Source organism: Sorex araneus, chromosome 11 (assembly GCF_027595985.1).
Source record: "Sorex araneus isolate mSorAra2 chromosome 11, mSorAra2.pri, whole genome shotgun sequence".
Lineage (NCBI taxonomy): Eukaryota > Metazoa > Chordata > Mammalia > Eulipotyphla > Soricidae > Sorex > Sorex araneus.
The window spans coordinates 28,783,331-28,854,368 of NC_073312.1; the positions used below are offsets into that span (position 1 = coordinate 28,783,331).

The 71,038-nt window shown below is 51.5% G+C and overlaps 1 protein-coding gene across 2 annotated transcripts; it reads right to left on the bottom strand.

Moving 5' to 3' along the window:
• Positions 1–10,826: 10,826 nt before the first annotated feature.
• On the bottom strand, positions 10,827–27,798 carry GOLGA7B (golgin A7 family member B). 2 transcript variants are annotated; one of them, XM_055118870.1, is made up of 6 exons: positions 27,701–27,798; positions 27,220–27,382; positions 20,117–20,242; positions 14,766–14,918; positions 14,578–14,681; positions 10,827–12,420 (listed from the first exon to the last, which is right to left on the bottom strand). In XM_055118870.1, exons 2-6 carry the CDS (start codon positions 27,229–27,231, stop codon positions 12,312–12,314), a joined length of 504 nt encoding a protein of 167 aa, XP_054974845.1. In that variant the 5' UTR covers positions 27,232–27,382; positions 27,701–27,798; the 3' UTR covers positions 10,827–12,311. The 2 variants fall into 2 exon arrangements, with proteins under 2 accessions (XP_054974845.1, XP_054974844.1); XM_055118869.1 differs by lacking the exon at positions 27,701–27,798 and having other exon boundaries at positions 27,220–27,550.
• Between the last annotated feature and the right edge of the window lie 43,240 nt (positions 27,799–71,038).

Sequence of the window (71,038 nt, forward strand, 5' to 3'; positions counted from 1 at the left end):
GCAAGCATTCACTCGTTCATGCAGCTGTTCAGCAAGCATTCACTAAGACCCGTGGCTGTGACAAGCATGGGTTTCTCCCTTGGGGAACATGACAAGGTCCCTCCAGGAAGGGGGTCAAGTCTCTGCCCCCAAAATGCTTGTGTTGGCATAAATATGAGGCTAGAAGACAAAGATGGCAGGCGGGTCCTGAATCAACTCATCACGGACCCTTCTTCCTCGCAGCCAGCGCACTCAGTGGTCTGCGTTGTGCAGTGGTTGGCACCTCTGATGGGTGCACCTCCACAATGGCCACCCCCCCACACCTGCCAGACTCGGGGGTCCCATTCCCCACAGTCTTCCATGTCTCTCCTCCTCCAGGTAGCCCCAGCCCTCCCTTCCCCTTCGGCACCCAGTCCACCACTTTTCCTCCTCGCTACTCCCCACCCAGGCTGCGCATCTTTGCAGGGGTCCCGCTGAGCTTGAGTGGGAAGAGCAGGCGCCGTCTGGGTCTGACAGGTCAGGGGAGGGTCTGGGCAGTTTCGCCTCAGCAAAGCTTCCCGAGTTCCAGAGAAGCCCAAGAGGAGGATTGTCTTTCTCTATCCCATCTGGAAACTTCCCGCCAAATAATTAACAGTGAGTCTGGACCGCATCCAAGGTCTTTACACAAATCGCCCTCCCACCACCACCGCCCCCAGAGGAAGGTCCTGTCACCGGCCCAGTTGTAGAGAGATGCTAAGTACTCTGAGTTGTACAGCCAAGTCGGACTCCGTGGGCCTAAGCACTGCACCCTCTCTCCTTGGGAGTACCACAAAGGCACAGCTTCTCATGAAACTCGGGGCCGAGGCTGTGGTGGGAAGGGGGAGACGGAGGCCTTGGAGGCCTGAGATCTGATGGTCTCCCAGCCACGTGCCCGAGGTGACCCGAGATGACCCTGCTTGGGCCTGCTTGCCCGGCCCCCACTGCCACAGGACCGACGGTGAGCTGCCCACAGAACCAGCGCTGGCGTCCCTCGGTCACCAGCCCTGCTCTGGGGAGGTGCCATTCCGAGGGCCAGGAGTCTGATCATGTGTCACTCTGGCTGCGATGGCCCCCTCTCAGGGTCTGGGCATCACCCCCAGACCGGCCACCCTGGACTTCACTCCCCGCCACACCTCCATCCCCGCTTCCAAACGAGGCTGCCGGTCATCTCTGCGGAGCCGTGAGGCTTGCGGGTGGGGGGGAGGGAGGGGGCGAGGACTCATTTACTCCCGGAGCCAACTGGACTTTTCCCAGCACATTCCAGGCTGACGATGCCCCTGGACTGAGCAGAGTCCCTCCCGCCACCCTTCCCCGGGGGGTCAGCTGTCATCTCTCTTCTCCTGTGACTGCCCCAGCCTCATCCTGCTGAGGCTGATGTGGCATCTCCTTAGCAACAGGCACTCCTGGAAGGAGGGAGGAGGTAGGGGAGGCAGGCGAGGGGGAGGGAAGGGCTGGATGGATGGTGCCTTGGAGGCAACCTGCCCGCTTCCCAGGGTCCCCCCGGGGGCCCAGCTGGACCAAGGGGAGGCATCGAGAAGGAGCCGCGGGAAGAGCCACGGCCTCCTGGCCGGAATGCAGCCGAGAGCTCATGCTGGTGTCGCCGCAAATCCTCACCTCTTTCTGAGATAAGTGTGATCAGCCTGTTTTCTCACCCAACAGGCTGACGCCGCGCGGAGACAGTAAGTTGCTCGGGGTCAGAGGCCGAGCTAGAATTCAGACAGAAGGGTCAGTCTCTGGGGCACTGACAGCTCATGGCTTCGGCTGTGCTGGTGTAGCCCTTCGAGGGCTTGACACAGCTCCATGGCCGGGGAGGGACCCCTGGGAGCACAGACCGCCCCTCAAATAGGCGCACAGGAAGGAAAGCGTATGTGTCACAGGGCACGCGCTTTGGGCGGTGAAGGCAGACCCCCAACCTGGGCAAGTTAGGAGTGCTGGCAGGTTGCCCGCTGGACAGTAGTCAATCAGGGTGGGTCTGGTTGAGAAACCGGCATTTGAGCCAAGACGTAAAGCAGGTAGCTGTTCTTGAGCCTCTCCTTCCTTGTCCGTGGAATGGGTGTTGTCCTATTAAACAAGATGATAAAAAACACTTAAAGTAGCACCTGGCACATGAGTATTCCCCTGATCGATTAGAAATGAATTAACACTAGCCAATTGCCAAGTTTAGGCTGGGGCCCACACCTGTCCATCAGCCTAGCACCTTCTGCCACAGCCCCCATGGCGGGGGTCTGTGGAGAGAGCATGGAGGGCACGGGGCGGCCGCCCATGGGGACCCCCGAGCAGCACAGGCCCCAAAGAGCAAATGGAGCCAGAAAGCAGCAGAGCAAACCTTCCCGGCGCCCGGGCCCGGCTGCCGTCTTCTGCTTAGGTCCCTCGTTGTGCCCTGTCCAGAGAGAAAAATCATAAAATAAGGTCAGCAGAGGCAGAGCATGGTGCTGACCAGGCTGCACAGGATCAGCCAGTCACCAGGAACGAGCGGGTTGGCCTGGGACTCAGCTCACACACCCCCGCCTGCCCCCCACACACACACCAGAAGTCTGACCCTTCCATTCCAAGGCACTGGGGAAAGGGTCTACTCCTTCGCCCTCCTTCTCAGAGGTGGAAACTGAGGCCTGATGGGGAGCAGTCACTTTCCCGGGCACCAGAGCAGGGCCGGGCCATGGACTCCTTCCTGGGTTCCTCCTTCCCCGGGTGCTCCCCGCCTGCGTCTCCTCCAGCTCGGGCACGTGGGGAGCTCTGTTGCCACGGCCCTGTCCGCACTGTGCACAGGGCAGCCTGTGCTCTCAGCACTGTTGAGACAGAATTAGCGTCGTGAGGGCCGCCAGGGTACAGAGGACTGTGCTGGCCCGTGGGGCACAGGGGCGATGAAGAGCTGAGTGAAGGCCGCAGGTACAGCGAGGGGTTCGAGGAGGGAAGTGTGGGCAGGGTCAGGAGCACCGGGCAAGGGGAGCAGGACAGAGAGAGGTCTGGTCCCTCACCCCTTCAACCCCACCTGCATTCCTGTCAGAAAAGCAAAGTCTGGGTGCCAGAATCAGTCCCAACAAGATTGTTCCTTCTCCTTCAGTCCCAGTCCCAGAGCAAGCATTTGTCCCCAGAATCATTCATGCACCTCCCCAAAAAGGTCCTAGGAGCACAAAAAAAATTCCTGGGGAGCAAAAGAGTCATCCTCCCCCCCCCCACCCAAGTTCCCCACATTCCAGTGGAAACTGTAGCCAGGAGGAGCAAGCTTCGGTGGAAGGAATCTAAATCAACCCCACTAACAGACTTTCCTCCACTTACTTGGGGAATCACATTCCCAACACACCCGCAAAATGAGAACTATTGCAGGAGGAAACTGCAGTGAACACACCTCCGCTCCATTATCGCTTAGCCTGGCCTCCCTGCCCAGGGTCACATAAACCGCCCTCGGACAAGCGCTGCCACGGAGCCTCCCCTGCAGGAAAGCATCCCTGTAATTGGCGGGAGGCTATAGCGAAAGTGTAAGAGAGAAGAATGCCCCATTCCGAGTCCCAAGTGCAGTTTTTACTGAACGCGTATGTCTCTGGCACCATCATTAAGCTGAAAAAAGCCCTAAATCGAAATCATCCTAAGTCAGAGACCATCTGTCTATCCTCCGCACTTGCGAATCCCCGGGGTTCCAGATTTACAAGCCTGTGAGGCAGACGCCGAGGAGGGAGAGAGAGGAAGCCCAGGAAGGCTCAGTGCCTCACCCCTACCAGGTGAGCTTCCGTTGTTGAGGTTCTTCTGTTGTTTTTAACTGACACTGGTTTAGAGGCAGCGTGGGTTTTAAGGGCACAGCTTCATATCTCTTCACAATGTGTGCTAACGTGCTCCCTTCGGCAGCACATATACCAACATGTATGCTAACGCAAGCTGGAGAGATAGTGCAGGGGTTAAGGTGTTTGCCTTGTACGTGCCCGACCCCAGTTTGATCCCGGCACCATATATAGTCCCCTGAGCACTGCCATGAGTGAGCCCTAAATACAGACGCAGGAGTAAGCCCTGAGCACGGCTGGGCGTACTCCCCACAAAAAATAAAAAGAAGTGTGGTAACACACCTGGTGCACCTCCCAAGTACCCATATGCTCCATGGGATCCCCTTCACCCTTTTAAATCTCCCCCACCGCCCCTGGTGGATAGCCTCAGTTCCATTGCTTTGTTTCTTTGTGTCCCACATATGAATAAGATCATCGGCATCTGCCTTTCTCCTTTTCACTTGTTTTGCTTTATGCGACCCATTTTAATTCCTCCCATGTTTCCATAGCAGGCAAGATTTCATCCTTCCTAAGTCTCGGGTGCCTCTGCTGGTCCTTTTTCATTATCCACTCACCTGTGTCGGACCCGGAGGCTGTTTCCTGGTCTCAGCTGCTACAAATAGCGCTGCGGTGGATGTATGTGTGCATAGATCTTTCCACATTAGTGTTGGTGTGCTCTTCAGATAGATGCCTCAGAGTAGAGTTGCTGGGTCACATGTGAATCCACGTGTACTATTTTGAGAGGGCTCCATCCTGCTGGACCAGTTTGCATTCCCACCAACAGCCCGGGGGTCTCCTTTATCACCGACATGCCCACCAGCACGTGTTGTTACTAAGTTTTTTGTTTTGTCTTGTTTTGTTTTATATGTATATATAAAAACAAGGTGCCCTCATTGGTGCGAGTTGATCGCTCTTTGTCACTTTGATATGCGGTTCCCTGACAAGAAGTGGTAATGAGCATTTTTTCATTTGCCTATTGGCCAGCTGCGTGTCTTCCTTCGTGAGGCTTCTGTCTGACTCTTCTCCCCATTTTTTATGGGGCTGTTTGCTTTCTTGTTGTTGTGTTTTACAAGTTCTATATTTATTTAGATATTAGCCCTTTGTCAGATGTACGGTGTGGGAATATTTTCTCCCGTTCAGTGGGATGTCTTTTCATTTTGATGAGCATCTCTCTGTGCAAAAGCCTTTTAATTGGATGTAATTTCGTTTGTTTACTTTTGCTTTTGTTTCCCTTGCTGTTGGAGTCCAATTCCCGGAGACATCACTGAAGCCAATATCATGGAATGCTTTGCATATGTTTTCTCCAATGCATTTAGTGGTTTGAGGTCTAATACCCAACTCTTTAATCCATCTAAATTAGTGGTGTTAGTTTTTATATTAGCTACTATTATTTAGTTAGGGCTTTTAGGTCCAAAGCCTCACTCACGTGCTGGCATGCCACATTCTTTCTAGAGAGCTTGTTTAGAAGTCCTGTGGTATGACTCTGCTGCCCTCCCTCCTGGCTTGCTTCCTTCCTTCTCTCTCTTTTTTTTTTTTTTTGGTTTTTGGGTCACACCCGGCGATGCATGGGATTACTCCTGGATCTTCACTCAGGAATTACCCCTGGCGGTGCTCAGGGGACCATATGGGATGCTAGGATTAGAACCTGGGTTGGCCGCATGCAAGGCAAACGCCCTACCCGCTGTGCTATCGCTCCAGCCCCTCCTTCCTTCTCTTTTTAACATATTCTCTTCATCCTGAGATTCTGAAACTGGACAGACCCAGCCTTGAGTCCCAGACCACCAGTCTGTCACCTCTCATCCTTCATCCACACCCTTCATCCACAAAACACAAGTACGACAATCTCGGAACTGGTGTGAGCAGCGTCCAGGTAGAACACGGAAAAGCACTCGGCACTGAGCTTGATATAACATGGGCATTATCATACAATCTGTTCCGGGCCCCCTCGCCTCCTCCATCCCTGTCTGGCAAGGCCTGGTTTTACAACAATCCATAAGTCATTAGCTGAGGCGATGTTAGACCTATAAGAATCCTCCCCTGCCAGACACATCCATCACTCAGAGTTACAAATGCTGAGTTCATCCAGGGACCAGGTTTCACAGCATCTTCCCTTCAAAAACAGCCCAGTTCCTGTATTAAGATCCTCACCTGGGAACACAGGGCCCATCAGTACCCGTCCGTTCCCTGCCTCTCCCAGGCCCGTGAGCATCTATCTCTTGCTGGACAGGCTCCACGCTCAGCTCTGAGCCATCAGTCATCTCCTGAGACCCAGCTTCTCTCTCTCGCTCCTCTTATCTATCCATCTGCCCATCCATCCACCCATTACATGTCACCCCTTAGGCTCCCGGGCCTGGACTTCACATGCAGAGTCCTCGGCTCACACAGACCTACTCGCTCAAATAATGGGACAGGGAGCCCTTGACGAGGGGTCAGCAAGGCCAGAACACCTGTGTCCTCCTCTCCTTCACCCAGCGGGGAGACTGAGCAGAACCAAGGATCACGCTTGGGGATGGTCCTTAATGCCACAGCTGGCCTAGGTCCTGGCCTCAGTCCTGTAACTGAGTTCATCAACGCTCACTTGCAGTTGAGTTTGGTCACTCGGAGGTCACTCGCTTATCCACATCCACCTGAGCCGTTTCTCAGTGACGTGCAATCCCCGGGGCCTGAGGGTTTTGCCTCTCTTTCTTCCTGACAGCTGTGGTTCCCGCTTGCCCTTTGCGCTATCAGGCACTTGGTGGTGAAAAGCAGACCTCGCCCCAGGGACAGAGGGAAGGAAGAAGGCCATTCCGGTGGGCAGGAGGTGTCCGTCCCCCATTTCTGGGACCTTGCTCAGCCCTGCTTTCAGACAAAAGCCGGAAACAATCATTTTGCCATTACAGAAATCATTCGCTTGAATTACTGCTAAATACCTAGCCTCCCCATGCCCCTGTCGTGCTAAGTTTGCGGTGTTTGCATTTGCCTCTGTGCCTCTCTCTGGGCCTGGAGTCTGTCTTTATGAGGCTCAGGTAGGACGGATGCTTCCGTGGCACTATGACGCCTTGTGGCAGAATGAGCACAGTGCCTGGAGTCGGGGACCCTGGCTCCAGTCTTTACTTTGACACTTCCTGCAGAGGGCACTTGTCAGGCTAACTAACCACCTGGAACATGCGTTTCCTCCTCTATCACGTAAGATTTCAAATAGAACTACCCACCAGAGTATCTGAGAACTAAATGGAATAATAATGTCCATGAATGTTCCTGGCATATATTAAGGGAGCAGTGAACCCTTGGATAAATATCTGTTTGTTCTACGCAAGAGTCTGAAACCTGACTATAAATCCATATCATGAGGCCACCGTATAATGAGGTCTTCGTGTAACTTCAGCAATAACAATCATACCTTACATTGGAGAAACAGATTATCATTTGCCAAGATGCATCCTCCTAATGTTCTCATTTTACAAATGACAAAGGCCGAGGCTCGGGGTAGCTCAGCGAATTGCAAGGGCGCTGCTGCTGCCCTCGGTGATCCTTCATCCCCGCCTCCTCCTCCACCCTCCTCCCTGCTTCAAAACCACAGGTCCCGGGCCAGCTCCCGGGTGAGGCGCGCCGAGTTCTGCCGTGGGGCAAATGCTGGAGTGACAGGTCCTTTGAACAGCCTCTTGGCAGAGACGCTGGAGCTCGTCACAGTCTGCCAGGAGAGGAAAGCCTCCTCCGAGGTGTCACCCCGGAAGGGCCCTGGGGAGCCCCCTAAAGGCCAGACTCGGAAGGAGGGTGAACCCCTGACATTACCAGGCCCCTCCTCATGCCAGGCACATCCACAACCAGTTCTCACTGACGCCTCCACACCGGTGGCTCTCAGCCTTTGAGGGGGTGTCCTGTAGCTCTCTGAGACCCCCCTGGAAGCTGCAGACTCTGCCCCCTGGTCAAGTGGCATTATTGTTGCATACAACGAGGGTCAAGGTTAAGAGCTCCGGGTAAAAACCTGGGCTGTGTTGAGATTCTCTTAGACAAAGAATCTTCTCTTTTAGATTCCCCATTCCTCACCATATTAAATATTGTTAGATATATTCACAACCCTCATTACTCACACACACACACACACACGTGAGTTGAATTGCAGCTGACTATTTGATATGATATATTTTGTAGCTATGGAATAAAACTTTTCATTTCCATTTCTTTGTTTTCTCTTCCTATGTTTGAGCCAATAAACTTTTGTCCATAAATTTTATTGAAATGCATCATACATACCGAAAAAAAATAGACAGATCTTAAGTGGTTAGCACCTTGATTTTTTTTTTATAAAATGAGCATCCATGAGAGCCACACTTGGGGGCCCCCAAAGGGTCCAATGACCCCTGCATTCCCTGTCCCCATGTGGAGTTGTCCCAAGGCCTGATGCCGTAGACTCACTTTACTGTATGGAACTTGACCATCAGTGGAACCCTGAGGCCCTTATTCACTTTGTGTCTGGCTATCTGTGGACCCTCAGGAGCATCCATCTGCGTCTCGGCCTTTTTCAAAGGCTGCAAGAGCTTCATGGCTGTGAAGTCAGAGGTTCTAGGCCTTGCCTTCACCCTAGAATCACCATGGAAATTTTCAAACCCCTGAGTCCCAGGGTGCACCCCAGAACAATAAAACCAGAATATTTGAGCACAGGACCAAGCCTGAGCAGATTATCTTGAACCCCCAGCATACGGGGGGGGGGGGGGCAGGTAACTGCAGCTCCGGTTGCTCCAAGAGCCAGGTGCCAATCCTGCTTGGATGGGAACATTGCCTCCATCCTCGGTGAACAGAAAAGCCCAGGAAGTTCTTTCAGAGCTGTGGAGGAAGAAGGTGGTGTCCCAGGCTGCTACGGAATCTGCTCACCCCACCCCCGAGAAAGGCAGCATGCTTCTGGGACTGGCCATAAGGAGAAAGGGTCGCCACCAGCTGGGATCCCCCGGTGGGGCGGGGGGTGGGGTCGGCGAGTGTGCCTCCTGGGTGCAGGAAAGTCCTTGCAGTGGGGAAGGGCTGCCGGATCCCGGATTGGGGGTTTTGAGCACTGGCTCAGGTCTGATTCCCAGGTGCAGCACACAGTTCTACCACTCGGCGGCGCCCCGAGCTTCTGTAAATCTTGTGGTGTCACGCAGCCCTTTGCTCTGGGCCTCTGAAAGCCAGACAGGAGGAGTCCGGTGGCTGTGCAGGGGGCGGAGGTGGGGGGAGCACAACTGCCCAGAGCTTCCCAGGGGCTCAGCCTGTCCAAGGCGGCACAGTATTATCTCAGCTCCTGAGGTCTGATGGGGTCTGGCTGGGGTGTATGAGTGTGTGTGTGTGTGTGTGTGTGTGACACTGTGTGTGTGAGTGTGTGACTCTGTGTATGTGTTTGTGGGCATGTGTGTGTGACTGTGTGTGTATGTGTGTGTCTGACTCTGTGTGTGTATGTGTGAGTGTGTGTATGTGTGAGTGTGTGACTCCGTGTGTGTGTGTGTGTGTGTGTGTGTGTGTGTGTGTGTGTGGTGGAGGTGGGGAGGTGGGTGTGCAGGGACATGGCTGGGACCAGCGGGTATCGAGAGAGGTCACCTCCCCCACATCTGACCCTGACAGACAGGGACAGCAAACCACGCCTCAGCTGGCTTTCCCCCACAGACGAGGCTGTCCCTTCGGGGACCACAGGCCCTGGGGTACAGCCCACCCACATTCCCGTGATGCCCTGGCCGTGGGTGGTGGCAGATCTCCCTCAGAGCCAGCCCAGGCACAACTCCAAGCCCTCCCCGGAGAATCTGCCACGTCCTAACCGGAGGATGGCGAGGCCTGGGGCTCCGTCTTCCCTGCAGCTCAGAGGCAGAGCGGGGCCCAGCTGGGAGAGTCCCAGCAAGCTACTCCAGGTGTGTGTGTGAGCCTCAGTCTCTGCATCTGTTAAATGGGGATAACAGCCCCGCCCATGGCAGGGGATTGTGTGGACTGAACAGCAAATTATGGAGCGGTCTTCACCCAGACCCTAGTGCCTGGCACATGGTAAGAGCTGGAAAACATTTGCTACTGTTATTTATTCTCCCTCCTATTGGCAGTAGTGTCGTGCCTGGGAGGAGTGAATGGCCTGAAGGCATCGCACAGCGTGTGCTGGGACAGGCTGGAGCAGGGGTGAGGCAAAGCCCCACTGCTGACTGTAGCCTGGACCCTGTTCAGGGCCCCACAGGGGACACCCCCCCATCCCACCCGGCGGCTGCCACCGCCCCTCGGTCCAGAGAGACCATTTGTTTTGTTGTTGTTGGGTCACATGCAGCTGTTCTCAGAGCTGCTTCTGTCCCCTGGATCAAGGGCCACTCCCTGACATCTTGGGGATTGCACAGTGCTGGCCATCGGCCCTGGGCCTCCCACACGCTGAGCATGCTCTGTCCACTGAGCTATGCCCACGCCCCCATGCTTTCTTTTCTTTTGAGCGGGGCCTCATGCACGCAAGGCAGTATGCAAGGAGGCCCGGGGTGATATCTTCTCAGCCCGAGGACCCAAGTGTGTGATCTTGGGGGAATAATCTAGGCCGTACCCATGTCCCAGAGAGCACCAGGCCAGGAGACATGGGTCTCTACCTGGCATTGTGTGGCGGGGAGCAACTCACTCCCCGTCTGTGGGTCTCCATCCACCCCCTAAGATGAGGGGGCTCGCTCAGGAGATTGTTAAATCCCCTCTCTGCTCCAGAGTATGGTTTTAGCAAAGTACCTGGCAGATGCTCGGCCAGCGTTAGTTTTCTAAGACCCCTAACACACACTTAGTGCCACGTGACCCCGGCGACTCGAACCCTAGCAGGGCCAACCAGGTTAGAGTCAGGAAAGGGGTACTGATCTCTAAGTAGTACTTGCTCACTTTCCACTTGGCTTTCGGTCCAATGCGCTTCCTCACCCACGGCCATGGCTCACACAAAGGTTCTAGGTTAGCGGGTCCAGGGTCTGCCTCTTCTCTCGACCACAAGCTCCCAGGCAGGGCCCCTCCTGCCACGCCCAGCCCTCTGCCTTGTCAGGACGTGTTTGGGCCATCTGCCCAGGGGTCCTCTGTGATCCTGGGACACAGGAACAGCCCCATCCCCATCAATGGGAAGGAAAGCGCCAGAGCCTCGGCTATGTACGTTCCTTTTATTGGAAAAAGAAGTCACAGACCAAAAAAGGGCACCTTGTCGCCCAGGCCCAGCCACATGGGGGCTGAGAGAGGGGCGGATGGCCACAGAGTGAGTCCAGGTATGCGGGGGGCTGTAGTGGAGCTCAGCAGGCTACAGCTGTCCTGAGGGGTCCTTGGGCTCAGGGGCTGGGCCTAGACACACACACACACACACACACACACACACACACGCGCACATTCAGATCTCTGGGTGCACCTCTTCTTCTCACGGCTCCTCTTTGGTTCCAGAAAGTTCTGTGCAGTCACCAAACTTCCATATCCAGACAGCTCAGGCAGGCAGCCTCCTTCTGGCCATCTTCAGAACACCCACAGGTCGGCCCACGTCTGTCCCCTGGGCCCTGGGCCTCAGCGGCCAGGCCTCATTGGCCCGGTGACCCTTGTTCCGTTCCAGAAAGAAGCGAGCCTTTTTCCTGTCTGCTTTCTTGGACTGACCCTGGGAGCCCAGCCCGCGCTCCTAGCCTGAGAGTCCCCATCCCAGAGCCCAGGCAGGCCTTGTCTGCAGTATGGGTGCCCCTGCAGTACTGTCAGAGGGTATGGGGAGAGGGACAGGGAAGGCCCCAGGTGGGGCACGCTGCCCGAGTAGGACCCCAGCTTCAAGATAGACAGTAGAGTCAGAAGGTGTGAGACCCAAGCTGGCAGCCCCCTGGAAGGGCGTCGGGGAATGGGGACCTTGATTTACAGGGGTACAGACTGGCCCACACAGGAATGCAGAGATGGGCAGACAGGAAGCCGCAGCCCAGGGATTCTGCAAGCACACAAGCTCACACACTAGGCCAACAGGCCCGCATCTCTCACCGTATGGGTTCTGATCCCAGAAACTGGCCTTGGTTCTAGAAGTCCCCAACCCCCAACATTACCTATCTTCAGGAAGCGTTTCCCTAGTTCCTGGTGGATGCAGTCTCCAGAGGGAGTGTGTACTCACTACAGGGGTTGGGGTTGTGGGTGGGGAGACAAAGGGAAGTGCAAGTCCAAAAGAGATTGGTGGGCGCTGCGGGACTCATTGGCGGCCTGTCTCCGACCTCTCAGGGGGATTACCAAGAGGCCCAGGCCCGGCGGGGCGGGGCGCGGGAGGGAGGCGCTGCCCCTGGACTGGCGTGGGGCCCTGGGGGTAGGTGGAGCGGGTGGTGGAGTCGGGCGGGAGGCGGCGTCATGCAGGACAGGAATTCCCAGAACCGGGCTGTTCGAATCGGGCTCTCCCCGTGCCGTGCCGGGCTCCCTGAACCCCGGCCCCGCGGTGGGCAGGCAGGGAGCGGCCCGGGCTGCGGGGGCGCCCCGGCCGGTCACTCCGCCCCCTCCCGGGGCCGCAGAGGGGCGGCGGGGGGCGGGGTACAGAGTGACTCAGAAGCGGGTGCTCTGGTAGCGCAGCCTCCGCAGGTCTGCCAGGCCGTCGGCGCGGCCGTACACCTCCCCGCAGGGGCTCTCGGCCAGTCACCGCGCCCCGGCCCCGCCGCCCCCGCCGCTGCTCAGGCCGCTGCCGCTGCTGCTGCCGCTGCTGGAGCTGCCGCTGCTGCACCGGTCCTCGTAGATGGAGATCTCGATCTGGGGCGGCGTTAAGGAGCGTGCTGGGCGGGAGGGCGGGTTCCCGGCCCCAGGGGCAGGCGGCCAGCCGGGAGACCGTGGGCAGGAGCGGCCGCGCGGCGCACGCGCGCTCTGGGCTCCGCTCCGCCCCGCGCGCAAGGCAGAGCTGGCGGTGGGGGCTGGAGGCTGAGGGCTGCGGGGCTGGGGGCTAGGGACCGCGGGGCTGGGGGACTAGGAGCTAGGGGCTGCAGGGAAGCGGAGATGCCAGGCTGCGAGGCTGCGGGGATGCTAGGCTACAGGAATGTGGGGATGCGGGGATGCGGGGATGCATGGATGCGGGGCTGGGACTGCAGGGCTGAGGGGATGCAGGGCTGGGGACTGCGGGGGTGCGGGGCTGGGGCTGCAGGGGTGCAGGGCTGTGGGGCTGGGGCTGCTGGGCTGCGGGATGCAGGACTCCGGGGATGCAGGGCTGGGGGCTGCAGGGATACGGGGCTGCTGGGATGCAGGGATGCGGGGATGCGGGGATCCCCGTTTACGCGCTAACGGGTCTAATTCCCAGCCCCAGATGCGGGGGTGCTCAGGCGGTAAGGATGGAGGCTAACGTGAGGAGCTGAGGGCAGGTCCTCACTTCCCACCCCACCCCCACCTCTCAAGCCAGGAAATCTTAGACCCGTCGCTTATGACTCTCCGTTATTGCTATAAAATAGGGGTAATAGGAGCCTGGAGATTGCTGTAAGGATGAAATGAAGTCATGTGTGTAGAAGCACTGAGCCCAAATGCCCTGCAAATAGTCAGGGCGCAATAAACAGAAATATCTCTCAGTGGGCATTGAAAATGAGAGTCTGGTCATGATGTTTTCTTTATCCTCTCCTCTCGGTGTCCCTAGTAACATGTTTCTTCCTTGGAGATAGAGGGTATTGTTTTGTTTGGAGGGGGGTGGGGGGCGCACCCTGCAGTGCTGGGGAATTATATGGCTGAGGAATCAAACATGGCACTGTGCCCATGCAAAGTGAGTCACCTGCCCACCCCAGAGGTCTTTTTCCTTCTTTCTTTCTTTCTTGCTTGCTTGCTTGCTTGCTTGCTCTCTTTCTCTCTTTCTTTCTGGTTTTTGGCCAAACCTGAGCTTGCTCTTGGGTCTGTGCTCAGGGATCACTCCTGACAGGTTCTTGGAATGATACAGATTGCTGGAGATCCAACCTGGGCCAGTCACGTGCAAGGCAAGCTCCCCACTGCACTATCGCTTCCACCCCTAGATTTATTTCTTAACCATCTGGTGACTTTGTGTAGTCTGTGGGGAGAAGATATACGTGCCCTGGGCACATTTTCCAAGAGGCATCGGGAGATCTGTGACCCACACTCATCCCTATTGCCTCCCATCTTATCCCACTGTTCTCATCCATGAATGGAGCCATATGACAGAGTGCACGTGGAAACAAGAGATTTGCATATGCCTGTGGGACAGAACAGCCTGGTGGTTAAGAGTGGCTCTAGCATGTCATGCATGCAGGGAACCTGGTTTCCACCCTAGGCACTGCATGGTCTCCCAGCCACCATGTATTCATGGTCCCTGAGTACCATCAGGTGTGGTCCAATTTTTCTTTAATTTTAATTAAAAAATAGAAAAAGTGGACTGGAGCAATAGCACAGCAAGTAGGGTATTTGCCTTGCACAAGGCCAACCCAGGTTTGATTCCCAGCATCCCATATGGTCCCCTGAGCACCCCCAGGAGTAATTCCTGAGTGCAGAAGCCAGGAGTAACCCCTATGCATCGTTGGATGTGACCCAAAAAGAAAAAATAAATTAAAAAAAGTGGTCGTGAGTTCAAATCCTGCCTGACATTCACAACTAAGCGACCCTGAGACCCATCTTCAGTGTTCCCTTCTAGTGACACCTTTCAGGGTTGTCATCAGAATCACAGGAAATCCTGGGTTGACAATACTGATCTCAGACTGGAAATGAGCACTGGTTAATCGCAGCTTATAAGGCAAACCCTAAAATGCCAACGTGACACCAGTAACTTGTAGTAATGGGGGGAAGCAGTGGTAGAGATTGGTGATCCTAGAAACACCCTCCTCAAAGGCCCAAGGGGGGATTCCCAGGTCCTGGCAGCCTCACTAACCAGGAAGTCCCCTGTGCCTGCCACACCGCGAGTGGGGACAGCTCAGATAGGAAGGATATAACCCTCATGCCACGCTCCACTGGGTCGGTGAGCAGGAGGCCACGTGGGGCGAAGATCTTCTCGTTCTGCTCCTGGATATAGCGGGAGATCTTCTTAAGCACCTACAAGGAGAGGGGGATTGAGGACATGGGTGAGGCTGGGCACTATGGAGAGGTCCTGGGAGGGGGCTGTGGGCAGGACGCCACCTTCTCGTAGTGGGTCTCCATGCAGAGGAAGATGAAGTAGGCGGTGGCACAGGCCAGGCAGCCCTCTAGGTAGGAGCTTCCCCCGATCTTCTCCGCCTCCGAGTAGAAGCTGTTGAGGGTCTTCACTGTCTCCTCGAAGAGCTGCCGCTCAATCTGGCAGGGAAAGGGGAGATGAGGCCAAGTCAGCCTCCCCAGAGTATGGGCAGACACCGAGGGGCCAGGGGCCGCAGAAATCTGGACATAACTTGGGGAAAGAGGAAGTACACAGGCAGAACCCATGCCTGCTGTGTAGCGGAGAGAGCACAGGTATGGTCCTCCAGAAACCTGGGGGCTGGGTCAAGGGGTCCAGAGCCTGTGCCCTGAGGACACTGTCATCATGGAGGCTCATCTAACATCCCTGTTCCAAAGGCTCATAAATAAATCTTGAAAGAGATCAACTAGCTGCAAAAATTTCTCAGACACCCGTTCCCAGCTGAGACCTCTGGGCGATCTCAGAGCAGGGCTGGGCAAACAAAGGCTGGCCCTAGCAGATGCTGCCATACCCCCAAAGCCACCGCCATGCCTCTGGCCAGACTGCCCAGTTAAATGTTGTGGACTTTCTGGAACATGCAGCCACATTAGTGGCCAGGCAACACCTCCAAAATGTACAGCACTGACATCCCAGTAGTAGCACACCAAGTTGGATAGGAATGTAATGCAGAAATCAACCAATCTTGACTAACAAAAACATTAACCCAGAAGATTTAACTTGCAACAACAGTTGCAAACTTACTAAACAATCAGACGAGGACTTAACATCCCTGTGGTGATATACAATAATTTTCACAAGTTTTCTTCTGTGGGAATATTTTTTAATCATTTCCTTAGCCATTTCATGGTAAGAAGCAATATAAAATAAATTATTGTGGGCCTGCTACGGGGGTAGGCTTTAGAGATGATTGGGGAAATGGAGACAACGATGGAAGGAAGATGATAGTGGCCGTGGGATTTCTGTTGAAATATTGAATGCCTGTAATACATCTTTGTAAACCAAGGTGTTTAAACAAAGTGGGGAGAGAAAAGTGCATGTGCCTTGAATGTTGGAAGTCCAGGGTTCAATCCCTCCACTATGCTGACCTGGTGAACCCCTGCCACCAGCTGTGAACCCTCTTCCTCAAAACAAGCTTTATGGACCAGAGTTAATCATCAACTAACTACATGACCCTAGGACGAACAACTGAGCTCCTGCTTCTAGAAATCAGCAATGGCTACTCAGTCTCCCTTGAAAACAGCGAACTCCCCAAAATTCTAGGCATGAAAATTTTTCTGCAGAGGATCAGGCCCGGACTCAAGTGACTTTGCCACCTCTCATCTGACAGCTGTCAGAGCACTCTGAGCCTAACTGTCAGCCCCTCCCCTTATCTGGATGGGGCCAATTGGGGGGCATTCAGGAGTTCTCCCTGGTGGGGCCTCTCCCCTTGTGATCTGCCCCCAACACCCGCCAGCCCCAGGTGCTCAGAGCTCTCCTGCTGCACCTGCGTAAACAGTGTCTCAAATAGGCACCTGGCCTTCCTCTGTGTATGAACAACAGAAACGTGCCCGCACCCTCCCCGCCCACAAGTCTCTGACCTCAGTGCGTCTCCCCAGGTCTAGCCCTGCCTAGTGAAGTCAGGTTGCCACCTGGATCAAGAGCTTCCGGGCCTGGGGACCAGAGCAATAGTATAGCAGGTAGGCATGCTGCTAACCCAGGTGCAATCCCCTGTACCCAGTAGGCTTCCCCCTCAGCACTGCTGGGAGTGATCTCTGAGCACAGAGGCAGGAGTAAAACCTGAGCATCACCAGGTATGGCCCCCCAAACAACAACAAAAATAAGCTTCCAGGCTTCTGTCCCTCTCCGAGTAAAGGCAGAGTCCTCACGTGCCTCACATCCCCCTGAGCCCCTGACCTCTGCCCTCTCCATCTCCCTCAGTTCCCACCTCAGCACACCAGCCCCCTACAACTTCTCCCAAGACATACAGTGTCTTTTTTGCCTGTGTCCCTGGCTACAACCCTTCCCCATACACCCCCAGGCCTGGCTCATTCTATCTTCCCTCTGGTCAACTGTCTTCTCCTGACCACTCACCTCTCCCAGCTCTCCCGAGACTCCTCTCAACATACACCTTTTGCCTAGTCCTTGTCACTGCCTGAGCCCACACATGTATCACTGGCTGTTTTCTCTGCCCTCTAATAGAAACTGAACCCAGGGAGTCTGCCTCTATTCCCTAGTCCTCGGTTCATAGTAGGTGCTCAAGAAACACTGGCCGAATGCTGAGGAAATGGACCCAGAGTCTCACCCCACAGACCTGAGCCCGTGTTCCTCATCATGACACCTGCCGCCAAGGGACAGTCCGACCTCAGCAGGGTCCAGGGTGTCTTTAGTTGTGGGTTTCATTTTCTTCAAGGGACAGAGCACCCCCTTTTCACTCACCCGGTGAAACCAGAATGTCCTACTGTATAGGTTAGGGATCTCCCATCCTCTGTAGAACAAAGACCCTCCCCAAGAAGAGTCAGAAGCTTTGGAATTCCCACCCATGGCCCCTGTATGGTGAATAAAGGAAGACCTGGCCCTCAGGTCCTTGTTCTAAGCCCTGAGTCTCTACCGCAGGAGACACCCCACCCCAAAGGACAGGCAGGCAGAGATGGAGAGGTCTATGCTGCTCCCCAAGGGCCTGTCAGAGCCTGATCCACAAAAGCCCACCCTGCCCTCTCTGTACGACCCCATGCAAGTGTGCTCAGGCTGCTGAATAGAGGACCAGAGTCGGCCCTCTGCCTCCCCCAGCGCCAGCAACCTGGGAGATCAGATCCCTCCCCAGAACCCAGAGCAAAATACAGCAGAAGGAGCCAAGGGCTTGTCAGGGACCTTGACCCAACCCCCGGCACACCCAGGAGCTGCATCTGCAAGCAGAGGCTGGGGCTGAGCCCTCATTCCTGGTCTCGGTGCCACCACAGAGTGTCCGATGGAACCCAGGAGAGGGGGAAGGAAAGCAGAATCCAGCCCTGCCTTGAGGCTGCTAAAATCACCTGGACAGGACTCTGGTCACAAAGGTCGCTGCCTTCATCTCTACTCACAGAGTCTGTAATTATGTCCTTAGCAGATAAGTACATGAAAAGACCCTCGAAGTCCAGATCCCTTTCATCCCTACTCCCTTTGGGAAGTCATTTCTCTGAGTCTCCAACTAAATGAGGGGGCTGGACTACAGGGCCGTTCAAATGGTGACATATCGATGCAGTACCCAGAGAAATTGGGTACATTTCCCAGAAAATGGGAAATATTCCCATTTCCCAGAAAATGGGAAAATGCAGAGAGATGAGTCCTTGAAAGGGGTACAAGGGAGTGTCAGAGCCTGTAGTTCTGGGGGCTGCTGAATATTGCTGCTCCTCAGACCACAGTTTCCATTCAAATGCTGAATGGTTCCCAGTGCAAGAGTGCCCTCAAATCACCTGCGTAGCTTTCAAAGTGTAGACATGCTCAAACCACACCTCTGAGACGTTCTTATCCCAACTGTTTGGAAGCAGGCGGTGCTGGGAGAGGAGCAAAGACCACCCCAGCCTCCTCTTCCTATCACGGATTTCTCCAGACTTCCCAGGTGGCTCCAGCTGCAGCAGAACAGACCAGCTTGTCGTGGGATGGCCGGCCACCAGATCTACCTCGCTGGACTACAGATAGACGCCTCCACCCCATAGCACAGCTGCTGGGGCAGTGGGCAGCAATGCTGACCTGGGTCCCACTCCTAGAGGCTCAGGATAATTGGACTGGACTGCAGCCTGAGTTTGTTTCTGTCAGCTCTCCCAGAAATTTATGTGCAGCAGAGGTGGTCAGCGGCTTCTGAGAAGCCGAGAGTCTTGAACTTCCTCCAATCACTGAGTCAGCATTTCTGAGGACACCTAAGATCAGGCTGTGGAAGAATTTACGTTTGTCGAACAAGCTCTTTGCTAGACCAGGAAATCTCAGGTTTCTTCAGATGGTGTATGTGTGTGTGTGTGTGTGTGTGTGTGTGTGTGTGTGTGTGTGTGTGTAGTATTGTAGTATTTGGGGTCTATACTGGCAGTGCTATACTGGCAGAGTCTCTTGCCTGCGCACCTGGCTGTCTTCCCTGAAGCCCCCCGGAGGGGATGGGCTTCAGCTTCCCTCCCTGCCCCGAGCAGAGCTCCCACTGCCGAAAATCTCCAGAGACTAGCCACAGCCATGCTCAAGGCACCTCTCCACACATTCAGACGAGCCTCACGTCTGAAGGTACTGGCAGAGGAACCCAGGTGTGTGGGACCTGGGGCTGAGACCCCCAAGCCTGCTCAGATCAGGACTGGGCCTCTTCCACCCAGATTTCCCATTTTCCAGTAGCTAGGCAATCACACCCAGGGACTGCCCCCGGAGCCGTGAAATCCCACCAATGGCCAACATCCAGAGACTTAAAACCAAGCTCCCGGAAGCCTAGACATCTTATAGTCTAGTTCTCCCTCTGGGAGAACCTGGCAAGCTACCGAGAGTTTCCTGCCCACATGGGAGAGCCTCGAAAACTCCCCATGGTGCATTCATATGCCAAAACCAGGAACAATGATGGGTCTCATTCCCCTGACCCTGAAAGAGCCTCCAATGCGGCATTGTTGGGAAGGATGAGTAAAGAGAGGCTTCTAAAATCTCAGGGCTAGGATGAATGGAGATGTTACTGGGACCGCTTGAGAAATTCGACAATCAACGGGATGATGATGATGATGATGATGATGATGATGATGATGACTGGCAGTGCTCAGGAGCTATTCCTGGCTTGATGTTCAGGGGTGATTCTAGGAGGTGCTCAGGGCTGAGGGTCAGATCTAGGCCTCCCACATGCAAAGCCTGGACTCCAAACCTTTGAGCCAGCTCCCCTGCCAGCTCCCAGTTTCAAGAAGGCAATAACCAACAAGACAACAATAAGGATGTTTTCAGGGTGGGTGGGAGTGGGGAAGCTCCTGAGCAGTATTCAGCGGATCTAGGATTGGTAGTGGCACTCAGCCAGCTGGCCCCACAGGTTAATGCTAGAGGCCAGCAATGTGGTACTTCTTGGACCCAGTGGTTCTGGGGGCCACTACTGGGCTATGCCTAGTAGTCAGGGAAGATGGTGGGCAGGGAGACAGGGGTTGGTGCTAATACAATACTAGGGAAGCAAGTCGAGTACTTGCCGTGCAAGGTGTGTGGCCCTGATCCTGGTCCTAAGGATGTTTCTAACTCTTACCAGTGACAGCATCAACATCACATTTGTGTCAAACATCACTTTTGTCACCAGAAGCGTGCGCCTGCCTTGGGCCCTCAGTTCCCTCCCAGCCTGTGCTCCAGGTCTGGACGAAGACCTCCTTACCCGACTGTCCAGCTCAGGGGGGAATTTGGTCTGGAACTGGCAGATGGTCCCATCGCTGTAGTCTCTCTGGATGAAGACCTTGGTGGCCAGGGAAGCACTGCGCCGCAGCTCCTGCAGATTGTGCACCTGCAGAGGTGACAGACGCAGACTCAGATGTCGAACCTTCCAGATCTGACCAAGACCCAGATGCGGGGGTAGCGGGGGGTGGCGGGATAGATAGATTCTTCAGGGAGGGTAAAACATCAGGGCAAGTCAGCCACCTCAGACATGATCCACCAAGATCGTGGGGAACCAGGACCCCAGAGATGCCTCAAGTAAGTGTCCCCCTCCCCTAGAAAGATCTAGAAAAAAACCCAAGAGAAGGCCAATAAAAAGTGTTATGAAACAATCAAGAGAGCTGGAAACCATTTTCACAGAAGACATACATCCTAGTGGCTGGCCCAAGATGCTCTGTCTTAGCCCTGTCCCTCCCGCTCTCTCCCTGACAGATACACACCCATTCACTCACGAGCATCAAGTGTTCACAGCGTGGGGAAGCCAGCACTGAATCAGGCTAAGCCTCAGGCTCTGCAGTGTGGGGCCAACAGCATGGGTGCCGAGCAGCATGTGGGCAAGATGAGACTTGCCAGGAATCCAGAGACCAGTTCCCCCGCCCCCCTCCATGACAGCCTGCGCCAGAGAGCACCAGGATGGTTTTCTCACCCAGCAACTCTCCCCATGGGGAAAATAGGAGCCCACGGCCCATAAGCCTCCGGCAGTAGGGCAGACAAAGTGGGCTGAAGCCTGGGTGGACGTTCCCCTCTGCCCTGGCAGGGAAGGACAGGAGACATCTGTCACGTGTCCAGCCTGCAGTCCTGACACAGACTATTGAGTGAGGGGTATAGGTTCCGTCCCGCCTGAGAATCAGACTTCTGTCTTCCAGCTTCAGTGACCCACGCTCAGGACAAGCATCGCACTGAGTAAAATATGTCAAACACCGGAGTCCTGTGGACCGCGAGCCCCCAAGGCAGAACGAGCCGCCAGTAATTAAGGTAAAACCACTCAGCCGCTCCTTTGTCACTTATTGAGTCCCTACTAGTGCCCAGCTCCAGGGAAGCTGAGCAAATGACAGTCTGTGAGCTCCAGGGAGGAAGCGAGTAAATAAATAATGAATTGGACTGTGACAAATGCTACCAAGAAGTAACAGCTTACTCAGAAAAAAGCTTCCTAAAGTCTGTGTGGAGATATAAAGAAAAGAAAGGCCCTCACAGGGGGAGAGGGCGAGAGGGCGGGCAAGGGTGGGAGACAAAAGGAAGATCAGCCCAGACAAAGCGAAATCTGGGGCAAATAGGGCAAGGAAGGTCTCCTCCAATGACAAATTTCAGCAAGTTTCAGCAAGGCTGGAGTTGGCCTACAGAGCAGATAAGGACAGCGGGAGGGTGACAGAACAGAAGCCACAAAGGTTAGATCACAGGAGGGGGTGGGAGCAAGGAAAGGGTTGGGGAGGGGAGGATTCTAACAGAGGGGAGGTTTTAAGATGCAAGATTCTTACACTAGCATAGAAGCTGGGAAGAGAATGAGAATATCTATATGGCAATCAGAACAGAGCACTGATAGGTCAGGATACTGAAAAGGTGTGAAGGAGATATTCCCAAGTCCAAGGGAATCTTGCTCTTGGGAGAGATGTGATCCCAAAGAATAGCGATTAGTCTAAATAACATACAGGTGATACTCTATACGCCACAGATTTTGAAAGAGCTGGGGATGTGGCTCAATGGTTAAGCACCTGCCTTGCATCTGTGAGGTCCTGGTTCAATCCTTGATATTGTATACAGTGAACAAAAGGGTATTTTGGAAATATAAATAAGTTATTTGCCAGTGGCTCTGCTCCATCTGATTAAGGACTTATACTTTGAGTGTTAAGAATAAAATATGTGCCCTTCAAAAATCCACTTATCATAGATCTTAAAGATGGAGCCCAAGCCCCAGATAGGTTCTCTGGAAGCTTTGGGAGGAACCCTGGGAAGGGGGCCTGGCCAAGGTAGACAGCCAAGGAGAGGGTGGCTGTCACAGTCCAGGGGAAAAATCAAAGTGGGTCTAAACCAGTAAGACGAGGATGCATTTGGTGAGCTGCTGGAACCAGTGCGTCTGCCTCCGAGCACATTGCTGGGTAAATCCCCAGCCTCTGTTGTGGTTGGGTGGAGCATGTGACTGAATGTCATGTGAGCAGAAGGACGGATGCTGTGCATAGACAGTCATCCTGTCATCCTTCCCTTCCATGGAAACCAAGAGAGCCTCCTGTTGAGTCTGATGAAACACACAGGTTGGAAGGAGTCTGGAACCCTGACTTAATGCCTGGAGGAGATCCACCAACTTCTGAAACAGCTTTTGGGGCCTCATATAAAAGAAAATACATTTTTATGCCTTCACGGCCACTCAGGCTCCATGGTACTACTTTGCACAATACAGATCTACTTCTTCTTGGCTTTGGTCTATGGATTCTCAAGTAGCCAGAATGGGAGGAGTTGAGATTCTTTTTGTTTTCTTGATATTTTTTTCATTGTTTGGGGGCTACATACAGCAGTGCTCAGAGCTGAATCCTGGCTCTTCACACAGGAATTACTCCTGGTGGGTTCAGGGGACCCTAGGGGACACCAGGAATTGAACCTGGGTCTGCCATGTACAAGGCAAGCACTCTACCTGCTGCACTATAGTTCTGGCCTTGAGGAGTCAAAAATCTCTCCAGCCCAGTGGTACGCCGAGCCTCAGAATGCTGTCCTGCCTCTGGCTGGCTAGGGGTCCACTTCTCTCCGAGAGGTGGATATGCTGGATCTGGTGGAATTGCTAGTGCATGGGATCAGATACCATTTACATGCAGAGCCTTAGTCCTCCAGATCTAGAACACATACATCACAGCTGCAGTTGATGAAGAGCAGGAGTTCAAGCAAGCAGGGTCACCCAGTTGTCCCCATCGCCAGGGACTCACTTGTGAAGTGCTAAAAAAGCTCTTCATAAGCTGACCACACTGGCCGGGGGGACATTTCCCCTAGACATTAGTCCTGGCCACAGGGTCCTGGGGGCCTCTTTGCTTCTCTGGATCCCCATTTTTTTTTCTTCAACTGGGAATGGAGATGGTGAACTTCAGAATAGCTAAGTCCTTCTGGCTCTGGTTTTCAGAAGCCTTTTCAGGGATTATGCACACAAATGTAGACAGGGGTGTGGCTAAGTAGAGAACTCCCAGCCTGTCTCAGGAAAGCAGCTGTCATCACCCTCTGAGAATAAGAGCCAACGGCATATCGGAGCACAAGCTAATGTATTAAGAGAAGCCAAAAATCCAGATTCTTCCGTAGCATATATCTTGATTTTTATTAATGCTTCCAATACATCGCTTCCATTTGTGAGCACTAGGCAGACCATGTGAGGCATGCCTGTGAAAGCATTCCCGGAGCTGCCCATTCGGGCCTGAATAAGAAAGAAGCCCTTGGCAGGGGCCCTCAAACCAGAGCTAGAGCCGAGCTCGGGCCACCTGCCAAGGACTTAGCTTGGAGAAAGCTGGTAGAGGTTTCTGTGAAGTTCTGTGAGGCACTGAAGTCCCACAAGAGGGCCCGAGAATATGCATTCACCCCTCTCTGAGGTCACGTGTCCCCCTGAGCAGCACCCCTGGGGCTTCTTCACTGACCCAGACTCCTGGATCACTTCTACTCTCCTTGCTAGGCCTCTCCCATCTCCCTCCCGGTCCTTGGGCTGCTGAGGGAGGACCGAGAGGCGTTTCATAAAGCTGAAAGAGGAAACCCATGGGGAGATCTGCACCCATACTTTCCCAGCTGCAATGGCCCAGGGTTTGGGGGGGGGGGGGCGCTGTTGGAGAGGAGCCGCCACAAGGCACCCTTCACACCTGTCCTTCCAACAGCACGGGCCAAGTGGAAGGAGCCAGGGGCGTGCCCTGGGGTATAGAGGTGCTGTCCCCAGCCGCATCAGCCCAAGACAAGCCAGAGCCTCATCTGGTCCCCACCACCATCCTCATTAAAAACCGGCTAATTCCCAAGGATGCACTTGAGGCTCGACTCAGGGCTCAAGAGATGCAGCTGATGAACCAACGCCTTTCTCTCTGCCTGGGCTGTGGGATATGAACGGGGTTCGTGGTTCACAGGCAACCGAGGCAGGCCTGAGGCCAAAGCTGGGGTGTAGGAGCCTCCCTTCTCAGCCTCCAGGGCCCAAGCCCAGCCCTCTGAGATCCAGATCCAATCTCCGAACAGTACTGGGGGGGGGCATCTCAAACCCTCCTGGGGGTCAGCCTTTGGAGGAGCCCCTCCAGCCGGCATTTCCCAGGTTGGCTTGGTGACCCAGACTGTTTTCCAGCTGCGCCCTGTTCCCCGTGACACATATTCACAGAGGCTGGTCGCTCAGGAAGTGGGCTCATTTCAGCTTCCCAAACGAGGTCAGTATCACACTGGAGGCTCCAGGCAGCCTCGGCGAGGCTCACACACACACACACACACACACACACACACACACACACACACACACACAAGAATGCCTTCCCTGATGCTCAGTACTAGACAGAAGTTAGGGAGTAGGAAGATTCAGGCCTCTGCCTTCAATCAGAAAACAGGGCTGTCCAACCTGCCTGCCTATCTATCTCTGTCTCTGTCTATCTCTTGTCTCTGTCTCTCTCCCTCCTTCCCTCCCTCCTTCATCCTCTCTCTCTCTCTCTCCCCTCCCCCTTCCTTCCCTCCCTCCCTTACCCCACTCCCAAACACCTGCCATTACCAAGGACTTCTTAAACAGAATTTTACAGGAAGTGCCATGGGAACTTCCTGGGAGGTTTTCCTTCTCCCAACAGGCTTATCCTGGTCATCTGTGCCCCTAGCCTAACAGGACAAACAGTCCAGGATGAGTAACTCACTTGGTAGCCCAGACAATGGTACATCCTGTGTCTTGGCAGCGATAAGATCGTGTTTCCACCAGAGTCCAACCAAGTCTGTGTTAAGAAGTGGCCAGTGGAGGGCCAGAGAAATAGTACAGCGGGTAGGGCGCTTGACTTGCGTGCAGTCGACCCACGTTCCATCTCCAGTATCCTTATGGTCCCCCTTAGTTCCTTGTCCCTATGGACATTCCTGTGCCTCTCCATGCTCAGGCTGGCCCTGCCAGGCCTATCAGGGGGTCTGAATCCCTGCCCTTTCTGTGCTCCTTGGTGTCCCACCTCTCCCATCAAAGCCACATGTCACCCCCTTGCCCACCAGCATTCCTCCCCAGAGGGGAATGCTGTTGTCTGTCAGATGCTCCTGAAAGCAGACAAAGCACGGCCCTGGAGGCAGGAGCCAGGTCTGAATCCTGGTCTTGCTGTGTTCCAGTCTCCATTCCTCAAATAAGTCTCAGCAGTGGGGTGCGTCACCTGTAAAATGGGATAATGATGCCTCCCTGGCTCCTTTATAGGAGCCAGACAAGCTTCTGAGCCTCGGTTGTCTCATCAGCTAATTGGGCATAATAATACCATCCTTTGGCCACTTCACAGGGTTGCTGCAGGCTCAAAGCAGATCCCGCCTCGGCCAGGGCTTTGTACACAAGAAAGTGCTCTAGTCACAGAGGCGTTATGAGAGTCTCCCAGGGGAGGGCCGGGCGCACCTGACAGCAGCCTCCTAGAAACAGCCTCATCCTAGAGCTGGGAGCCTCCAGCTCGGCCTCCAGAGGCTCTGGGAAACTGCCCGGTCACAGCCCTGCCCTCACTGCTGGGTCCCACTTCCTGCCCACTCTCAGCCATTGCTGCAGCCAGGCCGCCCTGGCTGGAAAGTGACCAGCTCCTCTGCCCTCTCTCCCTTTCTCCTTGTTCTATTCATCTCAGCTTGTTTGTACTGAGCGGGCTCCTCTGTCCACTCCAGAAACTCAGCTCCGTGGGTCTACCCAGGGCCTGGCCCCCTCATAAGGCTGGACGGCAACTGGAGGTGGGGGGTGGTCTCCTCAGAAAGTCTGGGTCAGTCAGAGAGCCAGTTCCCAGCAAGGTGGCCAGCAATCAGGGAATCTCCGCAGTGGCACTTGGTATGGATGTCACGGGCTTGCAGGGGAGCCCCCGGGCACTGCAGAGAAGGAATGCAAAAGCTCAGCCCTCCCCCTCTAGGGGAGAAATGGGGAAAATCCACAGAAGTGGCGCCAGGACTGGGGGACCCTGACATGCCAGACGTCATGCCAGACAGTCAAAGAAAGAAACCTTGAGCCCCACTGGCGCCTGCTGAGGGGGTGTCACTGGGCTGTGCCCTCTCTCCCCTGTCAGCTGCGCCCGGGATAAAAGGCCCCCGAAGAGCTCCGGTTCCTTCTGAAATGAGAGGAACAGGAAGCTCATTCCTGCTCCTAGGAGCCTCGCGCCAAGCTCCTGCCCTCTGTCAACAGGTGCCTGGAGGTCCAGCTTGTAGGTGACTGAAGGCAGGTGCACCGCTCCCATCACACCCAGGAAATGGGGGCACCCTGATCCGGCCAGCTCCAGTGAGAGGGACAAACCGCCACTGCGGAATGAATAGTGCGGGCAGCTCATTGAACCCCACCCACCGGGGCTCAGGTCCTGGGGTCTGAGCCTCTCTGTGTCTCTTTCCCTGCCGCAGTCACGGAGGGGGTGGGGGTGAGGCTGTGCACGCAGGTCTGTCCCTTCTGAGCGGGGTGGGGGTGGAGGGTGAGGAGTGGGGTGGCCCCCCGCATAGGGACAGCAGCCGGCGCCTCCCCGCGCAGAACACAAGAGCGGCTCCGAGCCTCTGGGGAGCGATTCCAGGACGCTCGGTGCTGGAGAGAGGGGGGAACCCCGGCTGTGTCCCCGCGGCCACCTCGGCAGCTACTGCCAACAAGTGGCGCTGGCAGCTGCAGGGCGCAGCTAGGGGAAGACTGACCGCGGGGGTTAAGAGGCGCTGTCCGGAGAGGCTCCATCCGTTCCCAACCGCGTCCCTGCGGACCCAGCCCGGGGCACTCCCGTCCCTTCCTCCCGGGTCCCTCCAGATTCAGCCCGGGACACCCCGTCCCCTCCTCCCGGGTCCCTCCGGATCCAGCCCGGGACACCCCGGTCCCCTCCTCCAGGTTCCTCCGACCCGGCCCGGGACACCCCGTCCCCTCCCCCCCCCCCCGGCCGGGGAGTGGCCCCCTACCTCGGTGGCCATGATCCGGGAGCGCGGCGCGGCGGGGCCCGGCGCTGTCCGCGGTGCTGGGGCGAGCCCGGGCGCGGGGGGCTGCGGGGCCGCGCGGTGCTGTCCGCGGTGCTGAGCCGGGGAGGCCGCGCCCGAGGCTCTCCCCCGCCGGCTCGGGCTGCTCCTGCGGGTAAGCGGCGGCGGGTCGGTGTCGGGCGGCGCCGGCGGGCGTGGGGGCGGCGGGCGGAGGAGGGGCCTGCGGCTCGGCGGGCCGGGAGGGGGCGCGGCGGCCCCCAGACCCGCAGCAGCCCCGCCCGGGCCCGCGCCTCGGCGCCCGCTGGGCCCAGGCCCCGCCTCCCGGCGCCCTCCCCCCGCCCCGCGCACCCGCCCCAGCCCGGAGGGACCGCCCGGCCCCGCGCTCGCGCCCGCCCCGGAGCCCGGGCTGGAGTTTCCCCCCGACACACGCTGCTGCCTTCCCGGCTCCCCTCTCGGCGACCCCCACCCCGAGCTGGCGGCCACGACTCCGCTCCGCCTCCGTCCCTCCCAGGCGCCGGCTGCGGACTGCGGAGAATCCTTCCCTCCCTTCCAGCACTACCCCGGGGTCCCCTCCTTCCTCGAGCTCTGCAAATACAGCCGCTCCCTCGGGGGGCCCTGCCCGGCCCCACCCCGTTCTCTTCTCCTCCTCTCCCCAGTGTACACACAGCGGAAGCCACACGCAGACGTGCACGGAGGATGACGGCCTTGGAGCAGCGGAACAGATGACCTGGCTGGCGCTGCTAATATACAGGGAAGCACCTATGCAGGTGCCTTCCCAACACGCTTGCAGCCCGCCCAGCGGGGGACCGCAGCAGCATGCGGGGGTCCCTCCGACCCCTCTGCTGCGGTGGGGTGTTGGGGGGGTGTCCACCGCAGCCAGGAGATGGGCTCTGTGACCTTGACCTCGGGCAAACTTCCCATCTGAGCTTCTCTATCAACTGAGTGTGGGACTTCACTAAGCTAGTTCTTTTTTCCAGCTTTTAATTTTGAAATTTTCAAACTTCTAGGAAAGTCGAAATTAAATACACTAAATACAAATACATAACACACCGTTCACATAACTTCAGCAACGGTCAGCCTTTGGCCACATTTGCTTGATGAAGAGATATAGAAATGTAGAGATTTCCACTCCAATCACTGCTGTGCTCACAGCGAGACTCCACAGGCCCTGGTGGAGCCTCACCTAGGGATGAATCTGTTGAAAAACTCAGGTATACGGGTTTTGCGACCGAAATCTCCAGGCTCTCATGAGTCCAGTATGGGCGACCTCCCCGCATGTCTCTATGCTTCAGGAGCCTGGCAGTGACGCCCATGAACTGCCTCTGGTGCCATATAAGCTCATTAACCTGCTATGATTCAGAGACTCAAAAAATCTCCAAAGAGACCAACAAGCTGCAGAGTTGCTTCCAGACCCCAAAGTCAACATCCAGTTACAAATTTAACTCCAGCTGTATTACCCCATTCTGAATTTTAGAATTCCTGAAGCACGCAGGAATACCATGCAACATCTCAAATTCTACACCACTGATATACCAGGAGTAACACACCACATTGGATGGGATGTAAAATAGAAGGCAAACAATCTCGATTAAGAAAATATTAACCACAAGGCTTAACCTATGACAACATTAGTAATCTCTTATACAAGGGTTTATGTCTCCAGGGTGAGATGCAACAATCTTTGCAAGTCTGAAAGAAATCTTCTAATGAAATATTTTTTGATCACTTTTAGTAAGTTATTCATAACAAGCAATATAAAATAAATTATTTGGGGCCTGCTATTGGGGCAGGCTTGGGCGGTGGTTAGGAAAATTGGAAATAGTGGTGGTGGGAAGGTGTAATGTAGTAGGATTGGTGTTGGAATGTCATAATCATCATGAACAACTTTATAAAAATAAAATTTTTAAAAATCAAAAAATGTGGAGATTTGGCTATATTATTTTTTAAAAAGTGAGTGGCAGGCATTGGGAGGCTTGATTCTTAAGCTATGCACCTCCTAAGCATAAGGAGTTTTCCTGCCGGTAATACCATAATGTTGTCATCAGACCTTCCAATTTCCCATGTCATCTAATATTCTTGGAGCATTTGGTGTCCCCCAAACACATTAATAGCAATAAACCCTAAGAACTACCAGGTGGGAGACACATCTGGCAGTGTTTAGGACTTACTCCTGGCTCAGTGCTCTGGGGTCACTCCTGGTGGGGCTCAGAGTGGCGATGGCCTCCAATCAGGGTCAACCAAAGTTGCTTGAAACGCAAGCACTTTATCCCCTCTAAGATAGCTCTAGGCACAAGAACTTTCTGGGTTTTGTTTTGAAGGGGGGGGTTGTTTGCTTTTTGGGGACACCTGGCAACACTCAGAAGTTATTCCTGGCTCCTGGCTCTGCACTCAGGAATTACTCCTGGTGGTGCTTGGGGGACCATAGGGGATGCTAGGGATCGAAACAGGGTTGGCCACGAGCAAGGCAAATGCCCTATCTGCCGTACTATCGCTCTGGCTCAAGAACTTTCCATTTTTAATTAGTCATATTTCCTGAGCACTTACCAGAGTCAGAGCATAAACTGCATTCTTTACAAGTCTCAGTTTATGTACTCCTGGAAATCACTCTTTAAGAGCTACTATTACTCCTTTACTATTTTCAATTTGCATGTGAGGAAACTGAGTGCATCGCCTATGGCCATGTAGTTTGTGAGGAATGAATAGAGGGAGGATTTGAAAGGGGGAGTCCAGCCCCAGAGCCTCTGTGATCCAGTAACCTCAGCAACTGCCTCCTCCCAACAACTGGTAAACCCCAAACTGGCAGAGCAGTTAACTGTATCCCCCACTGCCTCGCTCACAGATGAACACATTAAGCCCCAGAGGAAAGGTGACATGCCAAAGGAGTTCAAGGCAGATGTTTTGTTCCACCCTCAGCATTTGGCAAATGATTTGTTATCAGGAAGCAAACTGAACGCATCTGTGAATCCCATGGTGATCGCTGGTAATAAATGAATGTATGATGTGACGTTCTCTGTGTATACCTCTCTCAGTTCCTCCCACTTGATTTTGATCAGATTAATTAAACAACCATCTGGAAATACACTCTTCATCTGATGACTAGAGCCCTGGATGAGTACAACGATGCATCCATCCAGTCAGTGTATGCTTGGTAATAGCTACATGCATACCCTGTTCTTATGGGACTTATATATTAATGAATATAACAATATTAGGGGTGTGAATAAGCCTAAATCCTGTTGTGATCATTGTTAGCAAGAAAAGAAAAACATAGCAAAAAAGGGGGATTTTTGAAGGAAAATGGCGTGTGAAAGGGGGTTGTTTTAGACAGAATGATAGAGCTTTTCGGATGGGGTGAGATTTGGGACGGTGACTAAAAGTGAGAGAACTGGGGCTGGAGCAATAGCACAGTGGGTAAGGCATTTGCCTTGCATGCGGCCAACCCAGGTTTGATTCCCAGCATCCCATATGGTCCCCTGAGCACCATATGGAATAATTCCTGAGCGCAGAGCCAGGAGTAACCCCTGTGCATCACCAGGTGTGACCCAAAAGGCAAAAAAAAAAAGTGATAGAACTACATGTGCAGATACCCAAGGGAAGACTGACTCAGCTTAGGAGAAAGAGGACATAAGTAGACAGACATGATAAAGAATAATGGGGGGAATGTCAGTGACAATGACAAGTAGCACCGTACACAGTGGAATACTATGCAGTTGTGAGAAAACTTGAATCCATGCAGTTTCCTGCAATGTGAACAGAACTGGAGGGCATCATGTTAAGCAAAAGAATTCAGAGGGAGGGGCTGGAGTGATAGCACAACAGGTAGGGTGTTTGCCTTGCACGCGGCCAACCCAGGGTTTGATTCCCAGCATCCCATATGGTACCCCGAGCACTGCCAGGAGTAATTCCTGAATGCAGAGCCATAAGTAACCCCTGTGCATTGCCATGTGTGACTCTCCCAAAAAAAGGAAAAAGAAAAAGAAAAAGAAAGAAAGAATTTAGAAGGAGAAAAACAAATTCATTGATCTGTGGAATAGAAACAAAACATAGGTGTAGACAGTATTGACAAACCCTTGGCTTTGGATTACAAAAATCAGATTACCAAGCAGTGGGAGAGCAGTAGGGTTGGAGACTGGATTAGAGGTAATACAGGGACAGTCATGGAGGGTCTTGGGCAGTGTGGTGTTCAGGGGAAGTACAATAACTTTGTCAACCAATACCATAAACTTTAACAGCATTGTAACCCTGTTAGCTAGAATAAACTCTTTTTAATTAAAACACAAAGAATGGTGGCCTGTGAGGGAGGACATAAGTCAATATAGGTAGACTAGAATGAGCCAGGGAGAGAAAGTTGGAGACTGGGACCAGCAAGGTGGAAAGAGTCAGATCTCACAAGGCCTATAGACCTGAAAAGGGCTTGGACTTCTCTTCAGAAAAAAATAGGATTGCGAGCCTGCGAAGGTTCAGAGTAGAAGTATGACATTATCTAATTATAGTTCTTTGAAGAGTACTTCGGATGTGAGGGTTGATGGGGGTGGGGTGGAGGAGGTTGAAGCAACTAGACAAATTAGGAAGCTGTTAAGAGTTGTCCTAGCAAGATATGGTGGTGGTGTAGACTAGGATAATGACAGGAAAGGTGTCAGGAAGTGACCAAACTCTAGAAATAATTTGAGGTGATGATGACAGGATCTCTAGACCAACTGGATGTGTGGTCAGAAAGAATCAAAGGTTATTTCAAATTTTAAAGTGCAAACAGCCAGGGAAGAGAGTTATCATTTGCTGCAGGGAGGCTTGTGACTAAATAAATCTGCAGGCATGGAAAGGCAACTTCGAGTTGTTTGTGATTTAAGCTTGAGTTTGGTGGGTCTCTGGTACATCTAAGTAGTCCACAGGGGGAGAAGGCCAAGGGCTTGGAGGACACAGGCGTGATCTCTCTGCGAATGGAACTAGCCGAGACTATCAAGTGGGAGAGTGAGTGTAGCTAGAAAAGCCTCAATCTGAGCACTTTATGACTTAGAGTTTGCAAAGGACAAAGGAAACTGGGAAACCTGTCAAGTAGGACACCAACAAGAGTGATATCCTAAAGTCAGGCATGAAACCCGAGTCTTGCCAGCTATGCTGAGTGCTACTCACAGACTAAGGTGACTGAGAAAGGGTGCTGGGACCTGGAGGAGGTGGTCACTGGTGACCTTGATAAGAGGTATTTGCATGGACGGTAGGGATGAGACCCTGTGAGATCCTGATGAGTTTGAAGGTTAGAATGGAAAAGAAGGAGCAAGAGCGTAGACCATGGAGAATGAGAGGCATTGCACTGTAAAGGGAGACAAAGAGTAGCCTGGTGGTGTGAGAAAGAAGTGGGGGCAAGGGACGCGCTCTTATAATGGGAGACATTAGAGTTTGCTTATATGCTGTTAGGAATAATCTAGGATAGAAGGAACAAGTAATGGCCCAGAAAGGAGGCAGGTAATTACAGGTGCATGCCCTTAGTAGATCGGCAGGAAATGGGGCCCAGGGAAATGTGAAGGTGGCTTTGGAGAGGAGCACAGATAAATTTCCACTGTGAATAGAATGGAAGGTCCAGAGTAAGTGACCACACATATGGGTAGGTTTGGGCCTGGTGCAAGCAAAACCCTGAGCATCATTTCTTACACAACATCAAGTAGCCAAAGACCATTCACCGTCACAAAGTTTTCTCAGTAAGGACTTTCAACCGTTACATGTAGGAAGCTCGCCCTGTGCCAAGCATGGCGCTGGTGCTTTCCTGTGTCACCCCAATTCATTCTCCTTCCTGGTGAAACTGCGGAACCAGGGCTCTACAGAGAACTCTGGGATCAGCCACACAAGGATGAATCCTTCGATATCCAGCTCCTCTGACATCCCAGTATAAAATATCCAGCCTTTCTATGACAAGGTGGTAAGGGTGAATGTGGAAGGTGGGAAGGGGACACACTGGGACAATGGGAGAGGGACGTGGACACTCTGGTAGAGGGTGTGGTACTGGAATGTTTCATGTGTAAAATCCTATCATTAACAGTATTATAAATTACGGTACCTAAAGTAAAATAAAACTTTAAATTGAAAATAAAACACCCAGCCTTTCATCACTGCATTGTCCCCAGGGTTGTCCTAACTACTCTGACAGACCTCAGGTCTTGGAGGCATCAAAGGAGAAGTCATGGCCTGAACCCCACATTGGCAGTGGGGAGTGTTTCCTACTGTGCTGACTCAAAGTGGTGCTGGGACGCTACAAGGCGGGAGGTTCCCACACTTCAACCAACTTGGACTTCAACTCTTGAGGCAGTAGGAGACATGGAGATTTAATCTGACTAATCATTATTACCCAGTTGCCTTGGGACAAACCATTCCTAGGCAAGGGCCTACCTCTTTGATGTTTTTGTCATAAATTAATGAGTGTGCCCACAAAACAACATCAAAGGACATCCACTAACTAATTCACTGTTATCATCCTCCAATCTGCGGTTGCATTGGAAAGCCTCCAGAAAAAAAAAAAAGGGACCATGACTGGAAAAAGAAATCAACAGAAAGATTTGGAAAACACAGCCCTGGAAAGACATGAGAGAGAAATGAAAGCCTGCAGACTGCAGAGGAGCGAAGGGAAGAGCTAGAAAATCTTCGAACGAGGAAAAAGCAGGGCAGACAGGGAGTGTATCGGCGCTGGGGTCTGGAAGGAAGGCAATGGCATGAACGCAGAGGGGGAGGCTGTGGCAAGTGTTAGGTGGTGTCGTCTCTGAGCATATGTGGGTGCCAGGAAACAGTCTCCCTGGAGGCAGATGGCAGGTTTCGCTCTCTGTTCTATTTTCACTGCACAGTGATCAGCAAATATCTCTCTGAAACACCATCCTCACATCTGTATGACGGCAGTGCTGATTCTCCTCCCCAGCCAGGGCCCCTTCAAACACTGAAGGCTTTCTCCACTCAGCACCTGACTCTTCTCCAAGAGGAAAGTAGAAAAAGATCTATGAAGTTGTTTGCCAGAGCTCTTTCCACAGCAGCATGTCTTCCACTAAGAGAGCACAGGAAAGATCCCCCCAAAAGCTTCCTTGATTGCAGGGAGCAATGGTTGGGCACCTACTTGTATACCACATGGAAAGATACACATGGGGGTTCCTGCACCCCAGGACCAAGATAGAAATCAAGGGCTGAGCAGCTCCGTGAGAGTTGAACCTTGGACTTCAAACCTTCAAACCTAGACACTAAGGACTAAATGTTCCACCGCAGTTAGTGGGTGAAGGGACGTATGTGCCAAGGCAAAAATATGTGAAAAGCGCTGGGAGAGCTCTGGAGCCCTACATCTCAAACAAGCAGCTGCCAGGCAGCACAAGGGCTGTTTGCAAAGGCCCCAGAAACATGAATGGAGGGGACCTGCCCTAAAAATAGAGCCAGAGCCGGCAGACTGTGACACGTGTCTAGAAGGGGAATCACTAGGAGGTGACTAAGCTAGTGGGGGTTGCCTGCTTTCCTGCGCTTCATTCATACTCTCCTCTCTCCCTCTCCCTCTCCCTCTCTCTCCCTCTCTCTCTCTCTGTCTCCCTCTCTGTCTCCCTCCCTCTGTCTCCCTCTCTGTCTCCCTCCCTCTCTCTCCCTCTCTGTCTCCCTCTCTGTCTCCCTATCTCCCTCTCTCTCTCTGTCTCCCTCTCTGTCTCCCTGTCTCCCTCTCTCTCTCTCCCTCTCTGTCTCCCTGTCTCCCTCCCTCTCTCTCTCTCTCTCTCTCTCTCTCTCTCTCTCTCTCTCTCTCCCTATCTCCCTCCCTCCCTCTCTCTCTCTCTCTGTCTTCTCTGTCTCTGTCTCCCTCTCTCACTCTCTCCCCCTTCCTCCCCCTTCTTCCCCCTTCCTCCCTCTCCCCCACCCCCAAGGGGAAGTGAGGAGCAAAAGGTTCACAGCTGGCCGGGGAGAAAGTGCATATACAGGGAAGGCCTCAGGGAACCACTCTATTAGATTGAGCTACTGCTACAATAGTCCCCGTGCTCTGTGCTCCAGGCCAACCGTATCATCCAAAGGTCTCTGGGTCCAAAGGTGCGGCAGAGAAGCCCTCATGGAGACATTTGGCTAGGGTCAGAGAGGTGAGCTAAGACACATGCAGGCAGTCCACCCCAATTCAATTCCCTGCAGGGGCAATACTATACCCTTGAGCCCTTGCCTGGCATAGCTGGCCTGGTTGGCAGAGAATCACTGATAAGCAACCCCCCTCAACCCCTCCCCAACCCCAGGTCTCCAGAAGCAGCCCCCATCCACCACCAAAAAAAATTTTTTTTTAATTTAAATACTTGACTGCAAGATCTCATTTGATAGAAGCAAATTGACAATAATCTCTCTGATCACATAAATCATAGCCAACTGGGGAAGATTGCAAGGCTCCTGACTAAAGGATGGAGATTTTTTTTGAGGAAGCAAACAGGCATGAACATACAGAGTAATGAGTACTTACAACGTATCACTCATTTTAAGAGCCAAAAAGGTCTGTGGAGTTCAAATCTATTTTAGCAGCAGAGCCCTTTGTTCAAACACAATCTTGCAGGAGAGTCAGATCTGAAAAACAAAGAAAAGGGAGTGGATCTAGATAAAGGAGGAAAGAGAGGATTTATCCTACTACCTCCTCACTCCCTGCAGAAGCCCCCAAGTGCCCTCCCCCTCTCGGACTCCCCGGGGCTCCGCAGAATCTTTCCATCACCAATATCACACACATCTCTGCATTCACAACCCCCAACATACAAAAGGTTTATAATCAAGTCCCTGGTCTTCTCTGCCCTCCACCTTCCTACCTTCACTTATTTTCCCCCTGGAAGAATTTTCACTTAGCTGTTCCTGCTTTAAATTCTTATGAGAGTTACCTTCACATTGCTAAATGAGATGCCTGTGCATCTATGTCTTGATTTATTAACTTCAGGAAACTTGCCCTATTTTCTGCAGTGACTGAAGCAAACTTAGCTCACACTGCCACCCTCACCTCCTAATATAGTTACAACACTATTTGAATTAATTTTCATTTTTATCAAAGTAAAATATACAACCAGTTTAAAATGCCAACCAAGGCCAAGAGCTTCTAGCAAGAAATGGGAGCTCCGACCTATTTCTTCCTCTCCTCTCCTCTTCCTTATCCTCTTTCCCGCTAAGGTGGATTGGTTTGTGGGAACAGAGAGCTATCTTTAATTCTCTTGGTTCTCCTTCTATAGTGTTCATTACCATTATTGGCAAACTACATAGTTTCACTTATGTCTTGGTGCTGTTATAAATTTTAGAAGGAATCTTTATTATGTTTGCACATTTATCCCAAAGGCCTACAGTGATATTTAGGTCAAAATATTCCTTTATTTTAATCAACATTAACTGAAAAAAAAAAAAAAGGATAGGAAGAAAAGCAGTGTTTCTTTCAAACAAAGTGAAAACAGGAGCTACCAGAAAAATAGTTCAGAGACAGCAAAAATAGTTCAGAAAGGAAAGGTCATAATAATACAGGAATTCTTCAGGAAATTTTACAAAGCCCAAATAGATCACCTAACCTCCCATGGAAAGAAACCGGAAAAAGAACAACAAAGAAAGCTCAAAGTAGAACTAGAGAAATAATAACAATTAGAGCATATCTCAATTATATAGAATATTTCAATATAACATAAAATATTAGTAAAATCAAAAGGGTAAACAGATTGGCAACTCTTTAACTAAAAATTAAAGCATATACCAATGATATAGAAGCTTTTTAACACAATACAAAAGATCGATAAAATCAAAAGCTGCTTTTATTAATTAAAGAATAAATAATATTGGTAAATCCTTAGTAGACTCATGAAGAAAGGAGGAAACAGATAAATCATATCAGAAACGAGAGGACAAAAGTTATATCACCACAGAAATACAAAAGAAAGACCAGAGATGGGGCTCAGCGGTAGAACACTTGCCTTGTCTGTGTGACGTCACTGAGTTCTATTCCAGCACTGAAAAAAAATCACATGTAGTTATGAAAAATTTTGTGCCAGTAAATTTGAGAACCTAGAAGAAGTGTATAATATTTCAAAGTTCAACAACCTCTCAAGACTGAACCTAGGGCTCAGAGAACAAGAACAGCAGGTAGGATACTTGTTTTGCACACGACCGACCTGGGTTCAAACCCCAACATTTCATATCGTTTTCCAAGCCCCACCAGAAGTGACCTCTAAGCACAGAGCCATGAGTAAGTCCTGAGCATTGCTGGGTGTGACAAACCCAGCACCTCCCTCAAAAAAAAAAAAAAAGAATTAAAGAATTACAGACCAGGGGGCTGGAGCAATAGCACAGCAGGTAGGACTATTTGCCTTGCATGTGGCTGACCTGGGTTCGATTCCCAGTAACCTATCTGGTCCCCTGAGCATCGCCAGGAGTGATTCGTGAGTGTAGAGCCAGAGCCAGGATTAACCCCTGTGCATGGCCAGGTGTGACCCAAAAAAGCAAAAAAAAAAAAAAAAAAAGAATTACAGACCAATTTCCCTGAGGCATTAAATGGGACAAGAAAATCCTCTTCAACAGTTTGGTGCTAGGAAAACTGATTAGCCACACACAAAAGTTAATTAATTGATTGATTAATTAAACTCAATCCCTATCTCACACCATACACAAATATTAAATCAAATGAATAAAAGACCTTGCTATTAGATCCAGATCAATATATCAAAAAAAACAGAACTCTCCATGGTATTGATCTTAGAATTATCAGTGATGCCCCAACTGGCAAGGAAAAGAAGCAAAAATAAATAAGATTCCAGGTACAGCATATTAAAAAGTTTGTGCATGACAAAAAAATGACTAAAGTCAAAAGAAACCTTACTGAAAGAGAGAACGTACCATACTTCTGACAAAAAACTAATCTCAGGGGGCTGGAGCAATAGCACAGCGTGTAGGGTATTTGCCTTGCACGCGGCTGACCCAGGTTTGATTCCCAGCATCCCATATGGTCCCCTGAGCACCGCCAGGGGTAATTCCTGAGTGCAGAGCCAGGAGTGACCCCTGAGCATTGCCCTGTGTGACCCAAAAAGCAAAAAAAAAAAAACAAAAAAAAAACCAATCTCAGGATATGTATGCTACTCACAAAGTCCAACAACAAAATAATCCCATCAAGAAATGGGGAAAGACACTGAACAGATTTCCTGAACAGAGAAGACACTCAGATGGCCAACAGGCATATGAAAAAGTTCATCATCACTGATTATTATGCAAGTTAAAATGACATGCCTGTGACAATGGCCTATATCAAAAATATCAGGAGCAACTACTGTTGGCAGGAATGCAGAAAAAAAAACCTGTCATCCACTGTTGATTGGACTGTCATCTGGTTTTGTTTCTAAAGAAAACAGTATATGGAAACTTCTCAAAAATTTTTTAAAAATAGAACTTCCATATGACCCAGTATTTCTAATCCTTGGCATCTATCCCAAGAACACAAAACATTCATTTGTAAAGATATATGCACACTTATGTTCACTGCAGCACTATTTCCAAGAGTTGAAATCTGGAAACAACACATGTGCCCAATGACAGATGAGTGGATAAGGAAACTGCAGTATGATTACACAGTGGAATACTACTCAGCTGTGAGAAAAGATGAGATCTTGCATTTCACTATAACTTGGATGAAATATATGGGGATCATGCTAAGTGAACTGAGTCAGAAGGAGAAAAACAAATACTCAGTGATCTCATACATATGTGGATCTCATACATATGTAAAGAAATAAAGGTAAGGAATAGACAATGGCCAAGGAAAACTCGTCCTGACACACTGCCAACAGAACGAACTGAGGGAGCTGATGGGCAAGACAGAGGGTATAGGAAGGGACCTAGTCATAGTGGTGGAGAGACTATGAGTCTGGTGGTGTGGACAGTGTGGATGGATGGTGCGGTTGGATTATAAACCTAGAACCTGAATATTCAGCATCCCTCAATACACACACACACACACACACACACACACACACACATATATAGTTGCTATATAGAGAGACTCTCTTGCCCGTGCGCCTGGCTGTCTTTCCCTGGGCCCCTTGGAGGGGATGGGCTCCAGCTTCCCTCCCCACCCCGAGCAGAGCTCCCAGCGGCCGAAGACCTCTGGAACCTAGCCACAGCCATGCTCAAGGCCCCTCTCCACACGTTCGGACAAGCCTCACACATGAAGGTACTGGCAGAGGAGCCCAGGTGTGTGTAATCCCATCAACAACCAACATCCAGAGACTTAAAAGCAAGCTTCCAGAAGCTCGTGGCCACAAAGACATAAGGATATCTTATAACCTACTTCTTCTGGGAGAAACTGGCAAGCTACTGAGAGTTTCCTGCGCACATGGGAGAGCCTTGTAAGCTTCCCATGGTGTATTCATATGCCAAAGCCAGTAACAAGCTGGGTCTCATTCCCCTGACCCTGAAAGAGCCTCCAATACAGCATTGTTGGGAAGGCTGAGTAGAGAAAGATTTCTAAAATCTCAGGGATAGGATGAATGAAGGGGTTACTGAGACCACTTGAGAAATTCAACGATCAACGAGATGATGATAGCTGCTATTATTGTTCTTTTTTGACTGCCCCCCCCCCCATCCCGTGCTCAGGCCTTGCTCCTTGCTCTATGCTCAGTGATCTCTCCTGGCAGGATCAGGGGATCAAACTGGGATTGGCTGCAGGCAAAGTAAGTATCCTACCCACTGTACTATCTCTCTGGTTCAATAATTTTTTTTTATTAAAACAAAAAAAAATTTAAGCAGATTTTCTTTGAACCAGAGTTAGAAATCATCAATTCTGCATCTGACTTGTCCTCTTGGAAGGCTAGTAAATAGAAATTTCATTTTTGAAGAGAATACAAAATTATCCTGGAGGACGGAGAGGAGAACCAGACCTTTACTCAGTGCCCACTTACTGGCCTTGCAAGTCTGGACAAGAGGGTCGCTGTTTGCTTAGACTGGCTTAGGCCAGGTAGGAAACAAGTGGCCAGGAAGTGACCTTTGCCAGCCCCGTGCTCCCAGACAAGGCCTGCAGGACCGAGAGGCAGAGTGGCTACTACCTGCGTAGTATGACCATAGGCCGAGGGCTGGACCCAGGCACAAACAGGAAGGACAAACTACCGCTCTGAGCCCCCAACACCGACTCCCCATCCCACCTTCCTACATGACAAAGACCCTGGTCCCAGGAGGTGTTTCTAGAACGTCCGCTCTGCCACCTCAGGAGTCACAGTCACCTCCTGGCTCTGGCTTTCCCATGCTCTGCCTGACAAACACCATCAGAGCTTCTGGAATGCCCGGCCACTGCCAGCTCACAAGGCAGGCTCCAGGCTCAGAATGGGCCCAGTGTCTCCAGAGTTCTGCCAGCCTCTCCCCAGCCCCGCCTTTGTCTTCCACCCCCCTTTCTGGGCTCCCTGCTTTCCCGAGGCTAAGTCTCCTTCCGAAGAAGCCTTCACTCTGGCCTCACCGACACCCCCGCCCAGCTCCTTGTGTTCCAGCAACCCGCCCATTGGAGTCCTACTCCAGCCCTCCCAGCCCTTCTCCCCTCCTCTCCCTGGGACCAACACCCCCCCAAAGGAGAAACATTACAGGGGTTAAGACACTTGCCTTGCATACAGTCAATCCCTGCCACTATATGCCCCAATACCACCAGGAGTTATTTTTATTCTTTTTGGGTCACACCTGGCGATGCACAGGGGCTACTCCTAGCTCATGCACTCAGGAATTACTCCTGGTGGTGCTCAGGGGACCATATGGGATGCTGAGACTCAAACCTGGGTCAGCCGCGTGCAAAGCAAACGCCCTACCTCTGTGCTCCAGTTCCCAGGAGTGACTCTTAAACGCAAAACCAGAGTAGCCTCTCAATAACACCAGGAGCGCCACAAAACCACAACAAAAGGGACTAGGCTCAGAAGTGACCCCTGGCAGTGCTCAAGAGACTATATGTGGTGCTGGGGACTTGAACCAGAGTCACGGACCCCCAGCCATATACAAAGGAAGTGCCTTTGGGGGGCTGGAGCGATAGCACAGCGGGTAGGGCGTTTGCCTTGCACGCGGCCGACCAGGGTTCTAATCCCAGCATCCCATATGGTCCCCTGAGCACCGCCAGGGGTAATTCCTGAGTGAAGAGCCAGGAGTAACCCCTGTGCATTGCCGGGTGTGACCCAAAAACCAAAAAAAAAGGAAGTGCCTTGTCTCCTGTATTATCTCTCTGCCCCCCGAAATAGTTTTGAAATAATAAAATTATGTATGTGTATGTTTGTGTGTATACCAAACATTTGCACATACTGACAATGCATAAATTCATTTTAACATGTTTTTGCAACCCCCACCTCATACACACACACCCCACACACACACACACACATATACACATGGTTCTACGACCCCACAAGGACCATTCAGCTCCCCGCACTGAGCTTTAGCAGGACTGGTGTAGTCCTAAAGGACGTCACAGACACATCAGGAAATGATGACTCAGGGGGGCTTGGACACATGAGCAGCTGACAGTGACAGGGCCTCTGTGCTCTGTCACCGGTGAGCTGAGGACTTGGTGTCCCTGGGCCCAGGGTGCTGAGGTGGGCTCAGAAAGGTGAGGTGAGTGACACCTAGCGGAGGAGATGAGCCATGGCAGCAGGAGCAGGGCGGGGACAGACAGCAGTGCAGCCAGCCAGGTCCCCGCTGCAGAGAAACAAGGTGGGGGAGACTTAACCAGAACCCCGGAGGCCAAGCTGAGGTCCATCACGAGAGCCTTTTAGGATGGATGACAGAGGGTCTGATCTCTGTCATCCAGAGGAAACTGTTGTTCTAGCCCAGCAAGGGCACGTGGGTCATGGAAACGACAGCAAAGAGACAGAGTCAAGACACGGCTTAGACCAGGGGAAAGGTCCAAGCAGCTGGGCACATACTTCACCTGCAGGAGCCCTGGATTCAATTCCCCGGGAGGGGCGTGCCCCCGAGCACGATGCTGGAAATAACCCATCACTTCCAGAGATGGCCCAGGGACCGGGCTGTATTTTCATGGCAAATCCCTGGGAGAGGTCCTGACTTTCATGGAATTCCCCAAAGGGCTGCTGCTTCTGCTGAAGACTCAGAAGGATAGAGGGACAGACAGAAGGATGCAGCTCCTTTCATGCAGCCCCTCCCATGCGAAAATCACAAAGGCAGGTGAAAGGTGGCGGAGGGCTACAGGGAGAAGCCCCGAGGAGCAGGGCATTCTGTGAGGGCACAGTGAATGCTTGCAGGGAACAGACCAGAAAGGGGCAGTAGAAAGCATAGCTGGACCTTGGGGGAGGGGTGGCACCCTGAGAAAGGGACTGACTGTCTAGCCCTGAGCAAGAGGGCACAGCTGAAGTCAAAGACACCTGGCTCCAGGCTCCCTTACCTGTTCGCCCCTAGAGAGCAGAGATTCACACTCCGGGCTGGTTTGTCTTGGCTAGCAGGCTGAAGGGCCTCTGAGTAGCCAGGTCTGGCTTCCGCATCCATACCCAGTGGTCAGCCAAGGTGGTTCTCGAGGAGGGTCGGGGCAAAGAGTGGCGGCAGATGGAGACCCAGAGCCTGAGAATCCGAGGAAGGGACAGTGTGCTGTGCCCGCTACAATCACAAGCTCAAGAGTAGCTGAACTACAGACTGAATCCCCAGAGAAGGCTCTTGGGAGGGGAATTCGAGGAGCGAGGAAGGGAAGAGTGACAGGAGAACAACGCTCAGAGGCAACCCCTATCAGCCAGCCTGTTTCGGCTATAAAAAGATGATCTTACTAGCATGATATAAGCAGTAAGGATGTTTAATTAGCATAACAAGAAGCCTGGAGGGTGGAAGCCCCAGAATTAGCTCCCCAGAATCCCAGGTCTTTTCCATCTCCCTCAGCAGCGCCAGGATACCCTAAGCACACGGGGTCCTCAGCCTCAGGCGGATTTGCTGGCAGTCAGGCAATGAGGACTGGAGCCCCAAGCATCACGTTCTCCATCTCAACTTCCCTGCAGGGGGTGGGGAAGCCACCGGCTTCTCTCAGGGAAATAAATCCTCCAGATTTCCCACCAGCCGACATCCCTCCCATCTCACTGACCAGAGTTAGGTCACACGGCAGTGCTGAGATGCAAGAAACACTTCTGTTATTTGGAGACTCGCACGGTGGAGTTTGGCGAGGAAGAAGACAAAGGAACCCGCCAGAGACCCGGGCTGTGTCCGGCAATGACTGCTGCGCTACTTATTGGTGAAATCTGAAAATCCTCAACGGAGTAAAGGCAGCGGGAAGGCGGCCAGGAGCACTGGGCTCCTCGGGATGGGGTGAAGGGACCAGGCTGGCGCATGCGGGGAGCTCGTCTCCTCTGCCCTGGACATGCAGGGCAGCAGTAGGCATGGAAACCGTCTGTAGAGAGAGCATTAATCTCCACCTCGGCAATGAGCCCAGAGGGTTGCTCTGTGGAATGCACTAGAAAGTCAAGGCGATGTAACAAATCACCGTGAGCAATTTTATAAACCACAGTGTTTACATTAAGGGGAAGTTTACATATGTAGGCCTCACCTGTTCCATGTAAGCTCCAAAATATGCCTGAGCCCATGTGCTGCTTGTGTCCACGTGGCCAAGCACATGAGGAGCCCGAACACATATGTCACCTGCATGTCCCCCTTCTTGAGATGTGTATTGGGAGGCCTCGCTCTACCTTTGGAGAAGCCCCTGTTCTCTCTTAAGCCTGTTGCTCTTTCCCCCATTCTCTCCCTCCTTCTCCTTCCTCAAAACCGCCAGACAAAATCTGTTTGTACTTCACAAATATCTATAACCAAAATTTCTTTAAGAGTTTTATGAATGACAAGTGAGAGATGATTATTACCATAATGAGATCCAAGTATAAATAAAATTTAATGTAACATATTTTAGATTCCAGTGTTGAAAACTGATATATGTAAATGAGAATAGATATTTTATTATACTGCATTCAATGGCTTTAATTTTCTTGTTTCCATAGGCTGAACCATACCGAAATCACAAATTGGTTCTTATTGATTTATTTTCTAATCATTCTATTAGTCATTTATAAAGTTTCATTGGAATAAACAATATAAGGTAAATTTGTTATGTGCCTGAAAGAGAGACAGAGAGAGATGAAAAGGCTTGCCATAGAAGGCCAGCTGGGGGGTGGGGGGTGGAGTGTGATGGGAGGGAACCTGGGGACACTGGTGCTGGGAAATGTACACTGGTGGCGGGATGGTTGTTGGAACACTGTGACTGAAGCCTAATCATGAACACCTTTGTAAGGGTCTATCTCACAGTGATTCAATTAAAAAAAATAAATTTTTAAAAAATCTGTTATGTTCTTAAGGGGGTATGCTGGGGTTGGGAGGGAAACTGGAGATACTGGTGGAGGAAAGTTCACACTGGTGCTGTTGGAACACTAAATTCTTGAAACAAATGTATAATAAACAACTTTGTAAATCACGGTGTTTTCATTAAAATTAATTTTTTAAAGAAAGAAAATAAAATCAAGGCGAAACCCACTGGGCTACCGGTCCCTCTGCTGGCCAACGTTCCAGTGACCCGCAGAGATGAGAGGCAGCGGGCTGTCAGGCTCCCGCACGCCCCTCCTGGGGAATGACTGCACGAGAGCAGGCGGAGGGCTCGCCATGCTCACAGAAAGGCCTGAGCTATACATTTGGTTTCTGGTTTTGGTTTCTGCTTCTTGAGCAGTAGGGTGTGTGGAAATAGGGTGTTGATCAGAAAAGGGGACTCAGCAGAAAGCCAGGGGACCACACCAGCTGGAAGCAAAGCAGGGCCCATGCTGAGCCTAGCCTGACTTTCCCCTCATTAGCCCGGGATGAGGACTTGGCAGGCTAATGAGACCCATGCAGAAGCCCGAGCCCAGTCTCTTGTATCCATCTCTCCCATCCCACCCCTCTGCGCCTAGTCTCACTCCTTGCGCATGTCCAACCCCTTTAAAACTTGCCTTGTTGGGGCCGGACTGATAGCACAGTGGGGAGGGTGTTTGCTTTGCATGTATGTGGCCAACCTGGGTTCGATCCCCGGCATCCCATATGGTCCCCTGAGCACTGCCACGGGTGATTGCTGAGTGCAGAGCCAGGAGTCAACCCTGAGCACCGCCGGGTATGAGCCCCCAAAAAAAGTCAAACAAACAACAACAAAACACACACACACACACACACACACACACACACACACACACACACAACTTGCCCTGCTTCTGTTGGAACTTAAGATACCTGCTCTGGAAGGGTACCCCGTGCACCAACTGACAGTAACTGAACTGCTCCCTGGCCTGCTGTCAATTTCTATGTATGCCAAGAGCCAGGACCCCTGGGGTCTCTAACGACTTGATGCCAAGTAATTCCACTCCTAGACTGAGACCGTTGTGTGTTCAGTTCTGAACAGTAACATTCCCAGCAGCATTGCTTGTTAGAGAAGAAAAACACTTAAAAAAGACCCGATTATCCTTATTCTAGAGAAGGAATCATTCAACCAGGCTCTATTCCTAAGAACCATGCAGAGTGCACAAATTTCAGAAAACAATGTTGAGATTTTTTTTTTAAGGATACATGCGGTGTCGGGCTAGGGAGATAACAGACTAGAGCCGTTGCTTTGCATGTAGGAGGCTGACAAGGTTCAATCCCCAGCACTGCATGGGAGCTGGAACACTAAGCTGAGAGTAGTAGCCCCTGAGCACTGTTGGATATGGGCCCTCCAAATAAAATGTTTAAGGAAAATGGAAGAATTTAAACACCAGCCTTACGACAGAAAGTCCCAAGTCATGCAAAAATTAAATGCTCTTTAAGTGTGCAATCAGAAGTGGCAAACTATTCAGAAAGGTGCGCGTGTACACACACACACATACATGATGGACAACAAATTCAAGAAAGTGGTTAACTGCACGCTAAGCCAGAGAAGAGAAGGTAAATGTTAGCGAAGACCAGGTTCTTACACTCTACTGAAAGGTAGGCATGCCGGCACATATGTTCTGATTCGGTTTTGTTATTACTTGTTTCTGGAACCCACTCAGTGGCGCTCGGGCCTTACTCCTGACTTTACACTCAGGGGTCTCTCCTGGTGGGGCTCGGAACCACATGCAGTGCTGAGGCTCAAGCCCCGGCTAGCTGTGTGCAAAGCAAATGCCTCATGCGCTGCACTGTCTCTCTGGTCCTGTTTTCTAATTCTGGAGGCGTTAGCCTAGCCCAGAGGTGTCCCTCTTGCATCTGTTGGACCCTGAATTAAAAGAATTTGAAGCGAAGTGAAAACAGAGGCCTGGGAACTCAGGACATACCTGCCAGCCACGGTGAGGCAGGAGATTCCTACCCCACCGGCGCCCACGGCACTTTATGAGTGAAGTTGGACTGGTTCCCTCTGGAATCCACGCAGGACAGTTTCTGCACGCAGGAGAGATGGAATTAAGGACAAGGGTAGTAGGGAGACAGAGGGTAAAGGCACTGGGGAATTGTTCCTTGAGGAACGAGGGCTGAAGACCATAATGCTTCCTACTGGCTCCGCCAGGCACTGGGAAATGGGGACTGGGAGCCTCCGTTTGATCAGAGGTGACAGAGCTTTAGCCAAGTCAGTCGCTGCTCGGGTGACACAGTGAGCCCATGGGACTGCTGGAACCTGTTTCGGCAGCTCTTGTTGCTGCTCCTGTTGTTGCCCTTGTGACTGTTGTAGCTGCTGAGAGGCTGTGAGTTTGTTCCTGGGGGTCAGCAGAAAAGTAGCAGGACAAAAACCAGGCCCAAACCCTGCCCTCGGACGCTTCTATCCTTGTGGGGATAGTAAGAAACAAACAATATGGGAGGCTGGGATCAATGCTGAAACAGAAGATAAAGGGGTGGTGGGGAGGCAAAGGAATAATGACTGGTGGGGGGGCAGTTTGCAGCTTTAGGGAACCCCATCAAAGGGGGACCTTTGCTCAGAGGCTAGAAAGAGGAATATAGGAGTGAGCTGGATGGGTAGCTGTTCTAGCCAAAAGAAACAGCATGTGCAAAGACCCTGAGGCAGGAGCTATCCCAGTGTCCAAGGCCCAGCAAAAAAGGCAGAGTAGTAGCTGAAACAGTGAGGGAAGGGAGCTATGAATGGGGAAAGATGGGGGAAGGTCCTGGGGAGGGGAGTTGAGGAGGGGGGAGCAGGAAGGCTGATTTCAGGACTGTGGCTTCAGTCAAGAGCCAGATGCAAGCCCCAGAGGTGTATGTGGGGAAGAAAGTAATCAGAGCTTACTTGACACATCCACTCTTGCCTCTTTGTTAATAATAGGCCACTGTAATGTTGGTATTATTGTTTTATCAACACCACCAACTGAAATAGAATATCAATACTGAGGGCCCAGACTGTGGCTCAGTGGTAGAGCACTTGCCTTGCATGTGTTCAATCCCCAGCACTGCAAAGAAACAACAACAACAAAAAAGAATTAGGGACCAGAGAGATAGTACAGTGGGTAAGACACTTGCCTTGCAAGTAGATAACCTGGGTTCAATTCCTGGCACCATGTACGGCTCCCCCAGTCGGGCCAGGAGTGATCCCTGAGTGCAGAGCCAGGAGTAAACCCTGAACACCACCAGGTGTGGACTAAACAAAACCAAAAACAAAAAGAAGAAGAAGAAAGAAAACAACAAAACCTGCATCTGAGCCAGCCCCACCTGTTTATTTCTCTTTTACCTAGTTTAGCTCTCGCAACAGCCTGGTACTGAGGAAGGACTTTGTTTTCCCATTTTTATGGATGAGAAACTGGAGGAGGAAGGAGAGGGAGAAGAAGAGGGGAGGAAGGAAGGGAGGAGGGGGAAGTCTCTGATCAGGAAGTCGGGCTGGCCTGCCATTCCCACTGTGCCAAGTTCTGTGGTCAGGGCTCCGTGTGGCCTGGACCCCCTCGCAGAATTAACAGCCTCTAGTTCTGTTTCCCTCCGAAGACACCAGCCGCCTCTCAGCACACTCCTCCCCAAAGCCCAGGGCCACGGTGGTTTCCGTGGCCTTCAAGGAAGCCACGTGTGCCGGTTCTGTGGCGGCGGCCAAGTCCATTGATTCACCTTCATCTTTTCTGTCTCCAGGCTTGTCCCTTGACCTGGGTCCGCGGTCGCTCTGTCAGATCCTGCCTGGCATGATGGACGCTAAGAACCCCGACTTCCTGCCCACAGTCCCGCTCAGGAGGGCTGGGCAGCACCCACTCCGGGCAGCCCCTCTCTCACTTCCTGGCCCTACATTCAATGGAGACCCGAACTCTCGACCTCCCCTCTGGGCACAGGCTGGGCCAGGCTGTAGGTAGCTTCCGGGGCCCTCACCAGCCTGGCCGAGTGACGCAAGGCAAAGACCCCCTCCGAGTGTCCCCTTCGAGTCCCTGGCCCCCTCCTGGTACCCCGGGCCCAGGGATCCTGATACCTGCCAGGCCCTCACTAAGGAGGGGGGGGTCCTCTTGTCCAGCACGAGGGGTCCAGACAGGGGTCTCTGTTGCACTTGCCCATGCACACACGCACTCACACATCTGTGTCCCCGCTCCCACACTCAGAACAAGCCAGTCACAGCATCAGAAAGTAGCTCCCAACAGGACCACCTCCTGAGTCCCCCCCATTCAGGGCCTCAGGGTGCCCCCAGAAGCAGGAGGCACTGACAAGATCTCAGTTGAGAGGAGACTCCGGGGTCTCCTGGGGTGCATATTCCAACTTGCTATGACCTCTCAGACCCCCTGGGGCTCGCATCACCTGCACCCCCTGCTCAGAGAATCCGGGGTACCCCAGGGCAGGGTTCCATGTTCCTCCTCCGAGGTGGCTTATAACGTGAGTCGGGCCCAGAGCTGCTGCGGGCCCAGAAATGCCGCGAAGGACGCAGGGCCCTGTTCACGGCCTGTGGCTCACCAGCGCCTCCAGTGGGGCTGAGTCCGGAAGCTGAGGCCAGCAGGGCCGGTGGTCGCTCCCCGGTGGTCTGCCCCCTACGTGGCAGCGGGAAGCCAAGAGGCCTGGATTTGTGGAGGAAGGGAAAGGAGGTGACACTCATGCTTTGGCACAGACCCACGCCCTTCCCTGACAGTGCTGTCCCAAAGCAGACGGACAGACAGACAGGCCAGCCCAAGGAAACAGCAGCTCCTCCCACAGTGCGCCCACTCTCAGGCCGCCCCACCTCCCCCAACACACTGACTATTTATAGCTCTGGGGAAAGCGCCCCTGCTTGCTGCTCCTGGCAGCTCTCTAATTACTTCCTCAGCGGGGTGCCACCAAGCACCCTGGCTAAGGCCCCCACAAATAATAGCCCCTGCCCTGGCTCATGCCCAGCTGCCCTGAGGACGCCAGATGCCCCTCCCGGACAGGAAGTGACCTCTGGAGTCCCAAGGCCCCTGGGGGACTCAGACCCACCCTGTCCCCTGCAGCCTCTCCCACGACCCCTGCGACCCCTCTGTGTGTTCAGCAAACCTCCTGAGCCCTGCACACCCACCGATGAATCAGGCCTGGACGCCTTCCAGGGAGGCAACTGGCAAACAGCTCATTATGCAACCCGGAGGAACGAAGCCAGGACTAGGGAAGGTGGGATGCCAGGCCTCGGCCCTCCATTCTTCTTCCCTGCTTTTATTAGCACTACTCGGTTATTAGGAAAGCAATTTATGTTCACTTGATTGAAAACGTGGAAGCGCAGAAACCCAAAGCAGAACCGTAATGCATTCGTTTCCCAGCCCCCCCAACGACAGCCTGGCCCACCAGAGGCCCAGACTTTATGGAAACAGCCAAGTGTCAGGTCTCAGGGTCTCTCCCCCGGCTCCCAGGCAGTCGGTGGAACAATCAAAATTCATAAACCTAGGAACTGCTTTATGGAATTAAACTTAGCAAGGGTGGGGGGAGCGTCACAAGGGACAGCTTCGGGGGGGCCCTGAGGCAGTGGTGGAAGGAAGCCGACATGGTGAGGGTGTGGGGTTGGGATGTTGCATGCAGGAAATAACCCTGTCGTGAACAGGAGTATAAATCACAGTGTCTGAAGTTAAAATAAATAGGGGTGATGTGCTAGTATAGCGGGTGGTGCAGTTGCCTTGTACGTGACCGACCTGGATCAATCCTCCACCATAGAGTCCCCTGGGACCAATCAGGAGTGACCCTTGAGTGCAGAGCCTGGAGTAAACTCTAAGCACCTCTGGGTATTACCCTCCACAATTTTTTTTTTAAAAAAAAGGATATCAAAATAAAAATAAATGAATAGAGGGACAGAGATAGGGGTAAAGTGCTTGCCTTGCACACAGCTGTCCTGGTTCAATCCCCAGAATCACATGTGGTTCCTTCAACATACTAAGAGTGATTCCTAAGCATAGAGCCAGGATTAAGACCTGAACCTTGTAAGTATATGCCCTCTCCCCCACCCCCCACAAAAGTATAATAATATTTCAAAGCAAGATCATGCAGATATTATAATATACTTATGCTTATAAAAAGCACTTTTGCTTTTCATAGAAATGCCTAGAATATGCTTGGAGGATAAAGACCAAAGCATCAATAGAGGCCAGTCCCAGGGAAGGGAGCAGGATAGGGGTGAGAGAGCAGGTAAAAGAGAGATGGTGCAGTGTGTAGGTGCTTCCCTTGCACGCAGCCAGCCCAGGTTCAATGTCCTGCATGCCATATGGCACCTCAGCATTTCAAGGAGTAATTCCTGAGTGCAGAGCCAGAAGTAACCCTTGACATCACTGGCTGTGACACAAAAACAAAAAAAAAGAGACTTTTTCTTCTAGAAATTTATTTTTCTTTCTTTCTTTGTTTAATTTGTTTGTTTTGTTGTTGTTGTTGTTGAGGAATCAAAAGAGCTATGCTGGGAATATCATGTCTCACTCAAGTGAGAGAGGGAGCCCGGAGTTCTGACCTCCGTCAACAGTCAAAAATCAGGGATGCTGTCTCGTTTGCCAAGGCATCGAAAATCAGATGGGCTGGTCATGTATTGCGATTCAGAAACGACCATTGGACTAGAGCTGTTACAGACTGGATTCCATGGGACGTCAGAAGACCTCATGGCCGCCCACCAACTAAATGGTCAGATTTCTTCGTCAAATCTCTGAGTGAACAATTTGAGGCTCTTTCTGTTCCTGGAGCGAGCAGGTATCATTGGGCTACACTAGCTCGAGACAGGGACAGATGGAGATGTTACTGGCGCCCGCTCGAGCAAATCGAAGATCAACGGGACTACAAGTGATACAAGTGAAGTTGTTGTTGTTGTTTGGGGACTACACCCAGTGCTACTCAGGGTTGATTCCTGGCTCTGCACTCAGGGACCCCTCCTAGATGGCTCGAAGGACCATTTGTGGTATTGGAGATCAAACCCAGGCTGGCCACATGCAAGGTAAGTGTTCCTGTACTCTTGCTCGGTCCCTCTTCTAAATTTTTCTCTATTTAAATAGTTTCACTAAGTGTGTATTTCCACTGTCTGTCACTGTCATCCTGTTGCTCATCGATTTGCTCGAGCGGGCACCAGCAGTAACATCTCCATTGTGAGACTTCTTGTTACTGTTTTTGGCATATCGAATACTCCACGGGTAGCTTGCCAGGCTCTGCCATGCGGGCGAGATACTCTTGGTAGCTTGCTGGGCTCTCTGAGAGGGACAGAGGAATCGAACCTGGGTCGGCTGCGTGCAAGATGAACGCCCTACCCGCTGCGCTATTTCCAAGTATTTATATATTGCTTTAAAATTTCTTTAAAATGTTTTACAATTGCCAATTTCAAATAATTTTCAGATTTTCTGTGGGTCTTTGGAATGACTTGGCCAGAGGTATAGATCTGGCTTTGCAAGCATAAGGCCAGAAGTTAGATCCCTGGCACCACTCCCCAGCTCTGGACGTCTTCCCTGGCAGTGTGGGAATCTCAGGCATGACGACGGAAGTGGGCAATCTCCAGCCACAGCAACCACGTGTGCACAAGCTCCACAACTAAGGGGGGGGGGCGCAGATAAAAGTGTTCAGTGAGCACTGGCAGAGTCCCAGCAGTGCAACAAGCACCATGAGGAAAGAGAAGAAAACAGAAATGAAAGCGTATAATTTCTCTGAAGTACTATAAATTTAAGGAAATGGACGTTGCTTAGCAGTAGAGCACTCCACACCAGAGTGAAGCTCTGGGTGCGATCCCCAGCACTGCCTAAAAAAGGGGGTGGGGGGTAAAGCAATAGCACAGCCCGTAAGGCGTTTGCCTTGCACGCGGCCGACCCAGGTTCGATTCCCAGTATCCCATATGGTCCCCTGAGCACCACCAGGAGTAATTCCTGAGTACCAGGCCAGGAGGTAACCCCTGTGCATCGCCAGGTGCGACCCAAAAAGAAAAAAAGGGGGGCCAGAGTGATAGTACAGGAGGTAGGGTACTCTCTATGCATGTGACCAACCTAGGTTCGACTCCCAGCATCCCATATGGTCCCCCCAAGCACTGTCCAGAGTAATTCCTAAGTGCAGAGGCAGGAGTAACCCCTGAGCATGGCTAAGTATGGCCCCAAACACAACTAAACAACTAAAATTACTAACCATTTCTTCTGGGGCTAGGGACGTGGCTCAGGGGTAAAGTTCATGCCTTACATGTAGGAGATGTAGGTTCACTCCCAGCTACCACAAAAAAAATAATAATTATAAATAAAGTTAAATAAAGGGAGACACAGCCACTGTGGAAAACACATTGCAGGGGGTTTTTGTTGTTTATTTTGTTTTGTTTTGTTTTGATTTTGGTTTATGGGTTACACCCAGCAATGCACAGGAGTTACTCCTGGCTCTGCACCCAGGAATTACTCCTGGCAGTGCTCAGGGGACCATATGGGATGCTGGGAATCGAACCCGGGTCAGCCACTTGCAAGGCAAATGCCCTACCCGCTGTACTATTTCTCCAGCCTCCACATTGCAGTATTTTTAAAAAATTAAACACAGAATTCCAGGGCCAGAGCAACAGTGGGTAGGAAGTTATAACTTATAACTTATAACTTATAGCAGGTATAACTCAAAAACAAAACAAACAAATATTAACACAGAATTCCATATGACCCAGCATCCCACTATGTTTTGTATGTCCAAGAGGGAGTTTCAAGCAGGAGTGTACCCACAAACATTCATGGCCGTACTCCCCATTTGAGCCACGAGGGCCACCAGTGGCGAACGGAAAAATCATATGTGCAGCCTGAAAACAAGAGTCTATTCAAAGCCACTCAAAGGATTGAGCATCAAGGCATGATCTAACCTTGGCCAAACCTCAAAGACATGATTTCCGATGTAGGAAGCCAGACATAAAAGGTCACATATTGTGTGATTCCTCTTATCTAAAGTAATGAGAACAGGCGAAAGGATATAACATAGATTTAGATTAGCGGTTGTCGGAGGGGAGGAGAGTGGGAAGTGATTGCTCAGTTGGTAGCTGGTGGCGGTGCTCTTACGGAGGTGAAAAGATTTGAGAGGGAAGAACGGTGGGGATGGTGAGGAATGACTGAGTTCACGCTGGATTGCACAGGCCAAATAAATGGTCCATTGTGCTAGATACATTTTACCTCTATTTTTAAAGAGGAAACACTAGTGACACACTTTTAAAAAATCTATCTCTGGAGCCAGGGGGAGAATAAAGAGATTAGGGCAAATGTCCTACATGTGACTAACCCACCCCAGTTGAATTTCTGGCAACCTAGAGTCCCCCAAACATCACCAGCTGCAGCCTGGAGACTCCTGAGCACTGCTAGGATGGCTCAGGTGACTCCTGACACCTCAGAATCTGAGCATCACCACATTCTCTGCCTTCCCCCTGAACCGTGAGCCTGATCATCTGAAAACTGCTGGGAGAGGCCCAGGGGCCCCTCTGAGCACTGCTTGGGCACCCCACATTTTGCTTCCAGGGTTCTGAGGGATTCTCCCCACCTCCACACCCTGGGCAAGGCAGTGCCTGGACTCCAGGAGGAGGCAGGGGATAAGAAGGACAGAGGAGGGAGGGCAGAGGGGAGTGTCAGAACCCAAATTCTGCTCCTAGTGTCAGCTTTCCTGAAGACTGCCTCTCTCTCTCTCTCTCTCTCTCTCTCTCTGTCTCTCTGTCTCTCTCTGTCTCTCTGTCTCTGTCTGTCTGTCTGTCTCTGTCTCTGTCTCTCTCTGTCTCTGTCTCTGTCTCTCTCTGTCTCTCTCTGTCTCTGTCTCTCTCTCTCTCTCTCTCTCTCTCTCTCTCTCTCTCTCTCTCTCTCTCAGAAGCTTCCAGAAGAGGTCGGCCAACCACAGAGCTAATAAGAGACTAAGATCCTAAACAAATGACAATCTCTGAATAACGTCCAGACATCTCTATCTTTTGGCCTCCCCCAGGCTGCGGGAGGGCTCTGGGGCTACACCCTGCAGTGCCGGGATCAAGCCCGGGCCTCTGCATGCCCGACTCACGCTCTGGCCCTTTGCACTGTCCCTCGGGCCTGCAGACTATTTGCATGTACAGTGATTGCTCCTTACATGTGGGAGGCCCTGGGTTAGACCAAAAAAAAAAAAAAAAAAACAAAGTGATTGCTATAGAGCTAGAGTCTATCATTTTGCTCTTTGTTTTCCTCTGTTCTGTCTGTTTCTATTACCCTATTCCGCCTTATTTTGCTCTGCTTTACCTCCTGCGTTGGTTTATCAATTCCAGCCCTTTGTTATTGGAGTGGCAGCCTGAGTGTCTGGTACCAGACATCTGGACCTTATCACCGTCTGCCTGCAAGTGATACTGTACCTCTTCAAGTAGCTCAGGAGAACCGTACAGGAATGTGCGTCTTTTTCCCCCGCTGGCCTCCGCCTCCCTGCACAGGGCCAGGAAACACTCCAGCGGTAAGTGGGGCTGAGGACCCAGCTCCCTGGAGTCCCCAAACAGAACATTCCAGCCTGAGAGCCAGCGTCCTGAAAGCCACCACTTTGTGGATTGGGTCTGTTCGTTTGGATTTGCAGCTGACTCAGACAGAAGCGCCGTGGGCACCGTGTCTGGGGCAGAAGCGGAAGTGGAGACCGTGTAAGGACACCAGGACTGAGGAGCGAGTCCCTCCTGCGGGCAGGACTCCAAGCAGAGCTGCCCTGCAGGCCCGGCGTCCCCCGCCCTCCCCCGCTCCCGCACACACGCACCACCCTGGGAAGCGGAGAGCTGGCAGCAGAATACAGTAGGCTTTCGCCACCACTGCAAAAACACACACAAAAAAACAAGCCCCTAGAAAACCTGCTCGCAGCATTGGGAGCCAGCGGGATGGTTAGTTTGCATAAAAGTACCCAAGTACCCATTAAAGAGCCACTTTTTGGCTTCCTCCGAGCCTTACCTTAAATGCCCCCTTGCATCTTTGGGAGCCTCTGTTCTAAAGGCTGTTCCTGTGCTTGTTTGCATTTTGTCTGCTAATAAGTGAGAATCTGCTGAGGATGCTGGGACCAGCTCCCCGCAAACTGATCAGTAAAGCACAGCACGGTGTGCTGGGTTGGCGTGCACCCTGGTGGGACTACACCACTGGTGGGACTCCAGCAGCTCTGTTGTACATGTGCGTGTGCGTGTGTGTGCGTGCATGTGTGTGCGTGCATGTGTGCATGTGTGTGTTGATTTGGAGACATGAGGTAGGTTCCTTCTTTTCTATCACGCAGTGACTCACTTTAGGTCCAGGGACTCAAAGGGCAGAGAGAGAGAGAGAGAGAGAGAGAGAGTGAGAGAGAGAGAGAGAGCACATGGTTGATGCTTCTCCTTCTTTCTTTACTTTTTTTGTCTGATAAGACTGCTGTAAATCCTAAGGATGCTCCTTTGTAAGTTAATTTCCTTCTTTGGTCTTGCTGCTTTCAGAGTTCTGTCTCTATGGTCTTCATCATTCTGATTAGGATGTGTTTTGGGGTGTTTTTATTTGGGTTTCTTTTAACTGGTACCCTCCGGGCCTCCTGGATCCGGGTACGTGCACTCCTCTTCAGCTCTGGGGACTTCTCAGCAATGATTTGACAGTTGCTTCTTCATCAGGGTTTTCTTCCTGCTGCTCTGAGACCCCGATGATTCTTATGCTGTTCCTCTTGAATTCATCCCTATGTTCCCTTGTCATCAGTTGGTTTATTTTGAGTTTCTTTTCCACCTTCTGCTGTTGTTTAGGGATTTTCGGTACTGCATCTTGGAGCCCACTGATTCTGTTACTCTCCTGCAGAGGCCCACCAGTGAGTTTTCATTTCACCTACCAGGTTTTTCAAATCTGTTATTTCTGCTTGTATTTTCATTTGTATTTTCCTCCTTTCTGCCCTCATATCCTCTTGCATTTCATGGGCAGTGCCTTCCATTGTTCCTTTGAGCTCCTTCGTCATCAACAATCCCATTCTAAATTCCTTGTCAGAGAGGTTATACAGCTCATTATTGGTGGCTGGTCATCTGGGCTAGCATCTTCACTCACTCACTCAGCCTGGTGGGTTTCCGAGTTGCCTTATCACGGTGACCTTTGCAGTTTGAGTTGTTTCTTGTGTGTTGTTGTGTGCTTAGGAACCTACATTCTGGGTGTCTTTGTATGTTTACAGTATGTTCTGGAGAGGTGAAGAAATATGCAGTCGGGTTCACTCCTGACCTGGGAGGCAAAAACAGAGTTTCTGAGTTCGCTCCAGAGCCCCAACGTCTTGCCTGCCTGGCTATTTTTCAGTCTTTGGAGACCTCTTTTTTTTTTAAGCCCCCCACCCCCAAAAAACTGATTTTATTCTATTGCCACTTTTTTTTCTTATCACTTGGTGCGACTGACTCCGGCCTGCCCAGCACAGTGTCTGATGGGGAGAAGTAACTAGAGTGTCCTCACTCTTTCCCGTCACTCTCCTTCCTGCAGGCAGAGGGGAGTGAGCTGTTCACTTCCTTCCCAAGCCCTCACCTCCACCAGTTGACCATAGACACACTCTGAGAGATCACTGCGGAGGCTGAAGTGCTGTCTCTCATTCCTTCCAGCTGCTTGTCACTTGTCAGTTCCGTTTCCAGCTCTGCCACAATGGGACAAGGACGCATCCCTGGTAAAGAGAGCCAGAACGGCACACACACACACACACACACACACACACACACACACACACACACACACACGATTCATGCTTAAACAACAGGCAGGCTTAATGGGCACAGACTGGGGTTCAAGTCTGACGCTTTCTTCCCCTGCTCCCTCCCATCCCGGTCCCTGTTGCCGGCTTCCTTGCACTCCCTTCCGTTCTGTGCAGTGCGTGGTGGTCTGTTGGTCCCAGCACAAACCCAGTGCAAGGAGCCCCCGTAAGCAGCACTCCCTGCACCAATAACCATCGGGGCAGCAAATTCTCCTTCCTTCACCCTGGAAGTGTAAGAACCTACCCAGAGCCTGCGCCCAGAACTATTCAATCAGAGTCTCCAGGAGTGGACCCAAACATAAGGACATTTTTAAGCTCCTCAGAGACTTCGGGGGAGCTGCCAAACCGGAAGACAGCAGTTCCTGCGCAGGGAACCAGCAGGCACTCCTGCTCCTCCTCAGCGGGCGGGAGGGAGGCGAAAGGAGGCTTGAGGGGAGTCTCATTCTCAGGCCAGCGCCGAGTCTTCCCTCTCAAATCCTGAGGAGGAGCAACCCCTCCCTCTGCCCGGGAGCCCGAGCCCTGCCTCCCCCACCCCAGGAAAAGCAGTCTCCACTGCACCCCCAGCCCAGAAAAGCTTCTGCTCCTTGACTTCCTGTCCTGCTCCCCGCCCCTCCTGCACCAGGTCCTGATCCAGCCCAGCCAGGGCCCAGCGCTGCCTCCCAGCTAAGAGGGCAGAGGAGAGACCAGGTGACTTTCACCTGCCAGCCTCCTGCGGCTGGCCCCCTGCCCAGGTGATCTCTCAGAGCTTCAGGGAAATGACAAGGTCTGACCAAGGTGGCCGTGACCTTTCCTCCAGGTGCGGGACTGGGACCGGAAGTCAGAGATGTTTCTCCTGCCCTCAGCCTGGAGAGCTGTGAGCACAGACCAAGGTAGTGTTGGAAGCTAAACTCTTTCCTGGTGGTTACTGTCAAGTTTTTTTTTTTGTAGAATGACCGATGGAAGGAAGTTAAGGATTGAGCTGCAGAATGTATATGAATGAAGGATCGGACATGATGGAGGCCTCAGGTGCGCTTTCTCTCTTGTGTCTGTTCACACTCTCTCCTCTGGCGTGTTGGGGGAGGCTGGAGATCCATAGCCTGTGAGCCAACTGGTCAGCAGAGACTTGACATCCCGGCATCGGGGTGCAGGGGGCGGGCGGTCCAAAGGAAGACCTCCAGACCAACTACACACGGGAAGTCCAGACTCATGATCAGAAAAAGGTCATGTTGGGGCCTGAGAGGGAATATGTGGCTTCATTCCCTGACACCCCACATGGTCCCCCAAGAACCTCCTGAATGCAGAGCCAGTAACCCCTGAGCACAGCCAGGTGTGTGTGACCCCAAAAACAAAAGAGGAAAAGGTTGTGCATGTGAAGATGAGTTAAGGATTTATATGAAGGGGGAAAATAATCTAGGTTCAGGGGCTGGGGTGATAGCACAGCGGGTAGAGCATTTGCCTTGCACACAGCTGACCCGGGTTCAATTCCCAGCATCCCATATGGTCCCCTGAGCATGGCCAGGAGTAAGTCCTGAGTGCAGAGCCAGGAGTAACCCCTGAGCATCGCCGGGTATGACCTGAAAACCAAAAAAAAAGAAATCTAGGTTCAGGAGTAGATCAGGGCAGAACAAGGTCAGTTGGCAGAGTACACGTCAGGCTGTCCGTTGGAGTCCCACAATGACTCTGGCCTGCGGAGTCATCATCACGGCGCCTCACACTCGGGAACTCTCCATGCACCACACACCATGCCAGAGGTCTTTTCAAAGCCCCGTGCTCTAATAGGATAATAAGCTCTATTATTATCCCCACTTAACGGATGAAGAAACTGAGGCCAGTTTCCCAGGGTCTGCCCGCTGATAAGGGGTGGGAGCTGGTTTCCAAATTCAGTGTTTGAGTCACGTCTGTTATCTCCAGCCTGACCCACTTTTCCTCCCCTCCTCCTGCTTCTCCGGGAGCTCTTCCCACACGGGCAGCCCCCGCTGACCCAGCCTCTGGCCCACCAGGAAGTGCCTGGTTGGTGTCCATACACCTCTCCCAGCCATGAGCCAAGAAGAGTGGCCTTCTGCCCCCAGAGCACTGCACACACTTTCAGAACTAGAAGAGCCAGCAATGCTCTGAGCTGCAGGTAAGAGAGTCTGGCTAGAGCAGGTTCCGTGACAGGGACTCTCCCCATCCAGCGACCTCATCAGGGTCCCCTTACCTTGCCCCACAGGGCCCTAAGAAACCCAAGAGGTGACAGGGACAAGCAATCTGGGTTCACACAACCACATCCAAGGACAGGAAGGGGCCCCCCGGTGACACTGTGAATTATCAAAGGGAACAGGCATTCGGGCTTCATCTCTGTTGCCTCTGCTCAAATCTCAGGAAAAACCTCTGGAATTTCCTAGGTGAAACTCTGGTCGGGGAGGGAAAAGGAGAGCCTTTTGTTATTTCTAACAAGGCCCTTTCAAACACACCTGAGTTCAGGAGCTCTGGAAAGCCCCTAGACAGTCAACACCACAGGATGAGGGCGGCTTGCCAGGGTAAGCAACCCTGTAATTAGAGAGGGGAGCCGGCAGCCCCTGGAAGAGAAGGGGGGTGTGGAGGTTGGTTCAATCATGAGTGGTCATTGATCCAATCAAGGATGCCCATGCAAGGAGACTTCATAAAAATATTTTTTAATTTTTTAAATCCTGCCCTAAATGAAGAGCTCCTGAGAATACTCAGGTTAGTAAACAGGTACTGGAATGGGGGGAGGGTGGTCTGCCCTGAGGGTCCCTCTGCACCCACACCTTGCCCGGTGCATCTCTCCCATCTGACTAATCTCCTTCCATAATAACAGCAATCTAGCAAGGAACTCTTCCTGAGTTCTGGGAGCCATCCTAGCCCACAAGTCAGAGGCACAGAGTAGGGCACGGGAACCTCCATCTCTAACCAGCAGGCCAGAAGCACAAGGAACACGTCAGCACTAACTAGTATCTGAAGTGCGTTGGGGAAGGCGCTTCCGGGGGCCAGAACCCAGAGCTCTCTGGGGGTAGTGTCAGAGCAGAATCGAAGGACACCCCCATCCCATCCTTATCAGGATGACCACACTCTGTCCCTCCCAGGATGGAAGGGAAGCGCTGACATTAGCGTGTTGAGAGGAGAAATACCGCTTCCCCCTGGGACCACATGTCTCACTGATGTCTCGTTGGCCAGCATCATACCTGCCATCAAATAAACACTTCCTGCAACTTGTCCCTTTTACCTACCCCCTACCTGATAAAACTTAGAATTCCCTGGGGTTAAGAAAGTAAACACCTTGGCCCAAGGTGTTTGAGTTTGGGGGTAAGAACAACCCCTCTCTGGGGTTGTGACACTTCTTTCACTCTGGTTGGGCCTAGAGAGAGCCTTCGTACTGAGAAGGGTCCCCAGACCCTGCTGGATAATGTTGGTAACGAAGCCACCGAGACCTCCAGTCACCTTTGTCTGCGTCACCATTCTAAAAAGCATACCTCTGTTGACATTGTCTGCTCTTTCCTGCAGCCACGGTGTATGTCCTTGATAAGTTTCTCAACCGCTCGTGCCCGCTGTTTCCCCTCATAAATATGCATGTTTCCTAAAATATGACTAATTACATTAGAGTTGCATCACCTTCATTCTCCTGGCATCACAGCAGACCCCCTACCCCTCCTTGAAGCTCACTCTAGAGTCTGCACTGGTTAGTAGTGCTCCAACAGTTGTTTTCTTGCCAATAAAGCCCCTCTTTTGTAGGGGCTGGAGTGATAGCACAGCGGGTAGGGCGTTTGCCTTGTACGAGGCCAACCCAAGTTTGAATCCCAGCATCCCATATGGTCCCCTGAGCACTGCCCAAAGTAATTCCTGAGTGCAGATCCAGGAGTAACCCCTGTGCATCGCCAGGTGTGACCCAAAAAGCAAAAGCAAAAAAAAAAAAAAAGCCCCTCAGGGCTGGAGTGATAGCACAGCAGGTAGGGTGTTTGCCTTGCATGCAGCCAACCCGGGTTCGATTTCCAGCATCCCATATGGTCCCCCAGCACCACCAGGAGTAATTCCTGAGCGTAGAGCCAGGAGTAACCCCTGTGCATCGCCGGGTGTGACCCGAAAAGCAAAAAAAAAAAAAAAAAAAAAAAAGCCCCTCTTTTCTATTCAGTTGATCCAGGTCTAAGGCAATAGTTAGCTGGAGGACTGGACTTCCAGGATTGGGTTAGACCCGGCCCTGAGTGCTCATTAGAACTGCGATTCTACTCACACCACTCTGAGCATCTGACTTCATTGGCCCGAAGTGCTTCTCCTCCTCATCCTGGTTTTAAGATCCTGGGTTATTCGGGTATGCAATCAGAGATGGAACACACAATTGGGCTCATCAACATTTGGCCTTTGCAGCTGGGGAAGGGGATGGGAAGCTCTTGATTTGGGGAAATGCCAAATAAAATCTGATCCCTTCTGCCAAGAAATGGGTACGAGTGAGTGGACAACCATGGGGATCTGACTCAGGGAGTCTCTGCTCTGGACAAAGGGAGTGAGAAGTGCAGTAAACACTGGAGGGCTTGGGGGGAGAGAAGAGGCTTCCCAACAGGGCTCAGGAGTTCCAGGGTCCCCATCAGTTCTCAGACAACCAGGCTAGTGATTCAATGCAAGGGTCTAAAGATGGGGTACTGTTCAAGCCCTTCAGCTCTGGGGATCCCCAGGCCACCTGCAGGCTCACATCCAGGCATGCTTAGGAGACCATGTGGTGGGGCTGGAGTGATAGCACAGTAGGTAGGGCGTTTGCCTTGCATGCGGCCGACCCGGGTTCGATTCCCAGCATCCCATATGGTCCCCCGAGCAGAACCAGGGGTAATTCCTGAGTGCAAAGCCAGGAGTGACCCCTGTGCATCGCCGGGTGTGACCCAAAAAGAAAAAAAAAAAGGAAAACATGTGGACCTTGCACATGGCCGACCTGGGTTTGATTCATCCGTCCCTCTCGGAGAGCCCGGCAAGCTATCAAGAGTATCCCACCCACACGGCAGAGCCTGGCAAGCTCCCCATGGCTTATTTGATATGCCAAAAACAGTAACAATAAATCTCACAATGGAGATGCTTCTTTTTTCTTTTTTAACATTTATTTACTTTATTTATTTATTTATTAGTGAATCACCATGAGGGTACAGTAACAGATCTACACATTTTCATACTTGTGTTTCCCTCATACAATGTTTGAGCACCCCTCCCTCTACCAGTGTCCATTCTCCACCACCAGTGAACCCGTTATCCCTTTCACCTCCCAATTCCATCCCCCCTCCCCTCATCCCCCCTTCCCACCTCTGTGGCAGGGCATTCCCTTTTGTTCTCTCTCTCCAGTTGGGTGTTGTGGTTTGCAATAGGGGTATTGAGTGGCCATCATGTTCAATCTATAGTCTACTTTCAGCACGCATCTTTCCTCCCAAGCAGGTCCTCCAACCAGAGCTTACTTGATGTTCCCTTCTCTATCTGAACAGCGTTTTCCCCCAACATGTGAGGCCAGCTTCCAAGCCATGGAGATGTTACTGGTGCCTGCTCGAGCAGATTTTTGAACAATGGGATGACAGTGCTACAGTGCTACAGTGCTACCTTATATATGTTAGGTGGAGCAGTACCAAAATCTAAGAATATCAATATCATATGAATCAATGTTTCATTAGCTCCTATTATATATTCACCAGTCGCTCTATTAATCCAGCAGAGGTTTCCTTTTGTTATTGTTGCTCTTTTTTTTCCAAATAAATTTCTTTCTTTCTTTCTTTCTTTCTTTCTTTCTTTCTTTCTTTCTTTCTTTCTTTTTTTAAAAAAAATTTTTTGAGGGGCTGGAGTGATAGCATACTGGGTAGGGCGTTTGCATTGCACTCGGCCAAGCCAGGTTCGATTCCCAGCATCCCATATGGTCTCCTGAGCACCGCCGGGGTTATTCCTGAGTGCAGAGCCAGGAGTGACTCCTGTGCATCGCCGGGTGTGACCCAAAAAGAAAAAAAAATGTTGAGCCATACCTAACAGTGCTCAGGGCTTACTCCTGGCTCTCTCACTCTTGGAGGTGTTCAGGGACCACATAGGGTGCTGGAGCTCGAACCAGGATCAGCTACTTTCAAGGCAAGCACCTGAATCCCTGTACTATCTCTCTGGTCTCCCAAATCAGTTACTCACATTGAGGTACTTCAGTTCAACATTGAGGTACTCTAGTTCACATTGAGGTACTCTAGTTCACATTGAGGTACTCTAGTTCACGTAGTCCTGCTATTTCTGTCTAGCCTTACAGCGCTGCTCTACCAACCCCTCACCAGACTGTCGATATCTCTGCACCATTAGCCCAAATCCCTCTCTCCCCACTAAGCCTCCTCAGATCACAGTTCTATCGACATTATCTCAGGGTTTGTTTCCCTGGGAGATTGTCTAATCCCTTGTTTAGTTTCCTTGTCATCCACAGGTGAGCAAGATCATCCCATGCTTGTCTTTTCCTTTCTGAATCGCTTCACACCACAGAGGCTCTGACATAGCTGTGATTATTATTTGGGACCGAAGTATTTGGCATCTGGTTAAGAATCGACACTCTAGGGGCTGGGGACGTGACTCGGTGGCAGACGGCTTGCCTTGCAGGTGTGAGACTTCAAGTCTGATCCCTGGTACCACCCCACATTGTTGAGTGTGATCCTGGCAGCACTGCCCTGGAGATCCCCAGCACCACAGGTGTGGGCTCTCCTGCATACTGCAACCAAGCGTATTCGAGCACTCCAAGCAAGTACATGCCACCACCATGTGTGTGTGAGTACCGCATCCAAATATGCAGTCCCAGGACATCACCACAGTGAAGGGACAAGGGGGAGGAGACAAAGGCTCTAGGTGATCCCGGCTCTCCCACTTGCTGCCCTGAGGTAGGTCCTTCACTTCACTAAGCCTCAGTTTTTTCATCTGCAATGTGGGGATCTTAACAAGTTCTGGCTTTGGTATTCTAGCTGGGCTTATATCCCAGCTCTGACACAAAACCAGTCATGCAGCTTTAGGATAGTCTGTCACTTTGAGATTCTGTTTGTTCATTTGTAAAATGGGGATAAAAAAGAAAAGCAGCATGAATGGGAGGATTAAGTGAGGCTACCTCAAAAGTTTATAACTTGCTATCCTCATTCAAAGAGTACAGGGGCTGGAGCAATAGCACAGCGGGTAGGGCGTTTGCCTTGCACGCTGCTGACCCGGGTTTGATTCCCAGCATCTCATATGGTCACCCGAGCACCGCCAGGAGTAATTCCTGAGTGCATGAGTCAGGAGTAACCCCTGTGCATTGCCAGGTGTGACCCAAAAAGAAAAAAAAAAAAGTACATCAGAGAGATAATCTCGTCATCAGCCACCATCCAGATCACTTGTCCTTCTCTCCCGGAAGGGAGCATAACATAAGGCTCACCATAACCATGCCGCCGGACCCCACGCCAGGCTGTTTCACTCGGGGCACCCCAGAGGGGGGCGGGTGAAAGCCCTCTGCCCCAAGGGACCCAGCCCTGGCAGCTGAAAACTTCCAGAACTCAACAGCCGCCATGCTCACAACCATTCTCCACAAGCTCGGGCCGAGCCTCATCTACAACTGAACCTATTCCTGGACCGAGCGGCTGCATTCTCAACCTCAAGATAGTTCATAGGACACACCCTACCCATACTCCAAATAAATATATATAGTATATATATTTTACAGATATATATATAGGGCTGGAGCGATAGCACAGTGGGTAGGGTGTTTGCCTTGCACGTGGTCGACTGGGGTTCGATTCCTCAACCCCTCTCGGAGAGCCTGACAAGTTACTGAGAGTATCTCGCCCGCACAGCAGAGCCTACCAAACTACCCATGCTGTATTCGATATGTCAAAAACAATAACAAGTCTCACGATGGAGATATAACTGGTGTCTGCTCGAGCAAATCGATGAGCAACGGGATGACAGTGACAGTGACAATGATATATATATATATATATATATATATATATATATATATTAAAGCACACAAGGCTCAACTTTTTTTTTTTTGCTTTTTGGGTCACATCCAGCGATGCTCAGGGGTTACTCCTGGCTTTGCACTCAGGAATTACTCCTGGCAGTGCTTGGGGGACCATATGGGATGCCGGGGATCGAACCCGGGTTGGCCGAGTGCAAGGCAAACGCCCTACCCGCTGTGCTATCGCTCCGGCCCCAAGGCTCAACCTTTAACAACATGTTAGTGGTCTCTTATAGAAGGGCTTAATGGCCCCTGGGTGAAATACAATAATCTTTATAGTCTTTCCTCTAAGGACACTTTTTTGTAGCATTTTCAACTGTTTCTCATAACACACAATACAAAATATATTATTTCAGTTCTGTTTTGGGACAGGGATTGGGATTCGGGATGGAAACATCCAAAATATGGTGGTGAGAAGGTGTAATGGTGGTGGGATTGGTGTTTGAATATTAAATGTAATCAAATATTGTGAACTACTTTATAAATTTTTTTTAAAAAATAAAAAAAGAAAACAAGAGAACATCAGGGATCTGCTTCAGATGGCAGAGCAGCTCCTTTGCCGGCACAAGACTGTGAGCTTGATCCCCCTCGCTCTCTCTCATGCCGTATTTGGTGATGCCAGTGATCCCAGATTGTGAGCTGCCAAAACAAAATGTGTGACTCCACAGTGTGAGATGGACATAGTGGGACCCAGAGGGAACCACCATATCACTCCAGCTTTCACAAAGGAGGGCCCAAGGACTCAAAGGCAATCAAACTCTAGCTAGTCAAAAGCACTGGATCATGAGACAGGTTTTGACAGAAAAGGGGGACATTATACTTTTTCCTCATTACCCAAGAAGGACTCTCTGCGGCTCAGAGAACTAAAAACAGATAGGCCTGAGGCCGACAGATTGGAAGGAAGGAGAGACAAGCTCTCCCTGGGAACAGCCGTCCTGTTGAATAGTACCAGGTTATCATGAGTTCTAACAAAACAAATTGTGATTATCTCTGTTCTTGCTGTGCTTATGCAAAATAATTGCCTGGGCTTATTTAGTAGATTTTGAGGGGAGAGCTGGGGGAAAGATATGCTTCAGTAACTTGTCCTTTCATACCTGTCAGATTACAGTCTAATTATTTTGGTTTTGGTGTCGTGCCAGAGATGGAACCCAGGACCTCACACACACACAAAGGACAAGCTCTCCCTCGGAGCCATCTTCCCTGCCCCTAATCATGTTAGGGTTTCGCCTTTTATCTATGAACAGGAAAGACTCCCAAATTGCTCTAATGTCTGTCTCTGATTTCCCAAACTACTGTTTCCAGTTGATTTTTTTTGCGGTTGACTTACATTAAAGGACTGAAGACTTTTACAAAGAGCATACAAGCTGAAAATAGAGCTTATTGGCACAATGATCACACTAGAACAAAACACATGCAGCTTTTCTGAGCACCAGAGGACACTGCAGCCTGGTGCTGCAAACCACGTCTATGTGGTACTTAGAGTAACTGGATGAAGAAATGCAACGGTTTAAAGGAGGGATGCCTAGGTCACCCTTGGACCCAAACTAGAGCGGGGAGAAGGAATAACAATGAGTAGAGGAAGAGGGGAGAAGAGACAGATGAAAAGCTGCAGGGGGCAAGGGGCCAGGCACATCAGTGGTGTTATGGAGTGACAGAGCTAAATATCCAAACCACAGAGTCAGCAACACTGAAATCATAAGGCCCAAACTTAAATAAACTTAGAAAGGTGCCTGCTGAGATGGTAGGTGGGGGGTGGGGTACAAGAGGGAACCTGGGAACACTGGTGAAGGGAAGATGAAACTGGTGGTGGGATCGGTGATGAAACACTGTATGTCTAAATCCCAACTATGACTTTGTAAATCTCGGTGCTTTCGCAAGATAAAATTTGGGGGGGAAATAGGGAAACTGAGGCACTCCATGTACTCCAGTAAATAATGTATTGTATTAGAGGTTAAAAAAAAAAAGAAAGAAAATTTTGCCATCTAAGTGGCACTGACTAATAGGTAGGGATAAATCTCCACTGCCAGTTCCCAGAACTCCCAATGGGGTTTTTTTTTTTAACTTAATTCCCCTTTTTTGCTTTTGTTTTTGTTTTAGGGCCCCACGCAGCTATTCTCAGGGTTTACTGTGGCTCCATGCTCAGAAATCACTCCTCCATGCGCTCAGGGGGACTATCTGGGGTGCCAGGGATCAAACCTGAGCAGGCTACCTGCCTGCCCACTTCCCTCTCTAACCTCCTAATTCTGTTTTAATCCTTTCATGTTCCTTTGTCTCTTTGTTCTACTTAGTATCAAGGTTTGAGAGGTAAATACTTCATCAGACTGAGATTTCGGGATTGATTCGAAAAAAAAAAAAATCAATGGACAGATCCACTCCCAACTTCCGGAGCTTCCCAGCAGTGCTGACGGGGAACGAAGCAGAGGTGGCATGCTTAAGCAGTGCTCTCTTGAGAATCAGGGTGCTGCTCTGACTGTGACTACTTTATCCTCTGCCACCCTCAAGGGGAGTGGGGGAAACCATTGTATGTCCATGGGAAACTTGACCCATTCGGGGCTCCCACAGTTACCCTTCTTTCCCTCCCGGTCACTCAGACCCCATCCCCCAGCTCAGCTCAACCCCACCCAGGCCCTGTGCTCCATAGGGAAGGCTATATACCGCATTGTGGCCTCTCTGTCATCCTGTGGCCCAAGAGCTGGGTTCCCCCTCACCAGACAAGTGGTTATTCAGTGTCTTTGTCTCCTAGGCCTCCTTATAAACTGCTGTGTCCTGCACTGCTGCCTTGGACTTCGGTTACGGTGTCCATATGGTGCACCTCCTAGGAGAGTCCAGAAGACAGGCGAGCAGACTGTAGGGGTGAGGCGGATGACAGAGTGGAGCGTGAGCCCGCAGCCCCGGATGTGCGTTGCACTTCAGTGTGCCTGACCTTCCCCGGGACACGCGGCCCCTGTGTGGTCACAGCACAGCCCCGCCGTGGAAGCATCACAGGCTGTGTTCTCTTCCCGTGCGGACGCCTGTCTGGGCCCTGTGGAGCCGACTCGGGTTCCGGCCGCCACCGGGAGGGTGCGGAAGGCTAAAGCCTACTTCCCTCTCCCCGAGTCCCCCAGGCGGGGTTTAGATCTCTGTGAACCCATTACAGGGACTCTCTGGGCTGTCTCCCTGCGGTCACCAGCAAGTAGGACACAGTCACAGCTAAGTGCGCCATCCCCAGCCAGGGCAACAGCAGGACAAGGTTTTGGGTTGGTTGGTTGGTTGGTTGGTTGGTCTCTGTTTGGGGGGCGCCATACACGGCAGTGCTCAGGGCTGACTCCTGGCTCTGCACTCAGGGATCACTTCTGGCAGGTTTTGGGGGACCATCAGGATACTGGGAATCAAACCCAGGTCAGTTACAGGCAAGACAAGTGCCCTTTCTGCTGTACTATTGCTCCAGTATCTAGTTTTTTAAATAAATAAATGCACTTCTAAAAAATATTTTTAAATTATTTCACTGTGAGGTAAAAAGTTATTCATGGAGGGGGGGCTGGAGTGATAGCACAGCAGGTAGGGCGCTTGCCTTGCACGCGGCCGACCTGGGTTCGATCCCCAGCATCCCATATGGTCCCTAGAGTACCGCCAGGGGTAATTCCTGAGTGCAAAGCCAGGAGTGACCCCCGTGCATCGCTGGGTGTGACCCAAAAACCAAAAAAAAAAAAAAAGTTATTCATGATTGGGTTTCAGGAGTACATTTTTTTTGTTGTTTTGTTTTGTTTTGTTTTTATTGAATCACCATGAGCTACAGTTACAAGCTTTCATGTTTGAGTTTCAACCATACAATGATCAAACACCTATTCCTCCACCAGTACACATACTCCACCACCAATGTCGCCAGTGTACCCCCCTTTTTCCAACCCTCCCCCTGTCTCCATAGCAGATAATTTCCCCCATACTCTCTCTCTCTACTTTTGGGCAATATGGTTTGCAATACAGACACTGAGAGGTTATCATGTTTGGTCCTTTACTTTCAGCACACATCTCCCATCCTGAATGATTCCTCCAACCATCATTGTCTTAGTGATCCCTTCTCTATTCCAGTTGCCTTCTCCTGCAGCTCATGAGACAGGCTTCCAACTATGGAGCAATATTCTTGGCCCTTGCATCTATTGTCCTTGGGTGTCAGTCCCATATTATGTTATTTTAATTATTTTATTTTATTTTATTGCATTTTGGATTATACCTGGCAATGCACAGCGGTTACTCCTGGCTCTGCACTCAGAAACTATTCCTGGCAGTGCTCATGGGACCATATGGAATGCTGGGAATTGAACCTGGGTTGGCCACGTGCAAGGTAAATGCCCTACCTGCTTGCTATCGCTCCAGCCCCTATGTTATTTTATAAGGAATACAATGTTTTATCTCCAATTCCTTCACCAGTGTCCACTTTCCTCCACCAACGAGTCCCCTTTCCCTCTACGAGAGGGAGCCCCTTTGTTATACCTTCTGACATTGTGATTTGCAACACCATTGCCAATAGGGCTTCCTGCAAAACATTTTACTGCCTTCCAGTTCCTTCTCCTCTCCTATGTGAACACTTCCCCCTCTCCCCCCCGCCCCCCCCCTGCACTGTCCAACTTCCCTGTCCAACTCCCCCATGCAGCAGACTTCCTACATAGACTGGTTCTCATGGTTTTTGTTTCTGTTGCCTCTGGGCATCTGCTATTCCATTGCTATGTTTCTTTATATTCCGTATATGAGCGAGATCATTCCGTGTCGGTCCCTCTCCCTCTCACTAACTTCACTCAGCATTGTATTCTGGTTCCCTCCACAGAGCAGCAAATTGCATGATTTCATCTTTTCTTATGGCTAAGTAATAGTCCATTGTGTACGTGTATACAGTTTTTTTATCCACTCATTTGTTCTTGGGCACTAGGGTTGTTTCCAGAATTGGGCTATTATGGAGAGTGCTGCAAAGAACCTAAGGGTACATGTATTAAAAGCAACCAGTGCTGGCATGGATGTGCGGGAAAAGGGACGCTCCTTCACTGTTGGTGGGAATGCCGACTGGTCCACCCTTTCTGGAAAACAATATAGACAGTCCTTCAAAAACTAGAAATTGAGCTTCCATATGACCCCGCAATACCACTTCTGAGAATATATCCTGAGGATGCAAAAGAGCACAGTAGAAATGATATCTGTACCTATATATTCATTGCAGCACTGTTCACAATAGCCAAAATATGGAAACAACCCGAGTGCCCTAAAACAGATGAGTGGTTAAAGAAACTTTGGTACATCTACATAATGGAATACTATGCAGCTGTTAGGAGAGATGAAGTCATGAAATTTGCTTATAAATGGATAAACACGGAGAGTTTCATGCTAAGTGAAATGAGTCAGAAAGAGAGGGACAGACATAGAGGGACTGAACTCATTTGTGGTGTGTAGGGTAGTATCACATGAGGCTGACACCCAAGGACCGTAGATACAAGGGCCAGGGGGACTGCCCCATAGCTGGAAGACTGCTTCATGAGCGGAGGGGAGAAGGCAGATGGAATAGAGAAGGGATCACTAAGAAAATGATGGCTAGAGGAACCAGTTGGGATGGGAGATGCATGCCAAAAGTAGATAACGGACCAAACATGATGACCTCTCAGTGTCTGTGTTGCAAGCTATAATGCCCAAAAGTAGAGAGAGAGTATGGGGAATATTGTCTGCCTTAGAGGCAGGGGGAGGGTGGGAAAGGGGGGGAGTATACCCAGGATATTGGTGGTGGGGAATGTGCACTGGTGGAGGGATGGGTGTTTGATCATTGTGAGATTGTAACCCAAACATAAAAGCTTGTAACTATCTCACTGTGATTCAATAAAATTTTTAAAATTAAAAAAAAAGGGTGCATGTATTTTTTTCTGCTGTGTTTGGCCACCCCAATTTTTTTTGTTGTTCTTG

Coding starts and splice junctions, on each gene's coding strand:
- GOLGA7B (XM_055118870.1), bottom strand. Junction 14,682..14,765: donor TGGAGACCCACTACGAGAAG/GTGGCGTCCTGC, acceptor CTCTCCTTGTAG/GTGCTTAAGAAGATCTCCCG. Junction 12,421..14,577: donor GAGCGTGGCATGAGGGTTAT/ATCCTTCCTATC, acceptor GCCGCCCCAGAT/CGAGATCTCCATCTACGAGG.